Source organism: Heliconius melpomene, unplaced genomic scaffold, assembly GCF_056956725.1.
Source record: "Heliconius melpomene rosina isolate 202511_hmr_F unplaced genomic scaffold, ASM5695672v1 ptg000036l, whole genome shotgun sequence".
In the NCBI taxonomy this organism is placed as follows: Eukaryota; Metazoa; Arthropoda; class Insecta; order Lepidoptera; family Nymphalidae; genus Heliconius; species Heliconius melpomene.
The window spans coordinates 81,125-153,213 of NW_028181859.1; the positions used below are offsets into that span (position 1 = coordinate 81,125).

The 72,089-nt window shown below is 44.2% G+C and overlaps 5 protein-coding genes across 5 annotated transcripts; 2 read left to right on the forward strand and 3 right to left on the reverse strand.

Moving 5' to 3' along the window:
* Positions 1–16,989: 16,989 nt before the first annotated feature.
* On the reverse strand, positions 16,990–19,152 carry LOC146526602 (uncharacterized). The gene has a single exon (XM_085206937.1). It carries the CDS (start codon positions 19,150–19,152, stop codon positions 16,990–16,992), a length of 2,163 nt encoding a protein of 720 aa, XP_085063063.1.
* A 2,532-nt stretch (positions 19,153–21,684) lies between these two features.
* LOC146526603 (uncharacterized) lies at positions 21,685–22,679 on the forward strand. The gene has a single exon (XM_085206956.1). The coding sequence runs from the start codon at positions 21,804–21,806 to the stop codon at positions 22,557–22,559; it is 756 nt and encodes a 251-aa protein (XP_085063082.1). The 5' UTR covers positions 21,685–21,803; the 3' UTR covers positions 22,560–22,679.
* An 11,802-nt stretch (positions 22,680–34,481) lies between these two features.
* On the reverse strand, positions 34,482–34,976 carry LOC146526604 (uncharacterized). The gene has a single exon (XM_085206939.1). The coding sequence runs from the start codon at positions 34,974–34,976 to the stop codon at positions 34,482–34,484; it is 495 nt and encodes a 164-aa protein (XP_085063065.1).
* An 18,101-nt stretch (positions 34,977–53,077) lies between these two features.
* On the forward strand, positions 53,078–55,085 carry LOC146526605 (uncharacterized). Its single transcript, XM_085206940.1, has 3 exons — positions 53,078–54,560; positions 54,831–54,910; positions 55,011–55,085. Exons 1-3 carry the CDS (start codon positions 53,078–53,080, stop codon positions 55,083–55,085), a joined length of 1,638 nt encoding a protein of 545 aa, XP_085063066.1.
* Positions 55,086–65,998: 10,913 nt separating this feature from the next.
* On the reverse strand, positions 65,999–66,802 carry LOC146526606 (uncharacterized). The gene has a single exon (XM_085206941.1). It carries the CDS (start codon positions 66,800–66,802, stop codon positions 65,999–66,001), a length of 804 nt encoding a protein of 267 aa, XP_085063067.1.
* Between the last annotated feature and the right edge of the window lie 5,287 nt (positions 66,803–72,089).

Consider the following 72,089-nt stretch of genomic DNA (forward strand, 5'->3'; position numbering starts at 1 on the left):
TGAACATGCTGGATCAGGAATAGTTTTACATAGTGATAGGACGACTTTTGCCCCAAAGCCCAAACTCAACTCTTCTGGAGAAAATACATGATATCTGAAAGTGTCTTCGCCGCCATAGACCAGAAAATCGTAAATAAAGCCCGAAACTCCCGCTCTAACAAATATTTTGTACCCCCATTTGCGAGGTTTGCTTTTTACATACTGTTTCCGGTTACCGGCTTTTTTGCCTTTATATGGCACCATCATCTCGTCGATACTAAACCTTGTTTCGTGAGGTACCTTCAAAAAATTGGCACGAACTTTTTCAATGAGGGGCCTAACTTTAAAATATCGGTCACCGTCATCAAGTAAGTTATCGTTAAAGTGAATGTACCGTCGTAACTGCTGAAATTTTTTGAGTGGCATTACATTAGCTATTTGTGCAAATCTAAATTCTTGGGACCAATAGTCAGTATAGGCCGGCATATTTACGATTCCCATGATCAAATTAATTGCGATAAAGTCCTTGATAGATTGTTTGGAAAAATTAAGAGAGCGACCAATTGTTTGAGTTGAATATAAATTACTTTGCTGTGTAATCATATCAATGATGTCATCATCAAAGAAATAACAAAAATATTCTAGAGGTGTTTTGATGTTGTCTACTGGTAACTGTTTGTCCTGTATTTCGGCATTATGTTGAAATTTTTTATTATCCCAGTTGAAATTCAATTGCTTTTTTTGTATGGGCGCAGGCCGTCTAATAGCTGGCTTTGGCTGTTTTGATCGAGTATTCTTTATATTCGATGGTGATGCTACTGTTGCTGGCGATGACTCAGGTGTTTCGGGTACTATTCGGTTCAATTTCGGACTTTTATCATAGCTTGTGGTGACTGGTGAAGGAGGTATAATTGAGTGAAGAAAATCTTGAGTGGAATAATTTAATAAAAGTTTTGGTTTCATTGATATCGGAGGGCAGTTAGCAGTAATTTGGGGCATACTAAGATTGTTATCGTCGTCAGAAAGAATGTGAAGATTTTCAAGAGAGGAAGGAAGCGACGGAGCAGGTGAGGATTCAGTGCTGTCATGTTTTTGAAAGTTAAAATTCTCGACCTCAATACTAGAATCTGAACTTTCTTCATCATTTGATGATTGATGGTGCTTTGGCACCATCGCAAGTATTTTGCTAGCTCTTGAAAATCTTGAAAACATAATTTACCTATAACCAATAGAAAATAAGCTAAACATGCATAAGCATATGAACAGTTAATCAGCTCGGCAGTGTGCACATACATATACAACAATATTCTGTATAAGTTGTTAGTGAAACTGGCAGTGTGCACCATGAGATACATGTCAAATAGACATAAAATTGCCACGCCCTGGGCAGTGTGCATGACAAGATACATCCATTTAAAACGTCAAATGAAGCATCAACCAAACAATAACAGAAAGTTAAAAGTAATTACTTTAAAGCAAAATATACTTAAATTTATAATTTCACGCTCCCATTTATAAAATATGTAAAAACCGAAATATTTTAGTAAAGTTTCTTACCTTGCTGCGTGTCGACAAGTCGGAACTTGAAACAAAATGAAGTTTGACAGCTCATCAGTGTGGCCAACAGAAAAAAACTGAACAAGCGTTCGGAAGTAAAGAAATTATTGAAACATTCACATATAAATAATTAGCTTGCGTTCAAAATTGATGGCACAATTTTTTTATAATTCTAATGTATCTCCACAGATACATTATCAAGAAAAGGGTTAATATGTATATAAATACCTTTCGAGTGAAGTCATCAATGAATGTAACAAAGTAACGGGCACCTCCAAGAGATGATACCTCCATGGGTCCACAAACATCAGAGTGGATGAGTTCCAGTACATTTTGAGCTCGTGATCCCTCAGTAGGGAAAGGTATTCTTGATTGTTTTCCTTGTAGACAAGAAATACATATTACTTTTTCTTTATTTTCCAACTTCAATCCAGAGCTTTCTGTTAATTTATTCAAGTCTTCAAAATTTAAGTGAGCCATTCTCTGATGCCATAAATACCAGTCATTTTCTTTTGTTACAGATGTGTAGGCAGGCATACTATGAGTATTCAGTTTGTACATATTATTACTCATCTTTGCAGTGGCAACTTGTTCATTATTTCTGTTTGATATTTTACAACCTTTGTGATCAAATTGTACTTGACATCCATTTTTAATAATTTGACTGACAGATAAAAGATTGGTGGCCAAACCAGGAACATAAAGAACATCTTTAACTTGAATTGTATTCATCTTGCCATTACTGCCGATCACATTTAAATTTACTTTACCACAAGATTCCACTAAAAGTTTCTTGTCATCTGCCACTTTTATTGTATTTATTGGTGGTGGTATTTTGTCATATAGCCAGTCACTGTGCATAGTCATATGCATTGACGCTCCAGAGTCTATAAACCATCCATTTTCATTGTCTTCAGTCGCAGAAAATACTGCCACATAGTTTCCACTTTGATCTGACTGTTTCTTCTTATGCCAACAGTGTTTACTTATATGTCCATATTTGTTACACACAAAACATCTTGGACCTTTACTTTTAGTTGTTTTCTCTGAAGCTTGTTTGGCAACCTGCAACTTATTCCCTTTGTGTTTATTCACATATAATGCATTACTTTCAGAGCTTCTTACATCTTGTAATAGCTTAGTTTTCACAGAATCAGCAGTTATTGCTACACCGGAGCTTTCAAGTGCCATGATCATTGGCTGGTATACTTCAGGTAAGCCAGCTAGCAATAGCGTACCAAGCCATTCATCATTTACATCAAATTCTATATTTCTTAACTTGTGTGCTGTTGATATTATCTTGTTTACATAGTCTTCTATGCTTTGACATGATTCTAATGTTGTGGTTATCAGATCTCTCAATAAGCCAACCTTTCGCGTCAATCCTTTGTCATCAAAAGCTCTAGAGAGGTTATTCCACACCTCCTTGGCAGATTTCGCCTCTTGTATATGTACATAGTTGATAGGATGTACCAATAAAATTATTTTAGACTTAGCTTTTGTGTCAAGTTTGGGGTCAACTGTTTCTTTCGCTGTGACACATTGCCACAAGTCCTCGTGCTCAAGATACGTTTGAACGGCGAATCTCCACGTTGGATAGTTCTCGCTTCCAGTCAGTTTTTCAATCAGTGCCATCGTATTTGTAGAAGACATTTTGCTGATGAAGAGATTGCAAGAAACAGGAAAGCACGTGTTGACTTTAAGGTTATGACTATTCGGAACTACTTTTATTACGAATTCAATGAAACTTTTATACTGTTTTATACTGTTAACTGTTTTGAAAGATCAATCAGGTGGTCTGGGCCCATAACCTGATGAATTTATTAATTAAAAGATCAAAGAAATTTATAACGTAGTTTAATAATTGACGAGATTCCACAGAGCACAGATTATATAATAAGTTAGTACAAAAGTGAGGTGACACCTTCTGCCATAGTGTTGTATCAATCGGTAAAGTCAAATTTTAATATTTCAACACTTCAAGGTGGTATACAACCCGCGGGAATGCGCGGGAAGGTGCGGGCGGTAAGTGGCGAAAACCGATTTTTTCAGTTTTCCCCGCTCGGATTCAGTTGAAACTGGTGTCGATCGTTCGGGCTCCGAGGGGCCTTCAAGGTGGTATACAACCCGCGGGAATGCGCGGGAAGGTGCGGGCGGTAAGTGGAAAAAACCGATTTTTTCAGTTTTCCCCGCTCGGATTCAGTTGATACTGGTGTCGATCGTTCGGGCTCCGAGAGGCCTTCAAGGTGGTATACAACCCGAGGGAATGCGCGGGAAGGTGCGGGCGGTAAGTGGAAAAAACCGATTTTTTCAGTTTTCCCCGCTCGGATTCAGTTGAAACTGGTGTCGATCGTTCGGGCTCCGAGGGGCCTTCAAGGTGGTATACAACCCGCGGGAATGCGCGGGAAGGTGCGGGCGGTAAGTGGCGAAAACCGATTTTTTCAGTTTTCCCCGCTCGGATTCAGTTGAAACTGGTGTCGATCGTTCGGGCTCCGAGGGGCCTTCAAGGTGGTATACAACCCGCGGGAATGCGCGGGAAGGTGCGGGCGGTAAGTGGCGAAAACCGATTTTTTCAGTTTTCCCCGCTCGGATTCAGTTGAAACTGGTGTCGATCGTTCGGGCTCCGAGGGGCCTTCAAGGTGGTATACAACCCGCGGGAATGCGCGGGAAGGTGCGGGCGGTAAGTGGAAAAAACCGATTTTTTCAGTTTTCCCCGCTCGGATTCAGTTGAAACTGGTGTCGATCGTTCGGGCTCCGAGAGGCCTTCAAGGTGGTATACAACCCGAGGGAATGCGCGGGAAGGTGCGGGCGGTAAGTGGCGAAAACCGATTTTTTCAGTTTTCCCCGCTCGGATTCAGTTGATACTGGTGTCGATCGTTCGTGCTCCGAGGGGCTTTCAAGGTGGTATAAAACCCGCGGGAATGCGCGGGAAGGTGCCGGCAGTAAGTGGCGAAAACCGATTTTTTCAGTTTCCCCCGCTCGGATTCAGTTGAAACTGGTGTCGATGGCGGTAAGTGGCGAAAACCGATTTTTTCAGTTTTCCCCGCTCGGATTCAGTTGAAACTGGTGTCGATCGTTCGGGCTCCGAGGGGCCTTCAAGGTGGTATACAACCCGCGGGAATGCGCGGGAAGGTGCGGGCGGTAAGTGGAAAAAACCGATTTTTTCAGTTTTCCCCGCTCGGATTCAGTTGATACTGGTGTCGATCGTTCGGGCTTCGAGGGGCCTTCAAGGTGGTATACAAACCGCGGGAATGCGCGGGAAGGTGCCGGCGGTTAGTGGCGAAAACCGATTTTTTTCAGTTTTCCCCGCTCGGATTCAGTTGAAACTGGTGTCGATGGCGGTAAGTGGCGAAAACCGATTTTTTCAGTTTTCCCCGCTCGGATTCAGTTGAAACTGGTGTCGATCGTTCGGGCTCCGAGGGGCCTTCAAGGTGGTATACAACCCGCGGGAATGCGCGGGAAGGTGCGGGCGGTAAGTGGAAAAAACCGATTTTTTCAGTTTTCCCCGCTCGGATTCAGTTGATACTGGTGTCGATCGTTCGGGCTCCGAGGGGCCTTCAAGGTGGTATACAACCCGCGGGAATGCGCGGGAAGGTGCCGGCAGTAAGTGGCGAAAACCGATTTTTTCAGTTTTCCCCGCTCGGATTCAGTTGAAACTGGTGTCGATGGCGGTAAGTGGCGAAAACCGATTTTTTCAGTTTTCCCCGCTCGGATTCAGTTGAAACTGGTGTCGATGGCGGTAAGTGGCGAAAACCGATTTTTTCAGTTTTCCCCGCTCGGATTCAGTTGAAACTGGTGTCGATCGTTCGGGCTCCGAGGGGCCTTCAAGGTGGTATACAACCCGCGGGAATGCGCGGGAAGGTGCCGGCGGTTAGTGGCGAAAACCGATTTTTTCAGTTTTCCCCGCTCGGATTCAGTTGATACTGGTGTCGATCGTTCGGGCTCCGAGGGGCCTTCAAGGTGGTATACAACCCGCGGGAATGCGCAGGAAGGTGCGGGCGGTAAGTGGCGAAAACCAATTTTTTCAGTTTTCCCCGCTCGGATTCAGTTGAAACTGGTGTCGATCGTTCGGGCTCCGAGAGGCCTTCAAGGTGGTATACAACCCGAGGGAATGCGCGGGAAGGTGCGGGCGGTAAGTGGCGAAAACCGATTTTTTCAGTTTTCCCCGCTCGGATTCAGTTGATACTGGTGTCGATCGTTCGTGCTCCGAGGGGCTTTCAAGGTGGTATAAAACCCGCGGGAATGCGCGGGAAGGTGCCGGCAGTAAGTGGCGAAAACCGATTTTTTCAGTTTTCCCCGCTCGGATTCAGTTGAAACTGGTGTCGATGGCGGTAAGTGGCGAAAACCGATTTTTTCAGTTTTCCCCGCTCGGATTCAGTTGAAACTGGTGTCGATCGTTCGGGCTCCGAGGGGCCTTCAAGGTGGTATACAACCCGCGGGAATGCGCGGGAAGGTGCGGGCGGTAAGTGGAAAAAACCGATTTTTTCAGTTTTCCCCGCTCGGATTCAGTTGATACTGGTGTCGATCGTTCGGGCTTCGAGGGGCCTTCAAGGTGGTATACAAACCGCGGGAATGCGCGGGAAGGTGCCGGCGGTTAGTGGCGAAAACCGATTTTTTCAGTTTTCCCCGCTCGGATTCAGTTGAAACTGGTGTCGATGGCGGTAAGTGGCGAAAACCGATTTTTTCAGTTTTCCCCGCTCGGATTCAGTTGAAACTGGTGTCGATCGTTCGGGCTCCGAGGGGCCTTCAAGGTGGTATACAACCCGCGGGAATGCGCGGGAAGGTGCGGGCGGTAAGTGGAAAAAACCGATTTTTTCAGTTTTCCCCGCTCGGATTCAGTTGATACTGGTGTCGATCGTTCGGGCTTCGAGGGGCCTTCAAGGTGGTATACAAACCGCGGGAATGCGCGGGAAGGTGCCGGCGGTTAGTGGCGAAAACCGATTTTTTCAGTTTTCCCCGCTCGGATTCAGTTGAAACTGGTGTCGATCGTTCGGGCTCCGAGGGGCCTTCAAGGTGGTATACATACCCGCGGGAATGCGCGGGAAGGTGCGGGCGGTAAGTGGCGAAAACCGATTTTTTCAGTTTTCCCCGCTCGGATTCAGTTGAAACTGGTGTCGATCGTTCGGGCTCCGAGAGGCCTTCAAGGTGGTATACAACCCGAGGGAATGCGCGGGAAGGTGCGGGCGGTAAGTGGAAAAAACCGATTTTTTCAGTTTTCCCCGCTCGGATTCAGTTGAAACTGGTGTCGATCGTTCGGGCTCCGAGGGGCCTTCAAGGTGGTATACAGCCCGCGGGAATGCGCGGGAAGGTGCGGGCGGTAAGTGGCGAAAACCGATTTTTTCAGTTTTCCCCGCTCGGATTCAGTTAAAACTGGTGTCGATCGTTCGTGCTCCGAGGGGCTTTCAAGGTGGTATAAAACCCGCGGGAATGCGCGGGAAGGTGCCGGCAGTAAGTGGCGAAAACCGATTTTTTCAGTTTTCCCCGCTCGGATTCAGTTGAAACTGGTGTCGATCGTTCGGGCTCCGAGGGGCCTTCAAGGTGGTATACAACCCGCGGGAATGCGCGGGAAGGTGCCGGCGGTTAGTGGCGAAAACCGATTTTTTCAGTTTTCCCCGCTCGGATTCAGTTGAAACTGGTGTCGATCGTTCGGGCTCCGAGGGGCCTTCAAGGTGGTATACAACCCGAAGTTGGAAGGTGAAGGTGCGGGCGGTAAGTGGCGAAAACCGATTTTTTCACTTTTCCCCGCTCGGATTCAGTTGAAACTGGTGTCGATCGTTCGGGCTTCGAGGGGCCTTCAAGGTGGTATACAACCCGCGGGAATGCGCGGGAAGGTGCCGGCGGTTAGTGGCGAAAACCGATTTTTTCAGTTTTCCCCGCTCGGATTCACTTGAAACTGGTGTCGATCGTTCGGGCTCCGAGGGGCCTTCAAGGTGGTATACAACCCGCGGGAATGCGCGGGAAGGTGCGGGAAGGTGCGGGCGGTAAGTGGCGTAAACCGATTTTTTCAGTTTTCCCCGCTCGGATTCAGTTGAAACTGGTGTCGATCGTTCGGGCTCCGAGGGGCCTTCAAGGTGGTATACAACCCGCGGGAATGCGCGGGAAGGTGCGGGCGGTAAGTGGCGAAAACCGATTTTTTCAGTTTTCCCCGCTCGGATTCAGTTGAAACTGGTGTCGATCGTTCGGGCTCCGAGAGGCCTTCAAGGTGGTATACAACCCGAGGGAATGCGCGGGAAGGTGCGGGCGGTAAGTGGAAAAAACCGATTTTTTCAGTTTTCCCCGCTCGGATTCAGTTGAAACTGGTGTCGATCGTTCGGGCTCCGAGGGGCCTTCAAGGTGGTATACAACCCGAAGTTGGAAGGTGAAGGTGCGGGCGGTAAGTGGCGAAAACCGATTTTTTTCACTTTTCCCCGCTCGGATTCAGTTGAAACTGGTTTCGATCGTTCGGGCTCCGAGGGGCCTTCAAGGTGGTATACAACCCGCGGGAATGTGCGGGAAGGTGCCGGCGGTAAGTGACGAAAACCTATTTTTTCAGTTTTCCCCGCTCGGATTCAGTTGAAACTGGTGTCGATCGTTCGGGCTCCGAGGGGCCTTCAAGGTGGTATACAACCCGCGGGAATGCGCGGGAAGGTGCCGGCGGTTAGTGGCGAAAACCGATTTTTTCAGTTTTCCCCGCTCGGATTCAGTTGAAACTGGTGTCGATCGTTCGGGCTTCGAGGGGCCTTCAAAGTGGTATACAACCCGCGGGAATGCGCGGGAAGGTGCCGGCGGTTAGTGGCGAAAACCGATTTTTTCAGTTTTCCCCGCTCGGATTCAGTTGAAACTGGTGTCGATCGTTCGGGCTCCGAGGGGCCTTCCAGGTGGTATACAACCCGCGGGAATGCGCGGGAAGGTGCGGGCGGTAAGTGGAAAAAACCGATTTTTTCAGTTTTCCCCGCTCGGATTCAGTTGAAACTGGTGTCGATCGTTCGGGCTTCGAGGGGCCTTCAAGGTGGTATACAACCCGCGGGAATGCGCGGGAAGGTGCCGGCGGTTAGTGGCGAAAACCGATTTTTTCAGTTTTCCCCGCTCGGATTCAGTTGAAACTGGTGTCGATCGTTCGGGCTCCGAGGGGCCTTCAAGGTGGTATACAACCCGCGGGAATGCGCGGGAAGGTGCGGGCGGTAAGTGGCGAAAACCGATTTTTTCAGTTTTCCCCGCTCGGATTCAGTTGATACTGGTGTCGATCGTTCGTGCTCCGAGGGGCTTTCAAGGTGGTATAAAACCCGCGGGAATGCGCGGGAAGGTGCCGGCAGTAAGTGGCGAAAACCGATTTTTTCAGTTTTCCCCGCTCGGATTCAGTTGAAACTGGTGTCGATGGCGGTAAGTGGCGAAAACCGATTTTTTCAGTTTTCCCCGCTCGGATTCAGTTGAAACTGGTGTCGATCGTTCGGGCTCCGAGGGGCCTTCAAGGTGGTATACAACCCGCGGGAATGCGCGGGAAGGTGCGGGCGGTAAGTGGAAAAAACCGATTTTTTCAGTTTTCCCCGCTCGGATTCAGTTGATACTGGTGTCGATCGTTCGGGCTTCGAGGGGCCTTCAAGGTGGTATACAAACCGCGGGAATGCGCGGGAAGGTGCCGGCGGTTAGTGGCGAAAACCGATTTTTTCAGTTTTCCCCGCTCGGATTCAGTTGAAACTGGTGTCGATGGCGGTAAGTGGCGAAAACCGATTTTTTCAGTTTTCCCCGCTCGGATTCAGTTGAAACTGGTGTCGATCGTTCGGGCTCCGAGGGGCCTTCAAGGTGGTATACAACCCGCGGGAATGCGCGGGAAGGTGCGGGCGGTAAGTGGAAAAAACCGATTTTTTCAGTTTTCCCCGCTCGGATTCAGTTGATACTGGTGTCGATCGTTCGGGCTTCGAGGGGCCTTCAAGGTGGTATACAAACCGCGGGAATGCGCGGGAAGGTGCCGGCGGTTAGTGGCGAAAACCGATTTTTTCAGTTTTCCCCGCTCGGATTCAGTTGAAACTGGTGTCGATCGTTCGGGCTCCGAGGGGCCTTCAAGGTGGTATACATACCCGCGGGAATGCGCGGGAAGGTGCGGGCGGTAAGTGGCGAAAACCGATTTTTTCAGTTTTCCCCGCTCGGATTCAGTTGAAACTGGTGTCGATCGTTCGGGCTCCGAGAGGCCTTCAAGGTGGTATACAACCCGAGGGAATGCGCGGGAAGGTGCGGGCGGTAAGTGGAAAAAACCGATTTTTTCAGTTTTCCCCGCTCGGATTCAGTTGAAACTGGTGTCGATCGTTCGGGCTCCGAGGGGCCTTCAAGGTGGTATACAGCCCGCGGGAATGCGCGGGAAGGTGCGGGCGGTAAGTGGCGAAAACCGATTTTTTCAGTTTTCCCCGCTCGGATTCAGTTAAAACTGGTGTCGATCGTTCGTGCTCCGAGGGGCTTTCAAGGTGGTATAAAACCCGCGGGAATGCGCGGGAAGGTGCCGGCAGTAAGTGGCGAAAACCGATTTTTTCAGTTTTCCCCGCTCGGATTCAGTTGAAACTGGTGTCGATCGTTCGGGCTCCGAGGGGCCTTCAAGGTGGTATACAACCCGCGGGAATGCGCGGGAAGGTGCCGGCGGTTAGTGGCGAAAACCGATTTTTTCAGTTTTCCCCGCTCGGATTCAGTTGAAACTGGTGTCGATCGTTCGGGCTCCGAGGGGCCTTCAAGGTGGTATACAACCCGAAGTTGGAAGGTGAAGGTGCGGGCGGTAAGTGGCGAAAACCGATTTTTTCACTTTTCCCCGCTCGGATTCAGTTGAAACTGGTGTCGATCGTTCGGGCTTCGAGGGGCCTTCAAGGTGGTATACAACCCGCGGGAATGCGCGGGAAGGTGCCGGCGGTTAGTGGCGAAAACCGATTTTTTCAGTTTTCCCCGCTCGGATTCACTTGAAACTGGTGTCGATCGTTCGGGCTCCGAGGGGCCTTCAAGGTGGTATACAACCCGCGGGAATGCGCGGGAAGGTGCGGGAAGGTGCGGGCGGTAAGTGGCGTAAACCGATTTTTTCAGTTTTCCCCGCTCGGATTCAGTTGAAACTGGTGTCGATCGTTCGGGCTCCGAGGGGCCTTCAAGGTGGTATACAACCCGCGGGAATGCGCGGGAAGGTGCGGGCGGTAAGTGGCGAAAACCGATTTTTTCAGTTTTCCCCGCTCGGATTCAGTTGAAACTGGTGTCGATCGTTCGGGCTCCGAGAGGCCTTCAAGGTGGTATACAACCCGAGGGAATGCGCGGGAAGGTGCGGGCGGTAAGTGGAAAAAACCGATTTTTTCAGTTTTCCCCGCTCGGATTCAGTTGAAACTGGTGTCGATCGTTCGGGCTCCGAGGGGCCTTCAAGGTGGTATACAACCCGAAGTTGGAAGGTGAAGGTGCGGGCGGTAAGTGGCGAAAACCGATTTTTTTCACTTTTCCCCGCTCGGATTCAGTTGAAACTGGTTTCGATCGTTCGGGCTCCGAGGGGCCTTCAAGGTGGTATACAACCCGCTGGAATGTGCGGGAAGGTGCCGGCGGTAAGTGACGAAAACCTATTTTTTCAGTTTTCCCCGCTCGGATTCAGTTGAAACTGGTGTCGATCGTTCGGGCTCCGAGGGGCCTTCAAGGTGGTATACAACCCGCGGGAATGCGCGGGAAGGTGCCGGCGGTTAGTGGCGAAAACCGATTTTTTCAGTTTTCCCCGCTCGGATTCAGTTGAAACTGGTGTCGATCGTTCGGGCTTCGAGGGGCCTTCAAAGTGGTATACAACCCGCGGGAATGCGCGGGAAGGTGCCGGCGGTTAGTGGCGAAAACCGATTTTTTCAGTTTTCCCCGCTCGGATTCAGTTGAAACTGGTGTCGATCGTTCGGGCTCCGAGGGGCCTTCCAGGTGGTATACAACCCGCGGGAATGCGCGGGAAGGTGCGGGCGGTAAGTGGAAAAAACCGATTTTTTCAGTTTTCCCCGCTCGGATTCAGTTGAAACTGGTGTCGATCGTTCGGGCTTCGAGGGGCCTTCAAGGTGGTATACAACCCGCGGGAATGCGCGGGAAGGTGCCGGCGGTTAGTGGCGAAAACCGATTTTTTCAGTTTTCCCCGCTCGGATTCAGTTGAAACTGGTGTCGATCGTTCGGGCTCCGAGGGGCCTTCAAGGTGGTATACAACCCGCGGGAATGCGCGGGAAGGTGCGGGCGGTAAGTAGCGAAAACCGATTTTTTCAGTTTTCCCCGCTCGGATTCAGTTGAAACTGGTGTCGATCGTTCGGGCTTCGAGGGGCCTTCAAGGTGGTATACAACCCGCGGGAATGCGCGGGAAGGTGCCGGCGGTTAGTGGCGAAAACCGATTTTTTCAGTTTTCCCCGCTCGGATTCAGTTGAAACTGGTATCGATCGTTCGGGCTCCGAGGGGCCTTCAAGGTGGTATACAACCCGAAGTTGGAAGGTGAAGGTGCGGGCGGTAAGTGGCGAAAACCGATTTTTTCACTTTTCCCCGCTCGGATTCAGTTGAAACTGGTGTCGATCGTTCGGGCTTCGAGGGGCCTTCAAGGTGGTATACAACCCGCGGGAATGCGCGGGAAGGTGCCGGCGGTTAGTGGCGAAAACCGATTTTTTCAGTTTTCCCCGCTCGGATTCAGTTGAAACTGGTGTCGATCGTTCGGGCTCCGAGGGGCCTTCCAGGTGGTATACAACCCGCGGGAATGCGCGGGAAGGTGCGGGCGGTAAGTGGAAAAAACCGATTTTTTCAGTTTTCCCCGCTCGGATTCAGTTGAAACTGGTGTCGATCGTTCGGGCTTCGAGGGGCCTTCAAGGTGGTATACAACCCGCGGGAATGCGCGGGAAGGTGCCGGCGGTTAGTGGCGAAAACCGATTTTTTCAGTTTTCCCCGCTCGGATTCAGTTGAAACTGGTGTCGATCGTTCGGGCTCCGAGGGGCCTTCAAGGTGGTATACAACCCGCGGGAATGCGCGGGAAGGTGCGGGCGGTAAGTAGCGAAAACCGATTTTTTCAGTTTTCCCCGCTCGGATTCAGTTGAAACTGGTGTCGATCGTTCGGGCTTCGAGGGGCCTTCAAGGTGGTATACAACCCGCGGGAATGCGCGGGAAGGTGCCGGCGGTTAGTGGCGAAAACCGATTTTTTCAGTTTTCCCCGCTCGGATTCAGTTGAAACTGGTATCGATCGTTCGGGCTCCGAGGGGCCTTCAAGGTGGTATACAACCCGAAGTTGGAAGGTGAAGGTGCGGGCGGTAAGTGGCGAAAACCGATTTTTTCACTTTTCCCCGCTCGGATTCAGTTGAAACTGGTGTCGATCGTTCGGGCTTCGAGGGGCCTTCAAGGTGGTATACAACCCGCGGGAATGCGCGGGAAGGTGCCGGCGGTTAGTGGCGAAAACCGATTTTTTCAGTTTTCCCCGCTCGGATTCAGTTGAAACTGGTGTCGATCGTTCGGGCTCCGAGGGGCCTTCAAGGTGGTATACAACCCGAAGTTGGAAGGTGAAGGTGCGGGCGGTAAGTGGCGAAAACCGATTTTTTCACTTTTCCCCGCTCGGATTCAGTTGAAACTGGTGTCGATCGTTCGGGCTTCGAGGGGCCTTCAAGGTGGTATACAACCCGCGGGAATGCGCGGGAAGGTGCCGGCGGTTAGTGGCGAAAACCGATTTTTTCAGTTTTCCCCGCTCGGATTCAGTTGAAACTGGTGTCGATCGTTCGGGCTCCGAGGGGCCTTCAAGGTGGTATACAACCCGCGGGAATGCGCGGGAAGGTGCGGGCGGTAAGTGGCGAAAACCGATTTTTTCTCTTTTCTTCGCTCGGATTCAGTTGAAACTGGTGTCGATCGTTGGATCGTTGGTGTCGCTGCGGAGGGGTCAGTTGGTGATGGCCAGAACGTAGGAGTGTGGAAGGAGCCGAGAGTGGTTCTGACCAGATTGGACGTTGATGACGGAATGTCGACTGTCGGTAGTGTCAGGTCGAGACGAGGGTCCGGATCATCATATGGACGGTTGTGGGGAGCGTTGGAGTCAAAGGACTCAGATACTGAAAGTTTTGTGTCGATGGTGTCGGAGAAGTCAAGGACACGGGCACAATACCTGAAGGACAGGCGGAAGAGGCCTCGGAAGCCGATCGATCAGTCGGGGCCTTCTGGTGAAGGAGAGCCAGATAGACCGGCGCCAAAAGTGGTTGCCATGAGGAGACGGAAAGGTCTCGGTGAGGCAGAAAGGAAGGAGTTGCCGCTGAGTTCAGAACAGGAGGTGTCTGACAGCGCTGCGGCCGTACTGGCCAGGGCTAGCTCCAGGCTCTCGGACATGTCTCTACCATCCGAGAAAGAGCAGGACGAAGCCATACTTGCGTCTGACCTACAAAATCAGGTGGTGGACAGCCTAGCGGTGATAAGGAAGGTTGCCAGCAGATCGGGCAACCTTAAAGGAACTTTCACCAAGGCCTTTTGACGGATACCGGCCCGAGTGGGGACTCGAGCGGGTTATGTGGGACTCGTGGACCGGCTGAAGGCCAATCCCAATACCCACTAAAACCTCACGATGCTCCTCCTCGACCACCACTGGCCGCGAGACGCGGGGACTATAATCGTCCACGAAACGCGGCGGCGGGAGCCTGCTAGGCACGTCGCGGAGTCAAGGGTGTGTGGGCACCCTCGACGGCCTGCTCGGAGTAGCGCGCGGGAGCAACCTGCGCGCGCCTACTCGGGCCAGGTTGGTAGGCGGCCAGCTTCCCCAGGCTGACCGCCCTCTGGCACATTAGGGCGGAAGGCGGCGATCGTGTGCCGCCCTCCGGCGACCCGGTCTCTTACGGCGGATGGCGACTTCGGCAAAAGCCTCCCTCGTCCGTTCCGCCGACTCCTTCTCGAGCACCACTGCCTCGCAGAAGGATGAGACCGCATCCCACGACGTCTCGCTGCCGGCCATAGCCTTGACTACGGCCGGCAGGGAAAGGTCGTCCCCTATGACGTCGCGCCAAGCGCGACGTTGAGACGCCCAGGCTGAGCACACCTCCAACGTGTGCTGGGCCGTCTCGTCGAGGCAGTCGTCGCAGTGGTGGCAGCGAGCGTCGGGCTCCCTCCCGGCGATCCGACACAGGTAACCCCCGAAGCAGCCATGCCCCGTGAGCACCTGTGTCGTGCGGAAGGTTAGGACGCCGTGACGCCGCGCAACCACTGGCGGAACACTGGACAAACAGCCTCGATCTTCCTCAGGCCGGCAGATGGATTTGCCAGCCGAGTTTCCCACATTTCAACCGCGGCTACCCGCGCCTCCTCAGTGCGTGCTTGGCTTGCCGGTTCCCCGGACGCTAGGCCTCGACGCCGGCAATAGACTGACGCCAGAGAAAGAGCATCCAGGTCCCACGGTATGCACGGTATCCAGCCAGCACGCACGCCACTTCACCGGAGATGGTCCGGTACCCCCGTATCGCCCGGATGGCCATCACCCTCTGCGCACGTCGCAGCAGAGTGATGTTGTGCCGGTCGGATCGGACCACTCCGGTGTACAGCCGACGGCTAGAGGCGCTCGGCCCATCCACATTGGGCAAAAGGCGCGCCAGTGCCGCCGCTGTCTTCAACAGTTTCGGGGCCAAAGATGTAAAGCGGCCCCGAAAACTCCACCGACCATCCAGAACAAGTCCGAGGTACTTCATGCTCCGGGCAACGTCAATTTTGACGCCACCGACGACGATGTGGGCATCTGCCGGTGGGCCCTTTCGAGGAGCATGGAAGTAGATTGCCTCGGACTTGTTGAGGGAGACTTCCAAGCCCAGCCGCTTTATGCGGCCGACTACCTCCGCAACTCCAGCAGTCGCGAGGACTGCCGCCTCTCGATAGGTCCACTGCTGCGCCAAGACCAGCGTGTCATCGGCGTAACAGAGGACCTTTATCCCCCTCAGGGTGCCGCCCCGCAGCACCCAGTCGTATCCGATGTTCCAGAGGATCGGACCCAGCACCGATCCTTGTGGAGCACCGGCCGACACAACGAACTCCTTCCAACCTCCTCCAGGAGCTGGAAAGGTCACAGACCTACCGGACAGGTAAGCCCCGATGACGCGGCGCAGGTATGGAGGCACACGATAGTATAACAGTGCCTCCTTTATGCAGGGCCATGGCAGGGAGTTGAAGGCGTTGGCGATGTCTAAAGACACCGCCAAGACTCCATTGCCTCGGGCCACCGCATCCTGCGCATAGGACTTTACCTCCAGTATGGCATCCACCGTCGATCGCCCCCTACGGAAGCCATACTGGTGGTCCGAGAGGTCCGGACCTGTCCCCTCCAAATGGTGTTGTAGCCTCCTGGCTACAACACGCTCAAGGAGCTTGGCGATCTCGCTCAAGAGCACGATGGGCCTGTAGGCGGAGGCTGAATCCGCCGGGCGACCCTCCTTCTTGATGAGGACTAACCTGCCTGTCTTCCACCGCTGTGGAATTATGGCTTGAGCCAGACAGGCAGTGAATAGTCCTCGCACTCTGGGCCCTAAGGTGTTGAGGGCCAGAGTTAGCGCCCGGCCGGGAATGCCATCCAAGCCCGGGGCGGTGCTCTTGAGCCGAGATCGGCGTACAGCTTCTTCGAGCTCCTCCTCCTCCACCGGTGGTGTGACGCTGTCCTCGTCGTCCTCCTCTTCCTCCTCACGCGCTGCAGGGCGGGCCATACTGGGTGGTGCAAAACTGGCCCGCTGCGGGAATAGCGACGACAGAACCCCTCGGAGTACGTCCGGTTGGAGTGTCTGCGTCAGTGGTGGTGCCCAAGCCCGTAACCTACCGAGCACCATTCGGTAAGGTGTGCCGTACGGGTCTAAGTCTATCCCCGCGATCAACCGGTCGTGCGACTCGCCTTTCACACGACCGATCTCCTCCTGCAGCTGCGTTCTCGCCTCGACATAGACACATCATCCAGCACTCGCCAGCCCCGAACACGACATGCTAGGGCCGGGCTCGCGACCGAAACGTCCACGACGGATCCGCCCAGCCTTCGCACACACGTGTTCTTGGTCGCTCGGTTGAGCACAGACAAACCGGTGGCAACAACCCACTCCGACAGCGTCACATCACGCACATCCGTCGTTGCGAAGCCCCACACGCTGGACTTCGCGTTGAGATCGCCGGCCACCAACATCTCCGCCGGACGAAATCGCTCTACCATTTCCCCCAATCGTATAAGGAACTCTTCAAACTCCGCGAGAGTTCGATTGGGGGAAAAGTAGACCCCTACGACAACTAGGTTGCCGACAAGTGCGGCGACGCATCCCACACCTCTCTCTACACGTGAGAAAGGCGGGGAGCCCGCGGCGACCTGGGTGATAATAGTCACCACCCCGGTGTTGTCGGCTACATAGTTGTCTCTGTCGGGAACGCTGTAGGGCTCCGAAACAACCGCCACCTGGATAGACCACTGCGCCAGGCTTTGGACCAATAAGTCCTGGGCCCTAGCACAGTGGTTAATGTTCGCATGCAACACACGGAGAGCCATTATTGGTCTTCCATGTGTTGCACCTCCTCAGGCCCAGCTGGGATATTAGACCTGGCCGATGTTGCCGGCACTCGTCTGCGCTTTCCACCGTTATTGGTGCTAGCCTTTCCACAGGCAGCATTCCCCAACATGTGATTAGCGGGCCTTTGCGCCGCCTCACACACCGGACAATGAGGCTCTGCCGAACACGATCTCTGCTGATGCCCGGTCTGGCCACACTGGAAACACTGTTTGCTCCGGTCCACCTGGCTACTGCACTTCGCAGCCATGTGGCCCACTTCGTGGCAACGGAAACAACGTTGCGCACGGGGCATCAACAGCCTCACTCCAGCAGAGACGAAGCCAACAAGTAGTCTCGCCCCGCTAATCTTCTGCGCTGCGCCGACAGGACATCGGACCCATACTATTCCTAGACCGGCCCGGTCCTGTCGGATCTCTCCGACTTTTATATTACCCGCAGCACAGCCGGAAACTCGGCTTATTGCCGCCGTCACGTCCTCAGCAGTGGCGGAGTCATCGAGGCCAAACACCCTCAATTCCGCACATTTCACTGGCCTCGACACCTGGACCTCTTCGGGGCTGAGAACCCCACGCAACTTCTCAGCTAGCGCATCCGCCTTCTCAGCAGTGTTGGCGCCAGGCATTCTAGCGCCTAGCATTCTAGCGCCAGTAGACGCAACACGGAATCTCAGGTCCTCTATACCCAGGTCTTCCAACTTTATACTTTCCTTGACCCGGGTAAGGACATCGCTATACGACATCTTGTCGGCGACGGCTGGCTGCAACTTAATCGTCACAACTTGCGATCTAGGACGACGCAACTTTGGCTCCTTTTGCGCTTTAGCCTTTTGCGCTTTCGGCTTAGGAGCTGGCTTTCTCTTCTTGGCCCCCTTCCGGGCTACTACAGTCCAGCCCTCAGACATATCAGCCGGAGCGGGTGGCAGAGGTCGAGGCTCAGTAGATGCGGTCTTCACCGGGCCTTTCTTCTTCTTGGCCTTTTTAGACCTTTGCTCCTTTGGTGCCGGATTAGCCGGCGCCATCAAAGTGGATGCGACAGGGTCCACTTGCGCCTGCTTTGGGCTATCCACCTTGCGCTTGTCCGCCGCTAGCGGAGGTCGCAGATTTCTCTCCGGTGGTAGCCGATCTTTAAAGGCTTCCAGCCTGGTGGAGACCATAGTGCCCACTATGTCCTCCACAGCAATAGACTCCGTGGGAGTGGGTCGCAAGTCCGATGCTCTAGACCGCTCCAACTCCGCTCTCAAAAGGGCAAACTCCTTCCGCAACTCCACCAACTCCGACTGCAGTCGCGAGTTTGTTGCCTTGAGGATATCCACTTCCTCTGATGCCGTCCTCTTTGCCAGAGTATTAACGGCAGAAGAGATAACTCCGGCAGCGTCTTTAAGGGCCCTAGTAAATGTGCCCTTCAGATTCCCCGACTTGCAGGCGACTCTATTGATTATAGCCAAGCTATCAGATACTTGGCTACGCAAGTCGGAGACCATGTGCTCCTCACCGCAAAGTTCCAGGGGCACATCCGAGAGCCTAGAACTTGCTCTAGTTTGTATCGCCGCGGAGATTTCAGCAACTTCCTCCTCCGCCCTCAGCCGGCGCTCCTCGCGCTTGGCATCGTTTAGCGCCTTCTTTCCAGCAGCTAGCCCTATATTCTCATCAGGAATATTTGGTACGACCACGACTCCCTCTGGCCGAAGCAACCTTCGCTTTCGGCTTGTCTCTGTCTCCCCATCCGCATCCGAGGATTCAGAGTTACTCTTCCTGTGATGGCGCCTTTTTCTGTCCTTTCGGAACTGCGCTTTAGCCCCCTCGAGAGCATTGGAGCTGTTCGACCCAACAGACATCACGCCATCGGCGTCTGACTCGGAAGCCGCCCAGAAACGGCCTCGCGACGAAAGTGACGACCTGGACCTATCTCTTATAATAGAGGCAACCTCCTCATGGTCCAGACGCTCTAACACGACTCGCGCATCCTTCAACCCCCCTCCTATTGGCACAAGTGCCGGACTTTTGCCCCTTTCGAGCAAAGTACTCCCTACGCCTTTCTCGGGCACAACTACTACTCCGCCCATCTCGGGCAACAACAGATCACCGCCCTCCTCGGGCCTCCCTACGTCATCATTTTGGGTTTTTAATTTAACATTTTCCATTTTGTTCCCACGAGTGTGGGGGAAAAACGGTCCATCCGAGCAGTGCCCCCTGTACTCGGATAAGCCTATTACGCCAGGGTGTCGGCCAGTACCCTGGCGGGACCAGCAGTAGCGACTGATCTCCCCATCAGCCATGAACCCCTCGCGCTGCTTCGCCGCTTGGGTTGGGGTAATTTTTTATAGAGGTTTTCTTCCTCGCAGCCCGGCCGGTAAAGGCAAGGCCCTCAGTTCCATTCCTGATTACGAGACATGACCGCAACCAAGAGTGGAGTTCCGATATTTTCGGCGCTGGCACATCACTGCACCTGCGTGGCGGTAGGGTGAGTACACACCACGCACGCCCTCCGGTTCCTCACACTGTGACCTCTGCATGACAGAGGACACGCGAAGAACCACGCCGGATTATTAGCCAGCGAGCAATCATTACCCAAGGACGAATCCTGTAGGCACCAATTACTCGCCGCCCAGGGTGCACCGGTCCGCAACACTGTTCGTCCCCCCCGAACGACAAGCATTCGAGAAAGGGCCAACAGCGGGTGAACACACGAGGAGGTCATCCGACTAAGCACCCCAACCTAACCTGACATTTTTTTTTTTTTTTTTTTAACGTGAGGAAATCCTTTTACGGATACCGGCCCGAGTGGGGACTCGAGCGGGTTATGTGGGACTCATGGACCGGCTAAGGCCAATCCCAATACCCACTAAAACCTCACGATGCTCCTCCTCGACCGCCACTGACCGCGAGACGCGGGGACTAGAATCGTCCACGAAACGCGGCGGCGGGAGCCTGCTAGGCACGTCGCGGAGTCAAGGGTGTGTGGGCACCCTCGACGGCCTGCTCGGAGTAGCGCGCGGGAGCAACCTGCGCGCGCCTACTCGGGCCAGGTTGGTAGGCGGCCAGCTTCCCCAAGCTGACCGCCCTCTGGCACATTAGGGCGGAAGGCGGCGATCGTGTGCCGCCCTCCGGCGACCCGGTCTCTTACGGCGGATGGCGACTTCGGCAAAAGCCTCCCTCGCCCGTTCCGCCGACTCCTTCTCGAGCACCACTGCCTCGCAGAAGGATGAGACCGCATCCCACGACGTCTCGCTGCCGGCCATAGCCTTGACCACGGCCGGCAGGGAAAGGTCGTCCCCTATGACGTCGCGCCAAGCGCGACGTTGAGACGCCCAGGCTGAGCACACCTCCAACGTGTGCTGGGCCGTCTCATCGAGGCAGTCGTCGCAGTGGTGGCAGCGAGCGTCGGGCTCCCTCCCGGCGATCCGACACAAGTAACCCCCGAAGCAGCCATGCCCCGAGAGCACCTGTGTCATGCGGAAGGTTAGGACGCCGTGACGCCGCGCTAACCACTGGCGGAACACTGGACGAACAGCCTCCATCGTCCTCAGGCCGGCAGTTGGTGTTGCCAGCCGAGTTTCCCACAACTCCATTGCGGCTACCCGCACCTCCTCAGTGCGTGCCTGGCTTGCCGGTTCCCCGGACACTAGGCCTATTATTTCTTCATTTGGTTCATATATTTCATTATTTTCCATAATTTTAATTATTATTATTATTTGAGAATCAATAATTAATCAACGAATAATCCTATTTTCATTAAATATACCATCCTCTATTGAATGATATCAAAATTTACCTCCTTCTGAACATTCTTATAATGAATAATAATCCTTTTTTAACCGACTTCTGTAAGAAAAGGAGGTTATCAATTCGACTGTATTTTTTTTTTTTTTTATGTTTGTTACCTCATAACTTTTAACTGGGTGAACCGATTTTAATATTTTTATTTATAAGGTATAGCTTCCCGAATGGTCATATTTTTTTTTGTCCATGTCTGACAATGGTATCCATGAGAAAATCACATAAGTCTTAAATTTGCATTATGCATGTGCGCGACTAATAGCCGAATAACTCAATGTCGCGCCAACCGATTTTGATGATTCTTTTTTTATTTGAAAGGATACACTTCAAGGATAATTTGGTGAAAGTTTGGTTAGGTTTCGATTATGGAATTCGGAGAAAATTGAGAAAGTTTGTTTTTGTTGGTCAAAAATTAATTATACTGTAATAGTTACAAGCAAAAACTTTTTAAATTGATGTCAGAAGTGAGATTCCTGATCGTTGCATTTCTTTTCAACCAATCTCAAAAAAGAGGATGTTCTCATTTTCAACCAACTTCAAAAAAGGGAGATTCCGAATTCACCCGAATACTTTTTATGTTTGTTCTTGTCAATATACCAAAATGTAACTTTGCACAAAAATAATAGCTAATTAAATGAAGTTTTACATAGAACAATCATAACCACTCGTTGACAACCACTACCACCACCATCACCACTCACACCACATTCCTCAAATAATACCTATCAATTGAATAATTTCATTATTATTTTTTATTTCTATTTTTATTAGTTTAATAATTATAAATTATTTTATTTTTAATTATAAAAATAATTTTAATTTTAAAAAAAATAAGAAAAATAATTTCAAAAAATTTTTTTGAAAATGATAAATAATCATGAAATGATCATGAAATGTGTTATGTATAAGTGATGTATTAACAGTCACCAACCTGCCAGCAGTTATTCGTGCAATAATTTCTACACCAAAACTTTTTATCCATAATCACTAGTCTTTTGAACTCAATTACATCAACATGGAAGCTATTAAGCAATCAATACAAGAACTGTCACTACACTTCAATTCGCAAATGGCTGACTTTCAGCAAAATTTGAGTTCTGCGCTTCCTGCGGCAAGCCCCACTTCCCACATTGCAGCTCAATTTAGTGCATTTCGATCTTTTGTATTGAGTGCACTGGAGGGGCTTCAGCTGCAGGTAAATATACTGTCAAAACAGTTAGACCTTCTTGACTTGCGGACCAGAAAGAAGATACTGTTGGTGCATGGTGTGCCCGAGGAGAGAAGTACAGCTGATTCTGCCATTGCGGTGAAGGTCCTGTCCCAACATCTGAAGTTGCCTGATCTGGAGCTGGGTGACATTAGCAGATGTCAACGCCTGGGTACTGTAACATCTGATAAACCAAGACCCATACTTGTAAAATTCCGAGAGTTATCAATGCGAAATCAAATATGGTATGCTAAAACCAATTTGAAAAATACAGGCATCACTTTATCGGAATTCCTCACTAAATCCAGGCACGAGACTTTCATGGCAGCCCGAAAACGTTTTGGCATAAATAAATGTTGGACGAAGGAGGGCTACATCATTGTCATTGGGCCAGATGGGAAGCGCCATACTATTTCCACATGCAGTGAGCTAGACAATATCCACGACACGGCTGGGGCTCAACCTCTTAAAGCACCTATGGCGAGCTCAAGTGCTGGTGATTCTAAGACAAAGCCAGTTCCTCAGGTTACACGAATGAAGAGGATCGTAAACTCGAAGAAGTAAACAACTTCCTTAATGCATTAGTTTGTTCAATTAATGTTGATAGAATACTTTTAACCTTATATCTAATAACTTATGAGCTAGTGTCCTATAAATCACTAATATATTCACTAAAATGTACAAATTACCCACAACTTAAATCGTTAATATACTTATCCATTAATATATATAATTTACCCACAATTTTAAAACGTAATATTAAATGTTGTAATGTTCGGTCCGGTTCGGTTCTTTATTTATGGCGCTTCGAGCGTGCCAGTTGAGCACTATTCACTTCGCCAATGTCACGTTGTATGGAAAACACACAAAGGAGATTGTACGGTAAAAAAGAGATTATATTACACAATAGGAGAATGCATGTCAAAAAGAGTCCAGTTAAAGTGTTGCCTTCACCTATAAAATAAAAAATCATAAAATAAATATATACATGAACATGAGTTTGTAATGTTTACTTTTTGTTAGTTATTTTGACAGGCTTATTGACACTTAATCTGTCAATGGCCGGAACTGTCTTAAACGTTTCTTTTCACGATAACTCCTAGATTACGGACTTAGTTGTATTTATCGTGTTTTACCTCTTTTTTTTTTTTGTTATTGTAAGTGATTATTTGTTTATTTTATTTTTTTTATTTTTATTTTTCTAATTTTATCACTAATATTTATTTTGCTAATTTATTTATTTATTTGGACATACATATATTATATAGCTCTTATTATTATTATCATTAACATTCTGCATATACACACATTTTATTTTAATCTTATTTTTATTTATTATATATATTTATTATCCTATTAATTTTTACTTGATTATTATATTTTGGTACTGCACTATGTTCAACAACGCTAACTCAAACAGTGACACCTCCGATAATGATATATTTTGTCAGTCTACATCGTTATCATCAGATTCTAGTTTCCATAGCACTTCCGCGTCGCTAAGCACTGTTTTGGGCACGACTTTTGCGAACTCTGCCAAGCACTTCAACGTGGTGCATATCAATGCATAAAGTGTTCCCGCTCATTATCCTGATCTCCTAGCTTCCTTCGATGCCAAAAACGTTCACGCGATCCTAGTTTCCGAAACTTTCCTAAAACCTTCCTTACCATCCACATCCTATGCTTTACCCGGCTTCCATCTTATTCGTAATGACCGTACAGGGAAAGGCGGTGGTGGAGTTGCTATCTACTTACGCAGACACATCCCTTTTTCTATTCTTGACAAATCTCCTACACTGTACTCAAATACTTCTGAGCATATTTTTATTGAAGTGTTATTTGGCACATTAAAACTATTACTTGGTGTACTTTACAGCCCTTCACTTCATATAAATTATTTTGACACCTTTGAAACTTTACTAGATAAGTATGTTCCAGGTGTTGATCACACCATCATAATGGGAGATTTTAATACTTGTCTAATTAAAAATGACTGGCGTGCTATTCGATTACAAAATATTATTAAAAGTGCTAATCTTAATCTTCTACCCACTAACGCTACCCACTTCTTTCCTAATACCGCTCCGTCACAATTAGACTTAATGATCGTTTCGTCGAATGAGCAAGTCGCTACTTATGGTCAGTTGTGTGCAGAAGCGTTCTCATATCACGATCTCATATATATGAGTTATAAAATTCGTACACCCAAAATTAAACCTACTATAATCATGCGTAGAAGCTTTAAAAATTTTAACAACGAAGCTTTCTTAGAAGATCTAGATAATATAGATTGGGAGAGTGTATTAAATGCTCCAACTGTTAATGAAAAAATTATTATATTTAACTCTCTTTTAACTGAGCTTTTTGACCTGCACGCTCCACTTCGACCAATAAAACTCAAGCACCTTCCTGTCCCCTGGTTAACGGAAGATATTAAAAAACTTATGGTAAAACGTAACTCGGCTAAATCGAAGTACAAGAGAAATCCTACTGAGGAAAACCTTAACAGGTTCAAAATACTACGGAACCGATGTAACAAAACTTGCAGGGATGCTCAACGCACTTTTATTTATAATTCTATCGAAAATTGCAATTCTGCTAGTATTTGGAAATTCCTTGACTCAATGGGTATTGGACGCTCACGAAAAACTACCGCGTTAGGCGATAGAACGGATATCAACGAAATGAATAAGCACTTCGCGAATGTCAACTTATTAAGTCAAAATGTTAAAATTAATACTATTAAGTCTATCCCTTCAATCTCTGGTCCTTCTCCCTTTCATTTCACTTCTATTTCTCCTGACGAAGTGAAGAAACATGTTCTTGCCATTAAGTCCGATGCTATTGGCAGTGATCGAATCAGTCGGAAAATGATTCTTTTAACCATGAAGACTGTACTTCCTATCCTGTGCCATATTTTCAACTATTCCCTTTCCTCAAATACTTTCCCTGATATCTGGTGCCAGGCGATAGTTGTTCCTATACCTAAAGTGTCTAGCCCCACTTCCTTTACAGACTATCGCCCGATATCTATCCTCCCGTTCCTGTCCAAAATACTAGAACGTATAGTCCATAAACAACTCTCCTCCTTCCTTACCAGAAATCATATCCTATCTCCCTTCCAGTCTGGTTTCCGCCCTGGTCACAGCACTGTCACTGCGCTCAATAAGGTCAATGATGATATAAGATATGGAATCGATAACCAACAAGTCACTATTCTCGCTCTCCTAGACTTTTCTAACGCTTTTAATACAGTAGATTTCGAAATCCTTTTAGCTGTTCTAAAGTCTATTAATATTTCATCAGAGGCTACTGAATGGTTTTACTCCTATCTACATAATCGAGAGCAGTACATTCGTTTAAATGAAAAACTGTCAACTGTTTGCCGCCTTAATGCTGGTGTTCCCCAGGGTGGTGTACTTTCTCCTTTACTTTTCTCCATCTTCATAAATTCCGTCACCAAGCTTTTATCCTTGCCTTTTCACTTATACGCTGATGACTTACAGATTTATACAACCACGGACGTTCAAGACATTGCGAGGGCTATTAGTCTAATTAATTCCAACCTGCTAACAATTAGTACCTGGAGCAAGTCTTACGGTTTATCTATAAATCCTAAAAAGTCTCAAGTGTGTATTCTCGGCAATCCTAAACAACTATCCAAGATCTATTCTCCTTCCCTTCCTCCTACAGTCTTCGACACCTGTAACTTGAAATACTGTTGCACTGTCAAAAATCTAGGTATCATGGTGGACAGCAAACTCTCCTGGGCTCCTCAAGTTTCCGAGTTGAGCCGCAAGTTGTACTGCGCTATAGGTAGGTTAAAAAGATGGAAAAATATTCTGCCAATCAAAACCAAAATAACCCTAGCCCACTCACTTTTGCTACCTATCCTAGATTATGCAGACACCTGTTACCTGGATTTATCGCAGCAACTACTTAACAAGTTGGAACGTCTCCAAAACCTGGTTATTAGATTCATTTTCGGACTGAAAAAGTTCGATCATGTCAGTGAGTATCGTACTAGACTTGGCTGGCTTCCTATTAAAGACCGTCGAAATCTTCACACTCTTTCTCTTCTCTACTCTATCCTCTTCCACCCTGAAACTCCAACCTACCTTAAGCAGCGTTTTTCCTTTCTCGATTCCAACTCCCGTCTCACATAAAGTAAAAAATTATTATCTTCAATTGTAGTGTATATTTACTAATATTTATATATATTATTTATTATATTTGTGTATTATACTCTATTTATTTATTTATTTATTTATTTATTTTATATACTTATAGTATATATATTTATGTTATGTGTGTTGTATATATCGTTTTTAATTCTCGTGTATTGACATAATTATTTTTTCCCACGCACTATGCCCGCACCCCTGTCTATCTATTCCTACAATTCGGTTGCCTGGAAGAGATCACTTTTAGTGATAAGGCCGCCTTTTTCACATTTTATTATTTATTGTTTTTTTTTTTTCTTAAGCATTGTAAATTTTAATTTTGCTATGTATTATGGTGTGAAATAAAGAGTTTATTATTATTATTATTATTAGTTGACTATAGACCTTGACCCTTAACAGGAGCTATTGGAGTAATAACCTTAGTAACTGGTTTAGTAAAATGATTTCATAATTTTAATATAAACTTATTATTTATTGGATATATTATCGTATTATCCTATATCTTATAAAACAAAGTCGCTTTTCGTGTCTGTCTGTTGTTTCTAACTCTTCTTCTTCTAAACCACCCAACGGATTTTGATGCGGTCTTCACCATTAAGTCGAGTGTTTTTCGTAGAAGGTTTATATATAGTTTATTATTTGTACATTCTTATGTAAATTAACATAAATACGATAAATGTGTATAAAGTCCTACCCGTTGAGACACTTTCGCGCATGCGCTGCTCTAATGGTAAGTACTACATGAAAAAATGTACTGGAGCATTGTTCCTCTTAATAAGATCTACAAAAAAGTCCGCGACAGCATATTTTTATCTTTTAAGGATAACGTGTAGTGATCATATTTCTGTCTAAAAATAATAATTTCAATATATTTTTTATTGTGAGGGATATTTTTCCATAATGGTATTAATCCTTATCCTTTAAAATACTTTATTAATTTTCTACGTTAAACGAAGATAAAATTTGCTTTTTACAATATTTCGAAATTGCGAATAGTTTTACAGAAAAACGCATTTAATTGTTGACACATCCCGCCGTTGACAAATCAGCTGTATGTTACTCAAGTTTCACTTATCCCTTACTCTCAGCATATAAATAAGTACATTAGTTACGTTGGCCATTTAATGTAGACCAAAACTGTCTTTTACTGTTTTTCATTTTAATAAGTACTTTAGAAGTTGTTACAATATCAAAAAAAACCTTGCTGTGAAACGGCTCGCCACTCGCCATGCGTCTCGCCATGCGTCCGCCGTGCCCGCTTGCCTTACACGCATCGGTGGTTCAGTGGTAGAATGCTCGCCTGCCACGCGGGCGGCCCGGGTTCGATTCCCGGCCCATGCATTCTATTTAATATTCCTCACAGGCAGCCACGTCGTGCTTGCTTTTCATCAGGGACAGAATACCCCCTTCAGCATTAACCACAAGCTTGAAAAAAAAAACCCGGCTGCCTCTATAGCAACGAAGATTTTGAGTTGAATGTATTATTTAAGCGCGATATATTTGGTTACACATTTTTTGTAGTAGTTAGTAGTAGGTAGGTTTTTGTTTATAATTTCTTCCGTTTAAAAATAGTCATTTAACTATCTAAAAATAGTCATTTAAATATATTTTAATAAGTACTTGAAAAGATTTGTAGCGCAGATTTAAAATTATGGTACCTACTAAAAAATCCTTATTGAAACGACAAAAATGCGGGTTGCATTAGGGTTTTATTAATTTTCACATTATCTTAAGTGCTTTGCAAACATACATTACATGAATAATCCAGTAGTAAAAGCGGGCGAAGCCGCAAGAGGGTCGCTAGTTAACTATATTTCAATGATGACGAGATATTTGTCGAGAAAGAACATTCCAAGGAAAACATACTATTATAGTATCAAAAGGTTTACGGTGAGGAATAATTTTATTTATTATTTCTGAAATCTTTTTTTTTCAAATAATTTGTTCTATTAATGGAGAAGCTCTATTTTGGTAATTTAAATTAGATCAGGTTGCCATTTCTAAAAAAAGGATATTCCTTTATAAATGGGGTTTAAATCCATTACATAAATCACTGGACATTGTGATGTGGGCAAAGAAATGAAGATGTGGGTAAATCCATTACACAAATCACTGGACATTGTGATGTGGGCAAAGAAGAGGTTGCTGTGGCTACTGTACTCTCTCACATCACATCAGTCTGACCCGCGGCTTTAACGTATAGCGTTTACAACACTGAAGTGTTTGAGCGGTGGAAAAATGGCTGGCCATAAGTGAGCGGAATGCAGAAGCAAGCCTATCGATGCGACGGTACGAACACCTGTATCTTCAACGTTGAGTCAAGCGGTGCAGCAGCCGGCAGCGAGGCCTTTAGTGTGCTTCAAGTGTGGCAAACCGGGTCATATCGCCATCTGGTGTACGAGCGAAGGCGGCGGGCCAAGCGATGGCAGCAGGGACGGCGCAGCGCGTGATGAACGGTGAGTGGATGGAGCGGCGTGTGGACGTATGCAGTGTCCAATTTCCAAAGGGTAGGGTACAAGACAAAAGGTGAACTGTTTTGTTTTGTTTACGATTCTGGTGCTAAATTCTCGTTAGTTGAAAGTTTTTCTGTTACATTTAGTGGTCGACGGTTTAGTAATGTTGTTACTATGACCGGTATTAGTCAAACACGAGTATACAGTACCGAACAAATTCTGTGTTTTGTAGTATTAACGATTGCCCTCTTAGGATATTATTGTCGCGAGATTTTAAATCAGGGTTGTACAGTAAACATAACTGACTGACATTTTGTTTGACGGGAATCTTTATGTAAATTCAGTGAATAACGATAGTGTGAGTGAGTTGACTTTGACTGATATCTCAGCTGATATTACTGGTAGTGACCGGTGGTAGTGACCGGGTTGGTTCGAATCGCACAGTACAGCGGCGTCCATATAGGATGTCGCCGGACGAACGTAGCGTTATACGCAACAGAGTAAAGGAAGGTTTACACGTGAATATCATTAGGTCGAGCTGTCCTCCTTTTGAAAGTCCGGCTTTATTAGTAAAGAAGTATGACGGTTCAGACCGTATCTGTATTGACTATAGTGAGCTTAACAATAATACCAACCCTGACAGTTATCCGCTTCCATTAATTACTGATCAAACTTCACGTTTTCAGGGTGCTAATTATTTTTTGAAACTCTATAGCGCAAGCGGTTTTCATTTGATCACAGTAAACGAAAATTCTGTAGACAGTACTGCTTTCATAACAGCTGAAGGGCAGTTTGAATTCTTGACTGTGCCTTTTGGTCTGAAGAATTCAATTTCGATTTTTCAGAAGACAATTGTGATCGTGTTGGGTGATTTGGTTCGTGATTATATTATAAATATAATATTAATTAAATAATAATTAATTAATTTAAAAAAAAAATAATAATAATACTTTATTGCATTGAAAAAATATATATATAAAATTTACACAGAAAAAAAAAATAGAAAAGAAAAGAAAACGAAGGATACATAGGTACTTAAATTAACATGTGCAATGGCGGCCTTATCACTGCAAGTGATCTCTTACAGGCAACCATTAAAAGTGCAGGACTTATGCAAGAAATTATCGTAAGGCGCAAAAAGTATTACTTAACAAATAAAAAAAAGCTAAAATAAGCTTTTGGGTTCATACCCCAAATATAAAGGAAATCCCTTTTTTTTAAAAATAAAGTGCCTGATAAAAGGATTATTCTGATAGGATAAATAATGTAATTTTTTAATAATTTCAAAAATTATTGTGCATTTTACACTAAAATATAATTTTTTTATCATGAATTTAAATTCATCTTTAGAATATTTTATTCTTATTTTTTATTTTATTAATTAATAATTCCAATAAAATATTCTTATTTATTTTATTTTTCAGAACTATAATTTCTATTTCATCAAATTCATGATTAGGATGCTGAATTGGCTTAGAAATTAATTTACTTAGATTTATCCCCTTAATCTCTTCCCCCAATAATCTATTAAATTCAGAAGCTTCCTTAAAATATTTTTTAACTCAATCTATTGCATCAATTATTTTTTTATTTTCTATCCTATTGAATTTATTTCTTATAAAAATATTTATTAATGATTTATTATCAATTATTATAAATTCTGCAATATTAATAAAAATAGGTAAGTATTACTGTAAGAAATCACTTACAGTGATAAGGCCGCCCATGCACTGTATCTAAATTACAAATTTAATTGTGTAATTTAAATCTTCTTTGTGCAATAAAGTGTTTTTGATTGATTTGATTGATTGATTGATAGGTTCTGTTCCTTTTCATTTTTGATTTCCTAATATTATAGAAGGATTATCATGATTTAATAGATTTATTTTAATAACATGACAAAAAATTTCACCAATAATTTTATTATCTTATAATATAAATTTTATTTTTTTAATTTTTGAATTAAGGATTAGACGGAGAAGAGGACAAGGGATGAGGAAGAGAGGTAAATTTCAGGAAACTATTGAGCAAGTAGGGTAGGGGCCTGCCCGGAGGAATGAGGTCCGCTAAATCAGATAGCTTGGACCATAGAGGGTGGGATGACAGCTGTAACATTTTACCAACAAACCGATCAGACAGGAATTGGCGACGGATAGGATAAGGAGGATCAACACACTCAACCTGCAGTGCGTTGGTGGGAGAAGACTTCATTGCACCTATAATAATTCGTAGGCATTTGTATTGGATCCTATTGAGTTTTTCAGTAGCAACTTTGTTAAAGGGGTCTAAAACAAATAATCCGTAGTCAATGTGACTACGGATAATGGCATTGTACAGTAGTTTGAGAGTATAAGGGTGTGCACGCCACCACACACCAGACACAGCTCTTAAAGCGTTGATGCCGTTTTCACATTTTTTACTGACATGTTCAGCATGGGCAATTCCGTTCAGTCTTTTATCGAGAATCATGCCTAAGAATTTAACATTTTCTGCTAATTGGATAGTATTATCCCAATACCCACTAAAACCTCACGGTGCTCCTCCTCGACCGCCACTGGCCGCGAGACACGGGGACGTGAGTCTTCCGCGAAACGCGGCGGCGGGAGCCTGCTAGGCACGTCGCGGAGTCAAGGGTGTGTGGGCACCCTCGACGGCCTGCTCGGAGTAGCGCGCGGGAGCAACCTGCGCGCGCCTACTCGGGCCAGGTTGGTAGGCGGCCAGCTTCCCCAGGCTGACCGCCCTCTGGCACATTAGGGCGGAAGGCGGCGATCGTGTGCCGCCCTCCGGCGACCCGGTCTCTTACGGCGGATGGCGACTTCGGCAAAAGCCTCCCTCGTCCGTTCCGCCGACTCCTTCTCGAGCACCACTGCCTCGCAGAAGGATGAGACCGCATCCCACGACGTCTCGCTGCCGGCCATAGCCTTGACCACGGCCGGCAGGGAAAGGTCGTCCCCTATGACGTCGCGCAAAGCGCGACGTTGAGACGCCCAGGCTGAGCACACCTCCAACGTGTGCTGGGCCGTCTCGTCGAGGCAGTCGTCGCAGTGGTGGCAGCGAGCGTCGGGCTCCCTCCCGGCGATCCGACACAGGTAACCCCCGAAGCAGCCATGCCCCGTGAGCACCTGTGTCGTGCGGAAGGTTAGGACGCCGTGACGCCGCGCTAACCACTGGCGGAACACTGGACGAACAGCCTCGATCTTCCTCAGGCCGGCAGATGGATTTGCCAGCCGAGTGTCCCACATTTCAACCGCGGCTACCCGCGCCTCCTCAGTGCGTGCTTGCCGGTTCCCCGGACGCTAGGCCTCGACGCCGGCAATAGACCGACGCCAGAGAAAGAGCATCCAGGTCCCACGGTATGACTCCAGCCAGCACGCACGCCACTTCACCGGAGATGGTCCGGTACCCCCGTATCGCCCGGATGGCCATCGCCCTCTGCGCACGTCGCAGCAGAGTGATGTTGTGCCGGTCGGATCGGACCACTCCGGTGTACAGCCGACGGCTAGAGGCGCTCGGCCCATCCACATTGGGCAAAAGGCGCGCCAGTGCCGCCGCTGTCTTCAACAGTTTCGGGGCCAAAGATGTAAAGCGGCCCCGAAAACTCCACCGACCATCCAGAACAAGTCCGAGGTACTTCATGCTCCGAGCAACGTCAATTTTGACGCCACCGACGACGATGTGGGCATCTGCCGGTGGGCCCTTTCGAGGAGCATGGAAGTAGATTGCCTCGGACTTGTTGAGGGAGACTTTCAAGCCCAGCCGCTTTATGCGGCCGACTACCTCCGCAACTCCAGCAGTCGCGAGGACTGCCGCCTCTCGATAGGTCCACTGCTGCGCCAAGACCAGCGTGTCATCGGCGTAACAGAGGACCTTTATCCCCCTCAGGGTGCCGCCCCGCAGCACCCAGTCGTATCCGATGTTCCAGAGGATCGGACCCAGCACCGATCCTTGTGGAGCACCGGCCGACACAACGAACTCCTTCCAACCTCCTCCAGGAGCTGGAAAGGTCACAGACCTACCGGACAGGTAAGCCCCGATGACGCGGCGCAGGTATGGAGGCACACGATAGTATAACAGTGCCTCCTTTATGCAGGGCCATGGCAGGGAGTTGAAGGCGTTGGCGATGTCTAAAGACACCGCCAAGACTCCATTGCCTCGGGCCACCGCATCCTGCGCATAGGACTTTACCTCCAGTATGGCATCCACCGTCGATCGCCCCCTACGGAAGCCATACTGGTGGTCCGAGAGGTCCGGACCTGTCCCCTCCAAATGGTGTTGTAGCCTCCTGGCTACAACACGCTCAAGGAGCTTGGCGATCTCGCTCAAGAGCACGATGGGCCTGTAGGCGGAGGCTGAATCCGCCGGGCGACCCTCCTTCTTGATGAGGACTAACCTGCCTGTCTTCCACCGCTGTGGAATTATGGCTTGAGCCAGACAGGCAGTGAATAGTCCTCGCACTCTGGGCCCTAAGGTGTTGAGGGCCAGAGTTAGCGCCCGGCCGGGAATGCCATCGAAGCCCGGGGCGGTGCTCTTGAGCCGAGATCGGCGAACAGCTTCTTCGAGCTCCTCCTCCTCCACCGGTGGTGTGACGCTGTCCTCGTCGTCCTCCTCTTCCTCCTCACGCGCTGCAGGGCGGGCCATACTGGGTGGTGCAAAACTGGCCCGCTGCGGGAATAGCGACGACAGAACCCCTCAGAGTACGTCCGGTTGGAGTGTCTGCGTCAGTGGTGGTGCCCAAGCCCGTAACCTACCGAGCACCATTCGGTAAGGTGTGCCGTACGGGTCTAAGTCTATCCCCGCGATCAACCGGTCGTGCGACTCGCCTTTCACACGACCGATCTCCTCCTGCAGCTGCGTTCTCGCCTCGACATAGACGCGGTACAGTCGGTCTTCCTCCTCCTGCACCTTCTGTACCCGTCTGCGATAGTGGCTGTACTGGCGTCTCGCCGCAACGCAGGTGTTACGCAGTTGCGCGATCTCCCACGACCACCAGTACACTTGCCGCCGTTGAGGGCGGCGCCCGGAACGGGGCATTGACGCGTCACAGATACGCGTCAGCGCCCCCTGCGCCCAGGATGCGGCGTCTTCTGCAGACGCCAAGCTCTGGGGCCGCCAGGATTTCACTATCGCGGCCTCCTCCAACTCCCTGTCGAGACGACCCAGTTGCCACCGCGGTCCGTACTCTCGCGAGTTTGGACTGGGGGCTGGTGGCACCGCAGGATGTATGGAGATCTCGTACAAGATGTAGAGGTGATCCGAGAGAGTCTCCACATCATCCAGCACTCGCCAGCCCCGAACACGACATGCTAGGGCCGGGCTCGCGACCGAAACGTCCACGACGGATCCGCCCAGCCTTCGCACACACGTGTTCTTGGTCGCTCGGTTGAGCACAGACAAACCGGTGGCAACAACCCACTCCGACAGCGTCACACCACGCACATCCGTCGTTGCGAAGCCCCACACGCTGGACTTCGCGTTGAGATCGCCGGCCACCAACATCTCCGCCGGACGAAATCGCTCTACCATTTCCCCCAATCGTATAAGGAACTCTTCAAACTCCGCGAGAGTTCGATTGGGGGAAAAGTAGACCCCTACGACAACTAGGTTGCCGACAAGTGCGGCGACGCATCCCACACCTCTCTCTACACGTGAGAAAGGCGGGGAGCCCGCGGCGACCTGGGTGATAATAGTCACCACCCCGGTGTTGTCGGCTACATAGTTGTCTCTGTCGGGAACGCTGTAGGGCTCCGAAACAACCGCCACCTGGATAGACCACTGCGCCAGGCTTTGGACCAATAAGTCCTGGGCCCTAGCACAGTGGTTAATGTTCGCATGCAACACACGGAGAGCCATTATTGGTCTTCCATGTGTTGCACCTCCTCAGGCCCAGCTGGGATATTAGACCTGGCCGATGTTGCCGGCACTCGTCTGCGCTTTCCACCGTTATTGGTGCTAGCCTTTCCACAGGCAGCATTCCCCAACATGTGATTAGCGGGCCTTTGCGCCGCCTCACACACCGGACAATGAGGCTCTGCCGAACACGATCTCTGCTGATGCCCGGTCTGGCCACACTGGAAACACTGTTTGCTGCGGTCCACCTGGCTACTGCACTTCGCAGCCATGTGGCCCACTTCGTGGCAACGGAAACAACGTTGCGCACGGGGCATCAACAGCCTCACTCCAGCAGAGACGAAGCCAACAAGTAGTCTCGCCCCGCTAATCTTCTGCGCTGCGCCGACAGGACATCGGACCCATACTGTTCCTAGACCGGCCCGGTCCTGTCGGATCTCTCCGACTTTTATATTACCCGCAGCACAGCCGGAAACTCGGCTTATTGCCGCCGTCATGTCCTCAGCAGTGGCGGAGTCATCGAGGCCAAACACCCTCAATTCCGCACATTTCACTGGCCTCGACACCTTCGCGTCCGATCGGACTTCGCGTCCGATCGTCGTGGCGAGCGGACGTGTGCAACTGCTCTCTTAGCTTTGTAGTGGGGATTTGTGGTTATCAATCCAAGAACTACAGTGTTTTAAGTGTTGTGTGTGCATTGGTGTGGTGCAAAGGATTCTTAAAGGTACTGTTACAGTTTTCAGTATTTTATAGCGCTTCAGGCAGAGGCACTGAATATTTAACCTCAAAAGCACGTGGTGCACATAACCTCTAAAAGCACGTGGTGTGAGCACGCGGTGCGAGCACGCGGTGTGAGCACGTGTCGGCATTGGCATTGACATTTGACGTCTCGGTTGACAGCTGTCAGTCGGTGACAGTCACTGTCGTGTCGGTGTTGCCACTGCTCGGGTGTTTAGTCAGTGACAGACACTTGGCAAGTGGCTGGCATGGCGGATGAAGAGGAAGGTGACAACTTTCAGAGGGCGCTGGGGAGGTTCATGGAGGCAGATGAGGGGGCGGGGGGTTTCGCCCCCCGGAGGTCTCTGGCGCGCACCCCCCCACAGGGGTTTAGCGCCTCTGTGGGAGGTGCAGAGGCGGAGGCAGAGGCGGCGAAGGCCCTGAGAGGTCAGGCGGGTTCTCCGCCATACGGCACCCCATTAGGGGGGGCAATAAAAAGGGCACTCACCTCTCCTTTGGAGGCGGAGAGTGCTGCTCTTAGGCGGAAAACCGGAAAGGGTGATGGTGCTCCACCAGTAGCGGGCATATTGGCGGGCATACCATCGGGTGGGGCGGGGAGTCAATCCGTCACTGCGAAGCCGACTGCCCTTGCGGAAGCGACGGTTGAGGGTCTAACAGGCCTAGCAACCTCAGCGCATTATGGACGCGGCATTATGGACGCGGTGCGGGCAAAGGCTTCTCGGCTCAACAAAGACGAGGTGGCAGCGATTGGCGCACATACCGAAAGGTTAAGTGCAGTTATTGCCCATATGGCGGTGCGGCTGGCAGCCGCAGAGGCTAAACTTTCAGTGCAGCCTCTTGCGGTGGTTCCGACCGTGCAGCCTAAGGGCAATACGTACGCCAACATGCTGAGACTGCCTCAGCACAGGGAACCCATTGAGATGGGTGAGCGGGCGGAAGGTCCAGTGCTAGCTAGGCAATTGACCCGGCTAAACTGTTCGTCCAGGTGAGTCGGGTGAGGAAAGTGGGGAACGCTGGAGTGGTGGTGCAGACCACTAACGAAGCTGCTGCAAGCAGGCTCAAAGAGGCAATGCCGCCGAGCTTGAGAGTTGCGGAACCAAAGAGACGGCAACCATTAGTCTGTTTCAACAGACTAGGGATGGGAACCCAAGTTTTGAAGATATATTGGTAGCCCTGCATGATCAGAACTACAGGGAGGATAGTGCATGGCCGCTCTCAAGGATCCAGAGCGAAGCTAAAGGCGCCTTCAAGAAGAACCGTGCAGGCGGGGCAGCCACCGCGGTGATCTTTGCGTGCTCTGTAGCTTTGAGGGAGTCACTCTTGCAGAAGGGTCGGGTTTTCATCGGCTGGCAGGCTGTTGAAGTAACGGACTACATAATGGTTACGTGCTGCAACAAATGCCAGCAATATGGGCACCCTGAAAAGTTCTGCAGGTCGAAGGAGGTAGTTTGCGGACGCTGCGGAAATACTGGGCACAAGACGGAGGCATGCAAGTCGGCCTTCACATGCTGTGCAACATGCAAGCGGTTCGGGAAGAAAGGTAGTGAATCGCACAAGACAGCATCTAAGGATTGCCCAGCGAGGATGTTCGCGGAGAAAAGGAGCGTTGAAATGACACACTATGGATAAGCCGTCCATTATAAGCGTTGGGCAGCTGAACTTGCAAGGATCAGCAACGGCTACACAGGAGTTACCCATAATATGCAGGACACTGGAGTTGGATCTTGTACTAGTCCAGGAGCAATATTGCCAGACCAGGACTCTTCAGCACGGACCCACCTCCAAGGCAGGAATTATGGTGAACAACCAGCGATTGGCAGTTACTTTTCTTGATCATCTCAGCAACGACCATTGTGCAGTAGCTCATGTTTGCCACCAAGGTCTGAGTATTTACGTCATATCTATGTACTGTCAATACTCACACGACATTGCGGTACACCTACAGCATCTGACCCATGTACTGGACAAGCTGACGGGACAGAGAGTGTTAGTGGGCATGGACAGCAACGCTCATTCACCATTGTGGCACTGCGAAACCAGACAATATGTGGGAAGAGGACCGGATACGGAGTACAGGAAGACGCAGATGGAAAGTTTCATACTTGGAAGAGATCTTGCGATACAGAACGTGGAAGGTCAGCCTCCAACATTCTCAGGAGCAAACGGCTACTCTAACGTTGACTTGACGCTAACAAGCAGAGGAGTCTATGTGTCACAGTGGCGGGTACACGAAGGAGCAAGTGTCAGCGATCACCAGCTTATAACTTTTGTGGTCAACGGAACTGGAGCGCCAGACTCGGTGCACTGTGGCGAACAGCACATGCGATTTCGCGATCATGGTGTTAACTGGGAGCGCTTTCGGGGTGTGCTGCATTGTAGAATGGGCCAACTATCGACACGGAAACCAGCAGCTAGCATATGTGAGGATTACAGTCGTATCCTTACTCGAACGGCTCAAGAGTGCCTGGGCACCCGGCAGGAAACTGGCAACCGCGGATATGAATGGTGGAACCCAGAGCTGGATAGGATGCGCCGCTCAGTCGGGAAAGCGCGTCGGGATTGGCAGCAGTCACGCAAGAGGAAGAGCAGCCGCGAACCGGAGCTGCATGACTCCCTGCGTCGTGCCAGAATCCAGTACAAGGAAGCGATGAGAAATGCTGAGATAGCTTACTCTCGTGGAATAGCGGAAACCGGCAACGACGATCCGTGGGGGTTGGCGTACCGTGTCTGTTCGGGCAGGATACGTCCTCCCTCCAACGTCATGCATGGTATTCGCTTACTGGAGGAAGTCAACACCACCACAGCTGAGGCAACAATGACGGGTCTGCTGTCGACGCTGTGTCCGGATGACGACCCCCGTCACGACACTTCGTATCACAGAGCGGTAAGAATAGCTGCAGCATGCTCTCCCGGAGGGAAGAACTCAGAATTGCCAAGTCGTAAGTGTCTTGAGCAAATCATTAAGGATCTGCCAAATACTGCGCCCGGTCTGGACGGAATCACTGCAAAGATCATCAAGCATGCATGGAGAGCCAGTGGAGCAGAGATGCTCCTAATGTACTCTGCGTGTTTGGACGAAGGCATATTTCCAGATGTTTGGAAAGAGGGGAAGCTCCTGGTCCTGCCAAAGGGAAACGATCGACCGCTCTCGGATCCAAAGGCGTATAGGCCGATTACTCTTCTGCCTATCCTGGGAAAGATATTAGAACGCCTAATTATAGCTTGCGCTCCTAGCCTGCAGGGAAACATTTCTTCTTCGCAGCATGGTTTTGCTCGTGGAAAGTCTACGGTCACAGCATTGCATGCAGTACTTGACCGAGTTGCGAGTACCGAGCAGAATTATGTCCAGCTGATACTACTAGATATATCCGGGGCCTTTGACAATGCCTGGTGGCCCATGATCCTGACGAAAGCCAAACAGGGGGGTATCTCGCCGAATATCTATAAGATTTTGGTGAGCTACTTCAGTGGGCGGCGTGTCGGGTTATTTGTGGGAGACCAGGTGGTGTGGAAACGCTCGACCATGGGATGCCCACAAGGATCTGTCCTTGGTCCAACTCTATGGAATCTCCTGCTCGATGACATCCTGCGGCTACCTATGCCCGTAGGGGTCAGGACGGTGGCTTATGCAGACGATGTCACGATCGTTATTGAGGCGCCGAGTCGGGCGGCTATTGAGCATAAAGCTTTAGTGACGCTCAGCGCGGTATCGGAATGGGGAAAACGGAACCGTCTTAAGTTTTCTGCTGAGAAATCGCAGACTTTAACCATGAAAGGCAAATTCAAGAGACCTCCTACGATTAGACTGGACGGTGCCTCGGTGACGCACGTGAATCATGCCAGGTTGCTAGGGGTGTGCATAGACGAGGCTAGCTCCTATGTGCAGCATGCGAATTTTGCCGGCCTCAGGGCTGTGAAGTGCTTCGGGAAGGTGTCGAGAATATCGGCATCGACCTGGGGAGTCAGGTACAGAGCCCTTAGGATCCTGTACGTAGGTACCTATGTGGCCACACTTACCTACGCTGCGGCCGTATGGTGGCGACGCTCGTCACATTATGCAGTGCGGAGCGCCTTGCTCCGTACACAGCGCCCGGCCCTGGTATTGCTCACGAAGGCTTACAGATCTGTCAGTACCGCAGCGTTACCTGTGCTAGCGGCAACTCTCCCTGCTGATCTGGAGGTCGTTCGCGCAGGACGAGTCGCGCAGGAATGTCCGGGATTGGACACAGGTAAGGAGCGCAACTCGCGGAAAGATTTAATTACCAGGGAGATCTTTACTCAGTGGCAGGACAGGTGGAGCTCGAGCGCGGACGGGAGGGAGCTGTATGCTTTCTTCCCTCGGATCGCTGATAGGATGTCCTACGTGTGGATCGAACCGGACTACGTTGTGTCGCAGATTTTGACTGGTCATGGTTGTTTTAGGTTCCGCCTTCATAAGATGCGGCTTTGCGAGTCTGCCGAGTGTTTCTGCGGGCATGAGGCGGAAACTCGGGACCACGTACTGTGGGATTGCAGTTTATACGCGGAGGAGCGCCACGAGATGCTGACTAACTGGTCAAGAGTTGAGTCTGGCCCAGTCTACCACGGCGACCTGGTGGCAAGCGCGGAAGGATTCAGGCGATTGCGAGCTTTTGCGCATAAATGGCACCGCAAGAGGAAGGAACAGGAAACTTGATCCAAGTCTGCTCGGACGCGAAGGGATGGCTGTGTGTCGTCAAGCCCCAGAAAGGGGAGAGTTGACAATAAAGGGACAGGATATAGAAATTTGTAGGAGTCAAGAATCCGCACTGGGAAAGAGCTTTTACGCAAGTACCGTGCGGACTCCAATGTTTCGGTCCGTATGCCCAAAGGGCGGGTAGGACCATGGGTGGTTGGTGGGTTGGCCTCGACACCTGGACCTCTTCGGGGCTGAGAACCCCACGCAACTTCTCAGCTAGCGCATCCGCCTTCTCAGCAGTGTTGGCGCCAGGCATTCTAGCGCCTAGCATTCTAGCGCCAGTAGACGCAACACGGAATCTCAGGTCCTCTATACCCAGGTCTTCCAACTTTATACTTTCCTTGACCCGGGTAAGGACATCGCTATACGACATCTTGTCGGCGACGGCTGGCTGCAACTTAATCGTCACAACTTGCGATCTAGGACGACGCAACTTTGGCTCCTTTTGCGCTTTAGCCTTTTGCGCTTTCGGCTTAGGAGCTGGCTTTCTCTTCTTGGCCCCCTTCCGGGCTACTACAGTCCAGCCCTCAGACATATCAGCCGGAGCGGGTGGCAGAGGTCGAGGCTCAGTAGATGCGGTCTTCACCGGGCCTTTCTTCTTCTTGGCCTTTTTAGACCTTTGCTCCTTTGGTGCCGGATTAGCCGGCGCCATCAAAGTGGATGCGACAGGGTCCACTTGCGCCTGCTTTGGGCTATCCACCTTGCGCTTGTCCGCCGCTAGCGGAGGTCGCAGATTTCTCTCCGGTGGTAGCCGATCTTTAAAGGCTTCCAGCCTGGTGGAGACCATAGTGCCCACTATGTCCTCCACAGCAATAGACTCCGTGGGAGTGGGTCGCAAGTCCGATGCTCTAGACCGCTCCAACTCCGCTCTCAAAAGGGCAAACTCCTTCCGCAACTCCACCAACTCCGACTGCAGTCGCGAGTTTGTTGCCTTGAGGATATCCACTTCCTCTGATGCAGTCCTCTTTGCCAGAGTATTAACGGCAGAAGAGATAACTCCGGCAGCGTCTTTAAGGGCCCTAGTAAATGTGCCCTTCAGATTCCCCGACTTGCAGGCGACTCTATTGATTATAGCCAAGCTATCAGATACTTGGCTACGCAAGTCGGAGACCATGTGCTCCTCACCGCAAAGTTCCAGGGGCACATCCGAGAGCCTAGAACTTGCTCTAGTTTGTATCGCCGCGGAGATTTCAGCAACTTCCTCCTCCGCCCTCAGCCGGCGCTCCTCGCGCTTGGCATCGTTTAGCGCCTTCTTTCCAGCAGCTAGCCCTATATTCTCATCAGGAATATTTGGTACGACCACGACTCCCTCTGGCCGAAGCAACCTTCGCTTTCGGCTTGTCTCTGTCTCCCCATCCGCATCCGAGGATTCAGAGTTACTCTTCCTGTGATGGCGCCTCTTTCTGTCCTTTCGGAACTGCGCTTTAGCCCCCTCGATAGCATTGGAGCTGTTCGACCCAACAGACATCACGCCATCGGCGTCTGACTCGGAAGCCGCCCAGAAACGGCCTCGCGACGAAAGTGACGACCTGGACCTACCTCTTATAATAGAGGCAACCTCCTCATGGTCCAGACGCTCTAACACGACTCGCGCATCCTTCAACCCCCCTCCTATTGGCACAAGTGCCGGACTTTTGCCCCTTTCGAGCAAAGTACTCCCTACGCCTTTCTCGGGCACAACTACTACTCCGCCCATCTCGGACAACAACAGATCACCGCCCTCCTCGGGCCTCTCTACGTCATCATTTTGGGTTTTTAAGTTAACATTTTCCATTTTGTTCCCACGAGTGTGGGGGAAAAACGGTCCATCCGAGCAGTGCCCCCTGTACTCGGATAAGCCTATTACGCCAGGGTGTCGGCCGGTACCCGGGGAGATCCCATCAGCCATGAACCCCTCGCGCTGCTTCGCCGCTTGGGTTGGGGTAATTTTTTATAGAGGTTTTCTTCCTCGCAGCCCGGCCGGTAAAGGCAAGGCCCTCAGTTCCACTCCTGATTACGAGACATGACCGCAACCAAGAGTGGAGTTCCGATATATTCGGCGCTGGCACATCACTGCACCTGCGTGGCGGTAGGGTGAGTACACACCACGCACGCCCTCCAGTTCCTCACACTGTGACCTCTGCATGACAGAGGACACGCGAAGAACCACGCCGGATTATTAGCCAGCGAGCAATCATTACCCAAGGACGAATCCTGTAGGCACCAATTACTCGCCGCCCAGGGTGCACCGGTCCGCAACACTGTTCGTCCCCCCCGAACGACAAGCATTCGAGAAAGGGCCAACAGCGGGTGAACACACGAGGAGGTCATCCGACCAAGCACCCCAACCTAACCTGACATTTTTTTTTTTTTTTTAACATGAGGAAATCCTTTTACGGATACCGGCCCGAGTGGGGACTCGAGCGGGTTATGTGGGACTCATGGACCGGCTGAAGGCCAATCCCAATACCCACTAAAACCTCACGGTGCTCCTCCTCGACCGCCACTGACCGCGAGACGCGGGGACTAGAATCGTCTACGAAACGCGGCGGCGGGAGCCTGCTAGGCACGTCGCGGAGTCAAGGGTATGTGGGCACCCTCGACGGCCTGCTCGGAGTAGCGCGCGGGAGCAACCTGCGCGCGCCTACTCGGGCCAGGTTGGTAGGCAGCCAGCTTCCCCAAGCTGACCGCCCTCTGGCACATTAGGGCGGAAGGCGGCGGTCGTGTGCCGCCCTCCGGCGACCCGGTCTCTTACGGTGGATGGCGACTTCGGCAAAAGCCTCCGCTGACTCCTTCGCGGGCACCACTGCCTCGCAGAAGGATGGTTTTCGCCACTTACCGCCGGCACCTTCCCGCGCATTCCCGCGGGTTGTATACCACCTTGAAGGCCCCTCGGAGCCCGAACGATCGACACCAGTTTCAACTGAATCCGAGCGGGGAAAAGTGAAAAAATCGGTTTTCGCCACTTACCGCCCGCACCTTCACCTTCCAACTTCGGGTTGTATACCACCTTGAAGGCCCCTCGGAGCCCGAACGATCGACACCAGTTTCAACTGAATCCGAGCGGGGAAAACTGAAAAAATCGGTTTTCGCCACTAACCGCCGGCACCTTCCCGCGCATTCCCGCGGGTTGTATACCACCTTGAAGGCCCCTCGGAGCCCGAACGATCGACACCAGTTTCAACTGAATTTAACTGAATTGAATAGAAAATATATTAATCATAAATTTTCTCTAATTAATAAAGCTGAAATTAATCAACCAATGTTATTAATTGAAGAAAAAGCTATTAATTCACGTAAAGAAGTTTGATTAAATCTTCCTACAGCTCCAATTATTACATTAAAAATTATAATAAAAATTAAAAAAATAAAATTTATATTATAAGATAATAAAATCATTGGTGAATTTTTTTGTCATGTTATTAAAATAAATCTATTAAATCATGATAATCCTTCTATAATATTAGGAAATCAAAAATGAAAAGGAACAGAACCTATTTTTATTAATATTGCAGAATTTATAATTGATAATAAATCATTAATAAATATTTTTATAAGAAATAAATTCAATAGGATAGAAAATAAAAAATTTATTGATGCAATAGATTGAGTTAAAAAATATTTTAAGGAAGCTTCTGAATTTAATAGATTATTGGGGGAAGAGATTAAGGGGATAAATCTAAGTAAATTAATTTCTAAGCCAATTCAACATCCTAATCATGAATTTGATGAAATAGAAATTATAGTTCTGAAAAATAAAATAAATAAGAAAAATATTTTATTGGAATTATTAATTAATAAAATAAAAAATAAGAATAAAATATTCTAAAGATGAATTTAAATTCATTATAAAAAAAATATATTTTAGTGTAAAATGCACAATAATTTTTGTCTCGTGTGTGTCTCACTGTCGTGTGTGTTCTCTGTCATGCAGAGGTCACAGTGTGAGGAACCGGAGGGCGTGGTGTGTACTCACCCTACCGCCACGCAGGTGCAGTGATGTGATAGGAGCTGTATTTGCTATTTTAGGGGGTTTTGTTCATTGATATTCTCTATTTACTGGATTATTATTAAATCTTTAGAATAGAATAGAATAGAATATACTTTATTGCACACATAAAAGAAATATATAGAAAGAACAACACAAATAAAATTTAAAGAAAAACACGTATGCAAAGGCGGTCTTATTGCTTTAAGCAATCTCCACCAGACAACCTTTGAAACATTACGGAAAAATTGTAATGAGGAGAAAGGGGACAACGTCTCAGTGCAAATCTTATGAAATATAATTAATTATTATATAATATATAATAAACTAAGTCAATAATATAAAATAAACTTACATAAAATGTGTTTAATGTTTATATACTTTACACATACATACATACAAATATTGAAAAATAATATATACTTACACATATATACATACATACATAAAACGTGTTCAAAAATATATACATAATATTAAAAAAATAAATAAAGATAAACTATTATACTAAATTAAATAAGTACTCTTTGAGACGATTTTTAAAACTGTATAAAGATTTGGAATGTCGAACTTCTGTAGGAAGTTCATTCCAAAGAATTGCAGATTTCATAGTAAAAGACTTGGAATAAAATAGGGTATGGGAAGTTGGTAATTTAAGGAGATTATCACAACGGGATCTAAGGTGGAGGTGAAGAAGTGAATCGGCACCTAGGAAACAAAATCGATCTTTTAAGTAGGAGGGAGAGAGAGAGTTGTACAGGATAGAATAGAGGAGAGTCAGCATGCGGAAATTTCGGCGATGTCGGATAGGAAGCCATCCAAGCTGACGACGATGATCAGAAACATGATCAAATTTACGTAAACCGAAGATAAATCTAATACATAGATTTTGTAACCGCTCTAGTTTATTTAGTTGTTCCTCAGATAAGTCTGGGTAACACGAATCAGCATAGTCTAAAATCGGTAACAGTAGTGAATGAGCTAGAGCAGTTTTGGTCTTTATAGGTAGGAAATATTTCCATCGTTTGAGCGATCCGATAGTGGCAAATAATTTACGGGTAACCTCAGCTATCTGTACTGACCAAGATAGGGAATTGTCTATAATAATACCAAGGTTCTTAATAGATGGACTCAGGCTCAAATCGACGCCGCCAAACTGTATAGCAGGGAGGCTATTCTGGTCAAGTTTTTTTAGTTGCTTAGAGCCACCAATAATACTGACCTGTGACTTGGCAGGATTGACAGTTAAGCCAAAAGATTTGCTCCACCTACTAACATTCCGCAAATCTTCGTTAAGCTTATGAATAGCCTCACTAACATCATCAAACGGGGCGGCTAAGTAAATTTGAAGATCGTCAGCATATAGATGAAAGGAAGAGCGAGAGATTTTGGGAAACTGAATCAATAAAAATGGAGAAAAGGAGAGGATAGAGGACACCACCTTGGGGAACACCGGCAGAAAGAGAGCAAAGGGAAGATGACTTGTCATTGGCTTGAACGTACTGTTGCCGATCACATAAATAGCTTCTGAACCACTCAGTGGCTTCAGGAGAGATATTTATTGAACGCAGAACAGCAACCAAGAGATCAGTATCAACAGAATTAAAGGCGTTGCTAAAGTCCAGCAAAGCAATGACTGTAAGATTTTGTTTGTCCATGCTAAGTCTGATATCGTCACAAACTTTAATCAAAGTAGTGACTGTGCTATGCCCGTTACGGAATCCAGACTGGAACTCGGATAATATATGGTTGTCAAATAGATATTGATTTAGTTGCTGAAAAACAATACGTTCCAAGACCTTTGACAAGAAAGGAAGGATGGAGATAGGACGGTAGTGAGAGAAGGATTTTGGATCTTTGGTTTTGGGTATGGGGATAACGCGGGCAATGCGCCACAAACTGGGAAAAGTGTTATGGGAAATAGAAAAATTTAAAATATGGGTAATGACTGGAACTAAGACTTCCAAGGGCAAATGCGGTTGATGCCATCATAACCAGAAGCATCAGATTTGATGGCTAGGATACTGTTTCTTACCTGGGATGGGGTTATAGGAGCAAAGTTAAAAGGAACGATTGTGGGAGACGGCAAGGAGTTGATATAATTCAATGTATTTGCCTTAATTGTGTTGTCCATAGGTGTTATTGAGGCAAAGTGTTTATTCAAGGCATCAACGTCTAGATTGCAATTCAAATCCTTACGTTGCCGGCCAATGCCTAGCGATTCCAGAAATTTCCACAACTTACGTGGGCTTAAGTTTTGTAAGCTCAGGTCAATATAGTTACGTTGCGCGTCCCTGCAAACTCTGCTACATCGGTTACGCAAGCTCTTATACCTTAAAAGATTCTGATCGGTGGGATTATGCTTATATTTGGATTTCGCCACATTTCTTTTAGTCATCAGTGACTTAATATCTGGCGTAAGCCATGGAGCGGGTAAGTGTTTTAATTTAATTGGCCGAAAAGGAGCGTGCTTGTCATAGAGCTCAGTTAAAATAGAATTAAATATCTCCAACTTGTCATCGATAGTTGTTGTGTTAAAAATGACGTTCCAGTCGATGTCATTGAGATCAACCAAGAACTCGTCATTATTAAATTTTTTAAAACTGCGTCGCATGACGACAGATGGCTTGGGCTTAGGGGGACGAACATTATAAGACAAATACATTAAATCATGGTAGGAAAAGGCGTCAGCAGGAAGTTGACCATGGATCATAACATGGTCAACGGAGGAAACAATCATAAGATCGAGTTGGGATGGGGCACAGTTCGGAAAAAAATGTGTAGGATTCGAAGGAAGTAATTTTAAATTTGAGCTATTAATGATGTTAAGGAGTTGTTTTGCTCGTAAATCATTTTTAATAATACAGGTATTAAAGTCTCCAAGAATTATGGTGTGATCAACGCTTGGCACATGTTTCTCCAATAAGGTCTCCAAAGTGTGAAAATAATCAATATGTAGCGAAGGGCTGTAAAATACCCCAAGTAATAGCTTTAATCGACCAAGTAAAATTTCTATAAAAATATGTTCAGCAGTTTCAGAGTATTGCGATGGAGACTTACTAACAATTGTGAAAGGTAAGTGGTTGCGAATATAGATGGCTACACCACCACCACCTTTACCTGTACGGTCATTACGTATGAGATGGAAGTTAGGTATAGAGAAGGAGGAGGAAGGAAGGCAGGGTTTAAGGAATGTTTCAGAAATTAAAATCGCGTGCACGTTGGCGCAATCAAAGGAGGCTAATAAGTCAGGATAATGTGCAGGAACGGATTGGGCATTAATATGTAGGACATTGAAATTCTTGGGAAAATTGGAAAATGTGTCGACAAGTAGATTGGAAAGAGGAACGGAAGTACTATGAAAACTACTTACAGATGAAGATGATAAAGAACAAAATGAATCGTCGTTTGAGTTAGATGAAGCATTATAAACAAACATATTACATATACAATTAAATAAAATAAATAATAAAAAAAATAAAAAAATATGTAAAATAAATATAAATACTAATTTATATAATATAATAAATGTACCAAATAAAAAAATATATATATAAAATAAAATGTGCAAAGATCACATTATTCACCCTTCACCATCAGCAGTAACAAAAGAAAAAAAAATTAAAGCGGTAGGAGATTACATACAATATACCTTACAAGAGACACCAGTAATAATAAAAAACCTTACAATCACAGACTACTTACACAAACAGAAAAAAAAAAAAAAAAAAGAAAACTATAATAAAAAAAAAGGACAAAACTAATAAAGGTACTTCGTATCTACACTCTATACACTATAACAAAAATCACTAGAAAGTTAAAATATATATATATATATATATATATATATATATATATATATATTGACTGTGGTAAAAATGAAACATAACAACTGAAGAATAAGTACACCAAAACTACACAAGATCATCGATAAATATATATATATAATATAATAGTAAATTTACTACATACTATATTATATACACTAGGAGAAAAAAAAAAGAAAAATCAACGATTATGATTACATAAAACAATAGTGTCTATGTAATTAAATTAATTTGTCATCTGTAACCGACACCAACAGTGTCAACTGTCAATATTACATGAGTAAAAATAAAAATAACAAAAACAATAAACTGTGCCTGTCAATTAAGATTCTAAGTTGAATAATTAATAAATAGTAAATTTATTTAAATAAATGAAGATTTATCACAAACTACCACAATTAGACATAAATAGAAAAAGCTACATTATTTAAACTAAGATAGATTTTATATCAAAATATAATTATGAACAAAATAGGTAATAAAACATTTATAATAATATGTGTACAGAAAACAATTCAACAACATGATTTATGAGAAGTGAAAACAAACTACCACAATCAGACAGAAAAAGCTACATTATTTAAATTAAGATATATTATATACCAAAATATAAGTAAAACATTTAAAATAATATGTATATAGAAAATAAATCAACAAACAACATAATTTATGAGAAGTGAAAAACAAACTACCACAATCAGACAGAAAAAGCTACATTATTTAAATTAATATATATCACAAACCAAAATATAATTATAAGCTAGATAAGTAGTTAAACATTTATAATGATATGTATATAGGAATAGGATAAAGTAACACTCAACACTATTTAAGAAAAGTGAATACTCACAAATAGTGAACACTATCTACTTTTTCACCACCCTCTTGGGCCTAATATGAGAGACCTTGCTATCCTTATGGCTGGGATTTGGCAGAATAGTAGTAGAGGGAGGGCTTGTGCCTAAGGGAGGGCCATCAGAGCATAACGGTGGTACAGCATCCACTGCAGTCACAGAAGTAATACATCTTCGGGATCCGTCCTCCCCAATAACATATATATTACCATCTTTGGTCCAGCATTTATTAATACCATAATGTTGGCGAGCCAACATAAATGCCTTATGCCTGTCCTTTGTTAAAAACTCTGACATAGTGATGCCAGTTTTCTTGAGGGCAGTTTTAGCATCTTTATTTATTAAAAATTCAATTTATTTCCATATTTATTGGTGTTAATTTAACATTTTTTCCTCAACATTTTTTAGGATTAGCTGGTATACCCCGTCGTTATTCTGATTACCCAGATAATTTTATATCATGAAACTATGAAAAAATGCTCAGAAAAAAGAAATGAAGAAAAAGATTTCAGAAATAATAAATAAAATGAATGAATGAAAAACTTAAGCCCACGTAAGTTGTGGAAATTTCTGGAATCGCTAGGCATTGGCCGGCAACGTAAGGATTTGAATTGCAATCTAGACGTTGATGCCTTGAATAAACACTTTGCCTCGATAACATCTATGGACAACACAATTAAATTGAAATATATCAACTCCTTGCCGTCTCCCACAATCGTTCCTTTTAACTTTGCTTCTATAACCTCATCCCAGGTAAGAAACAGTATCCTAGCCATCAAATCTGATGCTTCTGGTTATGATGGCATCAACCGCATTTGCCCTTGGAAGTCTTAGTTCCAGTCATTACCCATATTTTAAATTTTTCTATTTCCCATAACACTTTTCCCAGTTTGTGGCGCATTGCCCGCGTTATCCCCATACCCAAAACCAAAGATCCAAAATCCTTCTCTCACTACCGTCCTATCTCCATCCTTCCTTTCTTGTCAAAGGTCTTGGAACGTATTGTTTTTCAGCAACTAAATCAATATCTATTTGACAACCATATATTATCCGAGTTCCAGTCTGGATTCCGTAACGGGCATAGCACAGTCACTACTTTGATTAAAGTTTGTGACGATATCAGACTTAGCATGGACAAACAAAATCTTACAGTCATTGCTTTGCTGGACTTTAGCAACGCCTTTAATTCTGTTGATACTGATCTCTTGGTTGCTGTTCTGCGTTCAATAAATATCTCTCCTGAAGCCACTGAGTGGTTCAGAAGCTATTTATGTGATCGGCAACAGTACGTTCAAGCCAATGACAAGTCATCTTCCCTTTGCTCTCTTTCTGCCGGTGTTCCCCAAGGTGGTGTCCTCTATCCTCTCCTTTTCTCCATTTTTATTAATTCAGTTTCCCAAAATCTCTCGCTCTTCCTTTCATCTATATGCTGACGACCTTCAAATTTACTTAGCCGCCCCGTTTGATGATGTTAGTGAGGCTATTCATAAGCTTAACGAATATTTGCGGAATGTTAGTAGGTGGAGCAAATCTTTTGGCTTAACTGTCAATCCTGCGAAGTCACAAGTCAGTATTATTGGTGGCTCTAAGCAACTAAAAAAACTTGACCAGAATAGCCTCCCTGCTATACAGTTTGGCGGCGTCGATTTGAGTCTGAGTCCATCTATTAAGAACCTTGGTATTATTATAGACAATTCCCTATCTTGGTCAGTACAGATAGCTGAGGTTAGCCGTAAATTATTTGCCACTATCGGATCGCTCAAACGATGGAAATATTTCCTACCTATAAAGACCAAAACTGCTCTAGCTCATTCACTACTGTTACCGATTTTAGACTATGCTGATTCGTGTTACCCAGACTTATCTGAGGAACAACTAAATAAACTAGAGCGGTTACAAAATCTATGTATTAGATTTATCTTCGGTTTACGTAAATTTGATCATGTTTCTGATCATCGTCGTCAGCTTGGATGGCTTCCTATCCGACATCGCCGAAATTTCCGCATGCTGACTCTCCCCTATTCTATCCTGTACAACTCTCTCTCTCCTACTTAAAAGATCGATTTTGTTTCCTAGGTGCCGATTCACTTCTTCACCTCCACCTTAGATCCCGTTGTGATAATCTCCTTAAATTACCAACTTCCCATACCCTATTTTATTCTAAGTCTTTTACTATGAAATCTGCAATTCTTTGGAATGAACTTCCTACAGAAGTTCGTCATTCCAAATGTCTATACAGTTTTAAAAATCGTCTGAAAGAGTACTTATTTAATTTAGTATAATAGTTTATATTTATTTATTTTTTTTAATATTATGTGTCGGAGACTAAGGTGATTGGGACCGGAGCTTGTTCCGATCCCACTTCTGATGTAGACAGATATGACCGACATCGTACTTCTAATTCGGGCGTGGTAATTATAAGAAATGTTATCTTACTCTTGACGTGAAGCTTGGAGCAGTGCCGTGGACTTGTGACCACAACTGTAGGCTTAAGGGATCCCTTTACAGTACTAACACTCGCCTTTCACTGCTCCAGCCCAGTATAATTGCAAATAGGTCTTAACCACATTTGTAATTGAAGTAGTCGAGGTTGGCCAGCGGTGGAGCACGAGTAGTGCACCGAGCCGTGGTAGAGCCTCGACTGAGCGTACGTCCGTGCGGTTGGTTTTATGTGATTGTCATCGATCGGTGCGACGTCAGAGTGACAGGCAACACCATCTGGTTTTGACAACTGGCAACTTAAATAATCTGCTTCCCTGATATATGTATATATTTTTGAACACGTTTTATGTATGTATGTATATATGTGTAAGTATATATTGTTTTTTTCAATATTTGTATGTATGTATGTATGTATGTGTAAAGTATATAAACATTAAACACATTTTATGTAAGTTTATTTTATATTATTGACTTAGTTTATTATATATTATATAATATGTAATTATATCCCTTTCGAGGGTAGGTGCAAAAAGTGACAACAGCTGATTTTTAGAGCTCTCATAGTTTATTAATTTTTAAAATGATTTTTACAAGTGCTTACTATATAAAAGTAATGAGTTAAGTTGTCTAACCTGCCAGCAGTGTGATTCCTTTAAAAATTTCCATCATTCTACAAGAAGTATAATTAAACAAGTGACCTCAAGTAACCTTGAAGCAACTGTGTAGTACATACTTTTTTAAAATATTCTCAAGCATTACCATGGATTCTATTAAGCACTCGATAGATGAGCTGACACAGCACTTCAATTTTCAAATGGCTGAATTTCAAAAAAGTTTAAACAATGCAAGCAACATGGCAAGCCCAACAACTAACATTACATCCCAGTTCAATACTTTTAGATCATTTGTATTGAATGCTCTGGAGGGGCTTCAGCTTCAGGTGCAGCTTCTTACTAGACAGTATGACAACATGGAAATGCGAAGTCGTAGAAAAATATTGTTAGTACATGGTGTCACTGAACAAAGAAATGAGGACACTGCATCGCAAGTGACCCAGGTGCTGGCCAAACATCTCAAAGTCTCAGATTTCTGTGCAGATGACTTCACTAGAGTCCAGCGCCTGGGTAAAATCTCTCCAGGGAAGTCAAGGCCCATTTTAGTCAAGTTCAGAGACCAATCGCTTAGGAATCAAATATGGTACTCAAAATCAACTCTTAAGAACACAGGTATTACTCTCTCTGAATTTCTAACCAAGGCCAGACATGAAACTTTTATGCTGGCAAGACAGCGGTTTGGTATCTCTAAATGCTGGACAAAAGACGGCTTTGTAATTGTTATTGGCCCGGACGGTAAGCGTCATACTATAGTTCACTGTGCGGAACTTGATTGTATATCCACCAATTTAGAACCTCGAAGTCAAGGTACATGCGCTCCCACTACTGTCAAGTCAGCTGCTGCAGCCAAGCCAACTGTTCGTCCAATGAGAAGAGTTGTAAAAAAGTAACCTGTTTGTTTACGCTTCTGTTTCACGATTTAGTGAAGTGGGTTTTTCCTATTAAGTTATATGTTTTTGTTTTTTTTCTTTTTTTTTTTTAGTCCACACTTATCTACTATTTGTTTGGTTCTTAATATTCAATAATCTTGTTTTTAGTTAACTATATGTAAGTTTACCCACTATTTTCATTTTCTTTTTGTTAAGCGATATAAACAAACGCAATAATGACAGTCGACATCTACATAGTGATAGATAATATATGCCGCTAAAATCGTTTCGTTATACGATAACAAGTCTTGTGTATTTATGTAATTTTTCTTTTATTTTTTTTTATTATAGTAGTCAACTTTAAAATACTGCTGACGGTTGAACAAAGTGTCGCATTACAGTTCTATTTTATTTAATATTATTTTATATACATTGTCATTAATATTTATATATATCAATATTATTATTATTATTATAATTTTTATATATATATTTATATTATCTATATTTAAATATAATATAATATATACGTTTATATTATTTGTGTATTAATATTAAGTTATTGTTAGTATGCATAATAATGATAGTGTTTATAGTGGTAGTATATCTGATAATTCTTTTCACCAGTGCGTTTCTACAACATCCGACGATAGTTGCCATAGCATATCTGATCCTCTCAACTCAATATTAGACAGCAAACTTAAAAACTTTTCAAAAAATTTTAATGTAGTCCACATCAATGCGCAAAGCATACCAGCCCATTATCCAGACCTCCTTGACTCATTTAATGTAAGAGATGTTCATGCAGTACTCGTATCTGAGACATTTCTCAAACCCAGTTTACCATCAACTGCATATGCCCTACCGGGTTTTCACCTGATACGAAACGATAGGACAGGGAAAGGTGGAGGGGGAGTAGCTATTTATCTTAGGAGCCACATTCCCTTTTCAATATTAGATAAATCGCCTTCAGCTTACTCAAATTCATCGGAACATATCTTTATAGAGGTCCTATTTGGCACTCTTAAGATGTTACTTGGTGTCTTTTATAGTCCCACCTTACATGTGAATTATTTTGATTCGTTTAAGATTCTTTTAGAAAAGTATGTGCCAGAAGTTGACCACTCCATCATAATGGGTGACTTTAACACATGTCTCGTTAAGAAAGACACACGCTCAACTCGGCTTAAAACCATAATCAATAGCTCTAACCTAAATATCCTTCCGACGAATGCAACCCACCTCTTCCCTGGTTGCGTGCCATCCTTGCTGGACCTCATGGTTGTCTCATCAAACGAGCGCGTAGCTACCTTCGGACAAATCTCAGCGGAAGCGTTCTCCTATCACGACCTCGTTTACCTATCATACAAAATACGACCACCCAAGCTAAAGCCAACGGTAGTGATGCGAAGATCCTTCAATAACATCGACAACGAAAAATTTATGAGTGATCTTAGTCGTATTGACTGGGATTGCATTTTTAATGCAGGTACTATTAATGATAAATTAAATATTTTTAATTCCATATTAATTGAGCTTTTCGACATTCACGCGCCGCTTCGACCAATAAAAATAAAACATCTCCCTGCTCCGTGGTTAACGCAAGATATTAAGATACTTATGGTCAAACGAAATACTGCAAAGTCCAAATACAAAATGAATCCTACGGATGCAAATCTTCAGAGGTACAAAAAACTACGGAACAGATGTAACAAGGCTTGCAGAGATGCGCGACGTAACCATATTTTTACATCTATAGACCCCAGGAGTCCTGCAAAAACTTGGAAATTTCTGAATGCGATGGGAATAGGAGGTAGACGCACTCGGCATACACCAATCTTAAGCAACTGCATGGATTTAGATTCACTGAATAATTTCTTTACGAATGTCAATAAGATGGACGACATCACTAAATTAAACACCCTTCAATCACTGTCATTACTTCCGAATCCTTCACCTCCTTTCCTTTTCAAACCCATCTCTACGGCACAAATCCGTAAGCACGTGATAGCCATTAAATCGGATGCTACTGGCTATGATAATATTAGTCGTCGTATGATTATATTATCGCTTAATTATGTTCTTCCTGTCTTATCCCATATCTTTAACTTCTCCCTTTCGTCCAGTGAATTTCCTGATGCTTGGCGCCATGCACTAGTGATCCCTATCCCAAAAACATCCAAAACGTCCAATCCAACATCCTTCTCTAACCATAGGCCGATTTCCATTCTTCCCTTCCTGTCCAAAGTCCTCGAACGTATTGTTCATGAACAACTATACTTATTTTTACATAATAATAATATCCTTTCCCCTTTCCAATCAGGTTTCCGCCCTGGACATAGCACAGTAACTGCACTTAATAAAGTCTGTGATGATATTCGATTCGGTATTGACAACCAGCAAGTTACTCTACTTGTTCTGCTAGACTTTTCAAATGCCTTCAATTCTGTTGACTTTGATATATTGCTAGCCATATTAAAGTCCATAAATTTTTCCTCAACAGCTACTGAATGGTTTTCTTCATACCTTCGCGGCCGCAGACAGAGTGTCATACTGGATGGTAGACAATCCTCACTAAGCTATATTAGCGCTGGCGTGCCTCAGGGTGGTGTGCTGTCTCCCCTCCTTTTTTCCATTTTCATTAACACTCTCACTCCACATATATCGTCTTCTTATCATCTTTACGCTGATGATTTACAAATTTATACAACCGTAGCCACGAATGAAATTTCTAGCGCGGTTGCTAAAATTAACTCCGACCTTCAGCTAATAAGTATCTGGTGTAAAACATTTGGGCTTTCTTTAAACCCAAATAAATCTCAGCTATGTATTTTTGGAAACTCTAAACAACTGTTTAAATTACATGTACCTCTACCATCGGTTTCGCTTGATAATATATGTTTAGAGCCTAGTGAGAGTGTTGTGAACTTGGGGATCAGAATGGATAGCACATTTTCCTGGTCACCCCGCGTTTCTGAGCTTAGTCGTAGGGTTTTCTCCGCCTTAGGGGGACTAAGAAGATGGAAGAACCTCTTACCATTGAAAACCAAAATATCCTTAGCCCACACTCTTCTCCTTCCCATTCTAGATTACGCCGATTCTTGCTATCTGGATTTGTCTCAGCAACTGCTTAATAAGCTCGAGCGTCTGCAAAATGCTATAATAAGATTTATATTTGGACTTAAAAAGTACGACCATGTGTCACAGTTTCGTGCTCAACTGAAATGGCTCTCAATAAAATACAGGCGTAATCTACATTCCCTCACTCTCCTTTATACCATCCTTTTTCATCCTATTACTCCTTCGTACCTTAAAGAACGGTTTAAGTTCTTAGGGTCGAATTCCTTTCATGTCCAATGTCTCCGTTCCCGCACTGACAACCTCCTTCAAACACCTTTGTCCCGATCGAAATGCTATGGTGACTCCTTTACTGTCAAGACAGTAAAGCTCTGGAATGAGCTGCCGGTGAATATCAGAAAATCTCAGACGGTTGGAATATTTAAACGTCGTCTTAAACAATACTACCTGGAACAGTCTATAAACTGATTTTATTACACTTAGTTTATGTATGAATATTTGTGTATCTGTGTATATATGTATCTATGTATATATGTATCTATGTATATATATGTATATATATATATATGTGTATCTATATATGTAATATTATTAATATATATGTTTATATTAAAGTAATCATAGTAAGTAGTTAGGTATATGTTTGTAGAAGATATTTTATTTTATTATTATAAGTAATACAATGCTTTTTGCACCGTTCTGCGTTTGTGTTCTACATATCCTGTAATGTCGGTTGCCTGTAAGAGATCGCTCTTAGCGATAAGGCCGCCATTGCACATTAATCTTATATATACTGTGTAGTCAAATGTATAGTCCAATTGTAAAAGTGCAATAAAGTGTTATTATTATTATTATTATTATTATATTTCATAAAATTTGCACTGAGACGCTATCCCCTTTCTCCTCATTACATTTTATCCGTAATGTTTCAAAGGTTGTCTGGTGGAGATTGCTTAAAGCAATAAGACCGCCTTTGCATACGTGTTTTTCTTTAAATTTTATTTGTGTTGTTCTTTCTATATATTTCTTTTATGTGTGCAATAAAGTATATTCTATTCTATTCTATTCTAAAATGATTCCTCACCGCTGAAATGCGTAAAAATGCTCAGAAAAAAGAAATGAAGAAAAAAATTTCAGAAATAATAAATAAAATTATTCCTCACCGTAAACCTTTTGATACTATAATAGTATGTTTTCCTTGGAATGTTCTTTCTCGACAAATATCTCGTCATCATTGAAATATAGTTAATAATACGATAATATATCCAATAAATAATAAGTTTATATTAAAATTATGAAATCATTTTACTAAACCAGTTACTAAGGTTATTACTCCAATAGCTCCTGTTAAGGGTCAAGGTCTATAGTCAACTAAGTGATAGGGATGATTATGATTAGACATTAATTTACTTCTCTAGAATAAAGAGTTCTTAAAATAGAAATTACATAAGATTGAATAATTGCTACGGCAATTCAAGAATTAATAATAAAATTTGAACAATAATTAAAATAATTAATAAATAATTAAGTATATTAATACCTGTATTACTTAATAAAGTTAAAAGTAAATGACCTGCAATTATATTAGCTGTTAATCGAACTGCTAAAGTTCCAGGTCGAATAATATTACTAATAGTTTCAATTAGTACTATAAAAGGTATTAAAATAGTTGGTGTTCCCTGAGGAATTATATGAATAAATATATGTTGTGTATTATTTAATCATCCACAAATTATAAATCTTAATCATAATGTTAAAGATAATGAAAGGGATATATTAAGATGACTTGTTCTAGTAAAAATATATGGGAATAAACCTAAAAAAATATTAAATAAAATAAAAAAGAATAATGAAATAAAAATAAAAGTTGATCCATTAATTCTATTTGGTTCTAATAAAGTTTTAAATTCATTATGAAGTTTATTAGAAATAAAATTTCATAATAAATAATGACGATTAGGAAAAAATCCGAAATATAAAGGAATAAATAATAATCCAATAAATGTTCTAATTCAATTAAATGGGAAATTAAATAAATTTGTTGAAGGATCAAAAATTGAAAAAAGATTATTTATCATTTTCAACAATTTTTTTTGAAATTATTTTTATTAATTTTTTTAAAATTAAAATTATTTTTATAATTAAAAATAAAATAATGTATAATTATAAAACTAATAAAAATAGAAATAAAAAATAATAATGAAATTATTCAATTGATAGGTATTATTTGAGGAATAAAAGAATATTACAAAAAGTAATAATTTAAATTTGACATATTTATGTTATTTATTAACTAATTCTTTATCATTAGAAGTAAATGCTAATTCACTATAAAATGGTTTAAGAGACCAGTACTTGCTTTCAATCATCTAATGAATAATTATTAATTCAATTAATAAAGTTTTTTATAGGGATTCATTTCAATAACAATAGGTATAAAACTATGATTTGCCCCACAAATTTCAGAACATTGACCATAATAAATTCCAGGACGATTAATAAAAAATCTAGTTTGATTTAATCGTCCTGGATTAGCGTCAATTTTTACTCCTAATGATGGAATTGTTCAAGAGTGAATTACATCTGTAGCTGTAACTAAAATACGAATTTGATTATTTATAGGTAAAATAATTCGATTATCAACATCTAAAAGTCGAAAATTATTTAAATTTTCATTAGATTGAATGAAAAATATATGAATCAAATTTATAGCGGTTGAGATGTGATACCACTATTTAATATGATCTTATTTATTTTACACTAAATGAGTAAAATTAAAAATCCAAATTTTGTGGAGAAATTGTCCAAATTTATTTAACTCACAGATACGTGAAGAGAAAATAATCACAGAAGGAAATAAAGAAATTTAAATAAATACCAATGGAAAATACAAGCTAAACTAGCACGTAATAGCAAGAAGTTAAGGTTGAGAATTGAATGCAAGCTAAGAGAGCAATGGATACACAAGTGAATGTCGCAAGCGATTCTAGCCGACTCTTTAAACGTGGCGATGCTCCATCCTTCCTTCCATATCTCCATCCTTCCTTTCTTGTCAAAGGTCTTGGAACGTATTGTTTTTCAGCAACTAAATCAATATCTATTTGACAACCATATATTATCCGAGTTCCAGTCTGGATTCCGTAACGGGCATAGCACAGTCACTACTTTGATTAAAGTTTGTGACGATATCAGACTTAGCATGGACAAACAAAATCTTACAGTCATTGCTTTGCTGGACTTTAGCAACGCCTTTAATTCTGTTGATACTGATCTCTTGGTTGCTGTTCTGCGTTCAATAAATATCTCTCCTGAAGCCACTGAGTGGTTCAGAAGCTATTTATGTGATCGGCAACAGTACGTTCAAGCCAATGACAAGTCATCTTCCCTTTGCTCTCTTTCTGCCGGTGTTCCCCAAGGTGGTGTCCTCTATCCTCTCCTTTTCTCCATTTTTATTAATTCAGTTTCCCAAAATCTCTCGCTCTTCCTTTCATCTATATGCTGACGACCTTCAAATTTACTTAGCCGCCCCGTTTGATGATGTTAGTGAGGCTATTCATAAGCTTAACGAATATTTGCGGAATGTTAGTAGGTGGAGCAAATCTTTTGGCTTAACTGTCAATCCTGCGAAGTCACAAGTCAGTATTATTGGTGGCTCTAAGCAACTAAAAAAACTTGACCAGAATAGCCTCCCTGCTATACAGTTTGGCGGCGTCGATTTGAGTCTGAGTCCATCTATTAAGAACCTTGGTATTATTATAGACAATTCCCTATCTTGGTCAGTACAGATAGCTGAGGTTAGCCGTAAATTATTTGCCACTATCGGATCGCTCAAACGATGGAAATATTTCCTACCTATAAAGACCAAAACTGCTCTAGCTCATTCACTACTGTTACCGATTTTAGACTATGCTGATTCGTGTTACCCAGACTTATCTGAGGAACAACTAAATAAACTAGAGCGGTTACAAAATCTATGTATTAGATTTATCTTCGGTTTACGTAAATTTGATCATGTTTCTGATCATCGTCGTCAGCTTGGATGGCTTCCTATCCGACATCGCCGAAATTTCCGCATGCTGACTCTCCCCTATTCTATCCTGTACAACTCTCTCTCTCCTACTTAAAAGATCGATTTTGTTTCCTAGGTGCCGATTCACTTCTTCACCTCCACCTTAGATCCCGTTGTGATAATCTCCTTAAATTACCAACTTCCCATACCCTATTTTATTCTAAGTCTTTTACTATGAAATCTGCAATTCTTTGGAATGAACTTCCTACAGAAGTTCGTCATTCCAAATGTCTATACAGTTTTAAAAATCGTCTGAAAGAGTACTTATTTAATTTAGTATAATAGTTTATATTTATTTATTTTTTTTAATATTATGTGTCGGAGACTAAGGTGATTGGGACCGGAGCTTGTTCCGATCCCACTTCTGATGTAGACAGATATGACCGACATCGTACTTCTAATTCGGGCGTGGTAATTATAAGAAATGTTATCTTACTCTTGACGTGAAGCTTGGAGCAGTGCCGTGGACTTGTGACCACAACTGTAGGCTTAAGGGATCCCTTTACAGTACTAACACTCGCCTTTCACTGCTCCAGCCCAGTATAATTGCAAATAGGTCTTAACCACATTTGTAATTGAAGTAGTCGAGGTTGGCCAGCGGTGGAGCACGAGTAGTGCACCGAGCCGTGGTAGAGCCTCGACTGAGCGTACGTCCGTGCGGTTGGTTTTATGTGATTGTCATCGATCGGTGCGACGTCAGAGTGACAGGCAACACCATCTGGTTTTGACAACTGGCAACTTAAATAATCTGCTTCCCTGATATATGTATATATTTTTGAACACGTTTTATGTATGTATGTATATATGTGTAAGTATATATTGTTTTTTTCAATATTTGTATGTATGTATGTATGTATGTGTAAAGTATATAAACATTAAACACATTTTATGTAAGTTTATTTTATATTATTGACTTAGTTTATTATATATTATATAATATGTAATTATATTTCATAAAATTTGCACTGAGACGTTATCCCCTTTCTCCTCATTACATTTTATCCGTAATGTTTCAAAGGTTGTCTGGTGGAGATTGCTTAAAGCAATAAGACCGCCTTTGCATACGTGTTTTTCTTTAAATTTTATTTGTGTTGTTCTTTCTATATATTTCTTTTATGTGTGCAATAAAGTATATTCTATTCTATTCTATTCTAAAATGATTCCTCACCGCTGAAATGCGTAAAAATGCTCAGAAACAAGAAATGAAGAAAAAAATTTCAGAAATAATAAATAAAATTATTCCTCACCGTAAACCTTTTGATACTATAATAGTATGTTTTCCTTGGAATGTTCTTTCTCGACAAATATCTCGTCATCATTGAAATATAGTTAATAATACGATAATATATCCAATAAATAATAAGTTTATATTAAAATTATGAAATCATTTTACTAAACCAGTTACTAAGGTTATTACTCCAATAGCTCCTGTTAAGGGTCAAGGTCTATAGTCAACTAAGTGATAGGGATGATTATGATTAGACATTAATTTACTTCTCTAGAATAAAGAGTTCTTAAAATAGAAATTACATAAGATTGAATAATTGCTACGGCAATTCAAGAATTAATAATAAAATTTGAACAATAATTAAAATAATTAATAAATAATTAAGTATATTAATACCTGTATTACTTAATAAAGTTAAAAGTAAATGACCTGCAATTATATTAGCTGTTAATCGAACTGCTAAAGTTCCAGGTCGAATAATATTACTAATAGTTTCAATTAGTACTATAAAAGGTATTAAAATAGTTGGTGTTCCCTGAGGAATTATATGAATAAATATATGTTGTGTATTATTTAATCATCCATAAATTATAAATCTTAATCATAATGTTAAAGATAATGAAAGGGATATATTAAGATGACTTGTTCTAGTAAAAATATATGGGAATAAACCTAAAAAAATATTAAATAAAATAAAAAAGAATAATGAAATAAAAATAAAAGTTGATCCATTAATTCTATTTGGTTCTAATAAAGTTTTAAATTCATTATGAAGTTTATTAGAAATAAAATTTCATAATAAATAATGACGATTAGGAAAAAATCCGAAATATAAAGGAATAAATAATAATCCAATAAATGTTCTAATTCAATTAAATGGGAAATTAAATAAATTTGTTGAAGGATCAAAAATTGAAAAAAGATTATTTATCATTTTCAACAATTTTTTTTGAAATTATTTTTATTAATTTTTTTAAAATTAAAATTATTTTTATAATTAAAAATAAAATAATGTATAATTATAAAACTAATAAAAATAGAAATAAAAAATAATAATGAAATTATTCAATTGATAGGTATTATTTGAGGAATAAAAGAATATTACAAAAAGTAATAATTTAAATTTGACATATTTATGTTATTTATTAACTAATTCTTTATCATTAGAAGTAAATGCTAATTCACTATAAAATGGTTTAAGAGACCAGTACTTGCTTTCAATCATCTAATGAATAATTATTAATTCAATTAATAAAGTTTTTTATAGGGATTCTTTCAATAACAATAGGTATAAAACTATGATTTGCCCCACAAATTTCAGAACATTGACCATAATAAATTCCAGGACGATTAATAAAAAATCTAGTTTGATTTAATCGTCCTGGATTAGCGTCAATTTTTACTCCTAATGATGGAATTGTTCAAGAGTGAATTACATCTGTAGCTGTAACTAAAATACGAATTTGATTATTTATAGGTAAAATAATTCGATTATCAACATCTAAAAGTCGAAAATTATTTAAATTTTCATTAGATTGAATGAAAAATATATGAATCAAATTTATAGCGGTTGAGATGTGATACCACTATTTAATATGATCTTATTTATTTTACACTAAATGAGTAAAATTAAAAATCCAATTTTTGTGGAGAAATTGTCCAAATTTATTTAACTCACAGATACGTGAAGAGAAAATAATCACAGAAGGAAATAAAGAAATTTAAATAAATACCAATAGAAAATACAAGCTAAACTAGCACGTAATAGCAAGAAGTTAAGGTTGAGAATTGAATGCAAGCTAAGAGAGCAATGGATACACAAGTGAATGTCGCAAGCGATTCTAGCCGACTCTTTAAACGTGGCGATGCTGGCTAGCAGCCTACGACACGCATAGCAAAAAAACTCGGAACAGGTTTGAATTGTTCCAATGCGCTGCGTCCGGATGATTCTAGTAAATATATTAATATTAATTTTGAATAAGTAATGTTCCCTACAGTACTCCCCCCCAGAGACCTGGTTAAGGGCGATAGTAGTCTGGAAACTTGACTCTTCTTCCGCTTCTCGTCCGCTTCTCAAGTGTCTGCTCCACGTCAGATTGAGAGATAGCCTTTGGTGCTGTTATTATCCTCTTTGATGCAGGAACGGCCTCTCTCGTAACATATGCGGGCTTGATCCTGTCCACACTAACGTTATTAGGCTTACCACATATGTCTATTTTGAAATATTTAGGAGTCCTCTTGAGAACCTTGTATGGGCCTGCATAAGGTGGTTCCAGTGGTTTGCGGACGTGGTCCTGCCGTAAAAAAACATGTGTTGTCTCTGCAAGGTCAGCTGGCATATAAAAAGGACCTGTCCTATGCCATGACGTGGGCTTCGGTGAGAGTCGTGCCATACCAGCACGAAGACGAGTGACCAGATTTGTGATATCTGCTGTCCTGTAATCCTCCGAGGGTGCAAGAAATTGCCCTGGAAGTCGAAGGAGCTCCCCGTAGACCAGCTCAGCCGCTGAAGCCTGAATATCATCCTTCCAAGCGCTACGGATGCCCAGCAGCACTAAGGGAAGTGCTTCCGTCCAGGTCGAAGAGGGATGGCACATGATAGCTGCCTTCAGCTGACGATGGAGTCTCTCGATCAAGCCGTTGGAAGCTGGATGATACGAAGTAGTCGTAAAGTGATGTGCACCAACCATGGCTGATAGTGCCTTGAAGAGATGCGACTCGAATTGCCGACCCCTATCGGTTGTAATTCGAAGAGGGCAACCAAATCTTGCTATCCAACCAGAGAGAAGAGCGGCAGCACAGGAATCAGCTGTGATGTCCTTAAGTGGGAATGCCTCAGGCCATCGTGTGAAACGGTCGATGACAGTAAGGCAATATCTGAAATCAGACGAAACAGTTAAAGGTCCGATGATGTCGAGGTGGATGTGTTCAAACCTCGATGTAGGAGTTGGAATTGAGGATAAGGGAGCAAGGGTATGACGGTGAACTTTGCTCTTTTGACAAAGTACACACTCTCGTGTCCACTCTCTACAGTCTTTGCGAATCCCTGGCCATACGAATCTCTGTGTAACCAGCCGCACTGTAGCTGTCCTACCAGGATGGCTCAAGCTGTGTAAAGTTTCAAAAACTTGTCGGCGAAACTTCTCAGTAATGAACGGGCGCGGAGAAGACATTGATACGTCACAGTATAACTTATGGTTAGAGTCTGGCAAATCTACCTTAGCCAGTTTTAACGATGAGCCTTTTTGAAGCAGACCTAGCAGTTCAGGATCAGTATCTTGAGCAAGTGCTAGAGCCTGGTAATCAATAGATCGACTCACCTCTTCCAGTCGTGACAGAGTATCAGCCACTACATTCAAACGTCCTGGTAAGTATTGAATAATAGTTGTGAACTGAGAAATATAATCAAAGTACCGATATTGGCGCGGTGAGCATTTCTCCCTGTTAATGTTGAATGCATATGTGAGAGGTTTATGATCCGTATGAATCACGAAGTTTCGAGCCTCAACCATGTGTCGAAAATATTTAATGGCTTCATAAATGGCTAACAGTTCTCTGTCGTAAGGACTATACTTCTTCTGCGCAGATGTTAATTTTTTAGAAAAGAAACCAAGAGGTTGTCATACGTTATTAACACGTTGTTGAAGAACTGCTCCAATTCCGACATCAGAAGCATCAGTGGCAATAGCTAGCTCTGCAGAAGGATCTGGGTGAGCCAGTAATGTGGCTTGAGATAAACAAGTCTTACATTTTTGAAAGGCTTCCATCATCTCCGGTGTCATAGTGATCGGCTTAGCTCCTTTCATCTTAGGTCCTAAAAGCGCAGCATCTAATGGTGCTTGGATATTTGCGGCATCGGGAATAAAACGCCGATAAAAATTGAACATACCGAGGAAACGTCGTAATTCCTTAGCAGTTTTCGGCACATTGCACTCCTGTATGCTCTTTACGTTCGTCTCTAAAGGTCGAGTCCCAGAATCTGACACTAGGTAACCAAGAAATTTTACCTGTCGCTGCCCGAAGACACACTTGGATGTGTTTATCAAAACACCATACTCTTTGAGCCTGGTGAAGAGTAGTCTGATGTGGCGCTGATGTTGTTCTTCAGAACTGGAAAATACCAAAATGTCGTCTAAGTAACCAAAACAAAAGTCATCAAAATCACGTAGCACTTCGTCCATGAACCTCTGAAAGGTTTGTGCTGCATTGCGCAGTCCGAAGGTCATGTACGGGAATTCAAAAAGTCCAAAAGGAGTTGTAATGGCTGTTTTGTGGATATCATTGACGTGTACTGGTATTTGATTGTACGCCTTGACTAGATCGATAGTTGAAAATACTGAACAACCAGAGAGTTGGTAGGAAAAATCTTGGATATGGCGTATCGGATACCTGTCAGGTACTGTGCGAGCATTGAGTGCTCTGTAATCACCACATGGTCTCCATCCGTCGTCCTTCTTCTTAACTAAGTGCAGAGCGGACGACCACGAACTGTTAGAGGAGCGGGCAGTTCCCTGTGACAGCATATCGTCAAATTCTTTTTTGGCTGCTTTCAGTCTAACTGGGTCTAAACGACGAGGTCTACTGGTAACCGGTGGTCCGGGAATGGTTTTGATGTAATGCACGGTATTATGCTTAGGTAAGGAAGACGTACCTGATGGTCTCGTTACCTCTGGAAACTCATGAAGCAGCTGATGATATTTTGATTCTCCCGAAATGGCTTTGACTGACGCAAGGTCATCGGAGATATTTTCTTTTATTGCTTGCACTGACAGAGTGGTATTTCCATCGACGAGTCGCTGACATCTGCAATCTACAAGAAGATTGTAAAATATCAAAAAATCTACGCCGATAATGGGCTTTGAAACATCAGCGATGGTAAATTTCCAGGTGAAAGTACGCTTTAGTCCTAGGTCTAAGTGTAACAATGTAGGACCGTAAGTATGAATGACTGTACCGTTCGCCGCCATGAGTTCATACTTTGTCTTGGTACAGGGCGCCTTGGTAGCCAACCGTGGAAAAACGCAGAGATCCGAGCCAGTATCAATGAGGAAAAGCATTTTTGAAATACGGTCGGTAATGAAAAGACGGCCTGTAGGTAAAGGGCAGACGTTGGCCGCTACTTCCGGCTGCCCAGAGAGTTTTCCGACTCTCCGTAATTACATGGCTGCACACATTTTTTAGCATTTGAACCAAATTTAAAATGGTACCAACACTTTTGCCGGGTAGTCGACTTCCTGCGATGTCTGGAATGGCTCCGGGAACGCTCTCTAAATTTTGATGAGACCGAGTTGTGACGTACCTGGGTCGAGAGTTCCGATACCTGCTTGGTCAGGAGTTGGATCTGCTTGGCCATTTCTTCCAACATGGAGGATGCAGGGGGTGTGGCCATCGCAGATGTGCTTGCGACCTGTGGTGATGAGGGTGCTATCTCATGCACCTTGTCTGCCAGGTCAGCTAATTTTTCGATAGGCAGATCAGGCTGTGAAGCTATAACTGTTTGAATGTTTTGTGGTAACCTACTCGACCATAATGTTTTTAAAAAATCCTTGGGGACAGATGAACCCGCAAGATCTTGCATGTATCGCAGAAACTGTGATGGCTTGCGATCACCTAGCTGCTCGTGCCTCAGCAACTGCATCACTTTCTTTTCTTGAGACGCAGACAATCTTTTAATCAGTTGCGTTTTAAGAGTGATGTATTTATCCGTCTCGGGAGGAGAAATGATAATATCCTTCACCTCGACAGCAAATTGATTATCTAACTGAGCGGCAACGTAATAAAATTTTGTAGTATCACTTGTTATATTAGATAAAGCAAACTGACCTTCAATTTGTGAAAACCAAAGGGCTGGTTCTTCCGGCCAGAATGGTGGAATACGCACGCCAATTCTGCACACGTTGGAAGTAGTCGCGTCCTCCATCTTGTATCAGAGGTCACTTGCCAAGGTCGTTAAAATGGCCTCCTGCCGTTTTAAATCTTCTTGCCAGCAGTAAACGTAGGTATTTATTGTAGTGCTCACCAATTTAGGGGTCACCAATATAGCGGTTGAGATGTGATACCACTATTTAATATGATCTTATTTATTTTACACTAAATGAGTAAAATTAAAAATCCAAATTTTGTGGAGAAATTGTCCAAATTTATTTCACTCACAGATACGTGAAGAGAAAATAATCACAGAAGGAAATAAAGAAATTTAAATAAATACCAATAGAAAATACAAGCTAAACTAGCACGTAATAGCAAGAAGTTAAGGTTGAGAATTGAATGCAAGCTAAGAGAGCAATGGATACACAAGTGAATGTCGCAAGCGATTCTAGCCGACTCTTTAAACGTGGCGATGCTGGCTAGCAGCCTACGACACGCATAGCAAAAAAACTCGGAACAGGTTTGAATTGTTCCAATGCGCTGCGTCCGGATGATTCTAGTAAATATATTAATATTAATTTTGAATAAGTAATGTTCCCTACATGGTCATGAAAAAAAATAATTTGTTCTATTAATGGAGAAGCTCTATTTTGGTAATTTAAATTAGATCAGGTTGCCATTTCTAAAAAAAGGATATTCCTTTATAAATGGGGTTTAAATCCATTACATATAATCTGCCATATTAGAAATTTCTTAAAATAGGAAGTTCATTATAAGAATGTTCAGAAGGAGGTAAATTTTGATATCATTCAATAGAGGATGGTATATTTAATGAAAATAGGATTATTCGTTGATTAATTATTGATTCTCAAATAATAATAATAATGAAAATTATGGAAAATAATGAAATATATGAACCAAATGAAGAAATAATAGGCCTAGTGTCCGGGGAACCGGCAAGCCAGGCACGCACTGAGGAGGTGCGGGTAGCCGCAATGGAGTTGTGGGAAACTCGGCTGGCAACACCAACTGCCGGCCTGAGGACGATCGAGGCTGTTCGTCCAGTGTTCCGCCAGTGGTTAGCGCGGCGTCACGGCGTCCTAACCTTCCGCATGACACAGGTGCTCACGGGGCATGGCTGCTTCGGGGGTTACTTGTGTCGGATCGCCGGGAGGGAGCCCGACGCTCGCTGCCACCACTGCGACGACTGCCTCGATGAGACGGCCCAGCACACGTTGGAGGTGTGCTCAGCCTGGGCGTCTCAACGTCGCGCTTGGCGCGACGTCATAGGGGACGACCTTTCCCTGCCGGCCGTGGTCAAGGCTATGGCCGGCAGCGAGACGTCGTGGGATGCGGTCTCATCCTTCTGCGAGGCAGTGGTGCTCGAGAAGGAGTCGGCGGAACGGGCGAGGGAGGCTTTTGCCGAAGTCGCCATCCGCCGTAAGAGACCGGGTCGCCGGAGGGCGGCACACGATCGCCGCCTTCCGCCCTAATGTGCTAGAGGGCGGTCAGCTTGGGGAAGCTGACCGCCTACCAACCTGGCCCGAGTAGGCACGCACAGGTTGCTCCCGCGCGCTACTCCGAGCAGGCCGTCGAGGGTGCCCACACACCCTTGACTCCGCGACGTGCCTTGCAGGCTCCCGCCGCCGCGTTTCGCGGAAGACTCACGTCCCCGTGTCTCGCGGCCAGTGGCGGTCGAGGAGGAGCACCGTGAGGTTTTAGTGGGTATTGGGATAATACTATCCAATTAGCAGAAAATGTTAAATTCTTAGGCATGATTCTCGATAAAAGACTGAACGGAATTGCCCATGCTGAACATGTCAGTAAAAAATGTGAAAACGGCATCAACGCTTTAAGAGCTGTGTCTGGTGTGTGGTGGCGTGCACACCCTTATACTCTCAAACTACTGTACAATGCCATTATCCGTAGTCACATTGACTACGGATTATTTGTTTTAGACCCCTTTAACAAAGTTGCTACTGAAAAACTCAATAGGATCCAATACAAATACCTACGAATTATTATAGGTGCAATGAAGTCTTCTCCCACCAACGCACTGCAGGTTGAGTGTGTTGATCCTCCTTATCCGTCGCCAATTCCTGTCTGATCGGTTTGTTGGTAAAATGTTACAGCTGTCATCCCACCCTCTATGGTCCAAGCTATCTGATTTAGCGGACCTCATTCCTCCGGGCAGGCCCCTACCCTACTTGCTCAATAGTTTCCTGAAATTTACCTCTCTTCCTCATCCCTTGTCCTCTTCTCCGTCTAATCCTTAATTCAAAAATTAAAAAAATAAAATTTATATTATAAGATAATAAAATTATTGGTGAAATTTTTTGTCATGTTATTAAAATAAATCTATTAAATCATGATAATCCTTCTATAATATTAGGAAATCAAAAATGAAAAGGAACAGAACCTATTTTTATTAATATTGCAGAATTTATAATAATTGATAATAAATCATTAATAAATATTTTTATAAGAAATAAATTCAATAGGATAGAAAATAAAAAAAATAATTGATGCAATAGATTGAGTTAAAAAATATTTTAAGGAAGCTTCTGAATTTAATAGATTATTGGGGGAAGAGATTAAGGGGATAAATCTAAGTAAATTAATTTCTAAGCCAATTCAGCATCCTAATCATGAATTTGATGAAATAGAAATTATAGTTCTGAAAAATAAAATAAATAAGAAAAATATTTTATTGGAATTATTAATTAATAAAATAAAAAATAAGAATAAAATATTCTAAAGATGAATTTAAATTCATTATAAAAAAATTATATTTTAGTGTAAAATGCACAATAATTTTTGAAATTATTAGATATAGTTTAATTCTATAAAATATAATAAAGGTAAAAAATTACATTAATTATCCTATCAGAATAATCCTTTTATCAGGCACTTTATTTTTAAAAAAAAGGGATTTCTTTTATATTTGGGGTATGAATCCAAAAGCTTATTTTAGCTTTTTTTTATTTGTTAAGTAATACTTTTTGCGCCTTACGATAATTTCTTGCATAAGTCCTGCACTTTTAATGGTTGCCTGTAAGAGATCACTTGCAGTGATAAGGCCGCCATTGCACATGTTAATTTAAGTACCTATGTATCCTTCGTTTTCTTTTCTTTTCTATTTTTTTTTTTCTGTGTAAATTTTATATATATATATATATTTTTTCAATGCAATAAAGTATTATTATTATTATTTTTTTTTTAAATTAATTAATTATTATTTAATTAATATTATATTTATAATATAATTTTTTAAATAATTATTAATCGTTTATTATATATTTTAATTTTTAATATGAATATTATAAAAATAGGAGAAAGAAAAATATTAAAAATTTAATAATTAATATTAATATATATATACATTAATTAAATTTATTATTATATATATATATACGTCGGAGTTGGGTGGATTTCCCTCGCACATAGTTTTGAGTGCCCGGTCTACTGTGTGCTTTAGTGGATAATGTTGGCATGAGTAAACACAATTTGTGATATTACGAATTAATTACAACACCGTAATCAATACACAAGAAAGCAGCTACCACTATCCCAGTAGGTAGATACACAACACGGAACGCGGGACAGTTTCAGTGTCGTCTGCACCGGCCGACTGCCAAACACAAAGTGAGTCGATGTCCGTCGGCCACGCTTCGACTCGCCCCTTCCATACCAATGCATAACATGCATAATGCGCTCTGTCGAGCGCCAATAGATGGCGCTGGCGTTCCGGAACCACATCAATACTACAAATTCCGACACGGCCATCCTGCTAGCACACGTCCTCGTGTGTTGGTTAGCCTAGAAGAAAAAGCTACAACAGTACCTCGTACCGCTCGGCCAACCTACATCAGAACCTTACCAACCAACTTCCAGAACCGTACACTAGAATTGTAATAGACGTACACTAGTAATTACACTAGTAATTGTATACCAGAACCTTATACCTGAACTGTATACCTGAACTGTGTACCTGAACTGTATACCTGAACCTTATACCTGAACCTTATACCTGAACAACTTGACCCTCGACACTAGATCAACTCGACACCAGATCAACTCGACACCAGATCAACTCGACACCAGATCAACTGGACACTACAATTTGACACCAATCTGGATCATAATTGTAACTAACCACTACACACAAATACCACAGCCATGTACCATCGACATCATAACCAAAACTTCACTTTACTTTACTTTACTTCACTTTACTTCAGCAACAAGTTACAACCAAATTAACAGAAACCTCCGAGTAAAGACCTCTAACGCCACAGCTCTCCAGCCGAACAGCAATCAAATTGCTCTCTCACATCTCAATACGCATATCAATCGAGTGGATCGCCCGTGTACGTCACCTCTGCGACAACACGCTACGGTCTCTGCAGACCACGACCTCAGTACGGTCGAAAACCTCTCAGTACGCATATCCACCGCGTGGATAGCCCGTGTATGTCACACCTGCGACAACACGCTACGGTCTCTACAGACCACGACCTCCGCCAGAGTTAAACGCACACCGCGCACCCACGGACTACTTGAGTTGCCCCAAGAGATACCGATTTCTACCGAGCTACGACTACGAAATAACTACTGGTACGGTCGAACACATTACGGCCGATAGAACCATTTACTCGAGTCTCTTCAATTACTTAAGCTTGAACACCATCATATCATCAACAACATCATAAATTACACATTGATTTCGTCGGGTACATGACTTGCTGGCATTTTCCTCAACCTATCGTGAGCAAATTTGTACGTTACAAGACGTTTACAATTTACAGAACCAAAACTGACAACCTTAAATGAACCTTTAAATTTTGAATCGAATTTTTACACTTATTAACTTTACAATATTAACAATACGCCAACAGAAAACTTACTTACTTTCGTTTTTGTCATATCAAAACGGGACCTACCATATTCCGCACACTTCGTAATAATGTCTGATGCTACTTAACGAATTTCGTCAATGTCAACGACAGTCTATACCTCACTACTACACATAAATGATATAAATCAATGATACATACCAATGATACACATCAAAGATACACACCACAGATACACACCATTGACACACATTAACGACAAATCAATGACACACACCAATGATACACATCAATGACACATCAATGATACACACCACCGATACACATCAATGATAACGGTATCGTTATTTTATGAATTAAAATCTACCGGTTCATCGTACAATTTATCTCGAGTTGTACCCTCCTACAGATTCTTGCCACAACTTATTACCACCGCTAGTCTCAAACGTTGTCGACATGGACTTTAACACACTTCTGACGCGC

What these genes read in the sequence shown, in the direction of transcription:
- LOC146526602 (XM_085206937.1), bottom strand. Translation starts at nt 19,152, where the DNA reads ATGGAAAATGTTAAATTAAAAACCCAAAATGATGACGTAGGGAGGCCC.
- LOC146526603 (XM_085206956.1), top strand. Translation starts at nt 21,804, where the DNA reads ATGGAAGCTATTAAGCAATCAATACAAGAACTGTCACTACACTTCAAT.
- LOC146526604 (XM_085206939.1), bottom strand. Translation starts at nt 34,976, where the DNA reads ATGACGGCGGCAATAAGCCGAGTTTCCGGCTGTGCTGCGGGTAATATA.
- LOC146526605 (XM_085206940.1), top strand. Translation starts at nt 53,078, where the DNA reads ATGCATAATAATGATAGTGTTTATAGTGGTAGTATATCTGATAATTCT. An exon ending in CTATGATAATATTAGTCGTC is followed by an intron (nt 54,561 to 54,830) that starts GTATGATTATAT and finishes CTTTCCAATCAG; the next exon opens with GTTTCCGCCCTGGACATAGC. An exon ending in TCGGTATTGACAACCAGCAA is followed by an intron (nt 54,911 to 55,010) that starts GTTACTCTACTT and finishes TTTCCTCAACAG; the next exon opens with CTACTGAATGGTTTTCTTCA.
- LOC146526606 (XM_085206941.1), bottom strand. Translation starts at nt 66,802, where the DNA reads ATGGAGGACGCGACTACTTCCAACGTGTGCAGAATTGGCGTGCGTATT.